The 60948-nt window shown below is 38.9% G+C and overlaps 1 pseudogene; it reads right to left on the bottom strand.

The window, feature by feature from the left end:
- Positions 1 to 9307: 9307 nt before the first annotated feature.
- Positions 9308 to 33054, bottom strand: LOC133756558 (CAD protein-like; annotated as a pseudogene).
- Between the last annotated feature and the right edge of the window lie 27894 nt (positions 33055 to 60948).

Genomic DNA, 60948 nt, shown 5'->3' with positions numbered 1-60948 from the left:
CAGAGACTGGAACAGGGAACCTAGAAAGCTGACTCTGAGGATAAGCAAAACAAAAACAAACTCATACTATTTCCACCCCTTAAAACAGTAGTGTACAGTAGTTCCCAACCTTGACAGCACATTGTATTATGTTAAGAAGTCCCTCCCTGCTCCCAGCCCACACAAACATTTCAATATGGTTGATTTGTTCTGTAAGTAACTCCAGCTTGAGCATCAGGGTTTTAAACATCTGGAAAGGTGATTCTAACGTGTAGTCGAGTTGTTCTTAATCCTAACCTGAAGGGATATTAGTGATTATAAATTTTGTGTGTGGCTAAGCCAGTGGTTCCCAAATCTACCTGAAAATGATCTTGGGAAGCTGTCAAAGAGATGGAGTCCTAGGCCTCCTCTCAGCTCAATTGTGAGATTGACTTGAGGGTGACTCCTCAAAAATATTAAATGAAGAAAATACCTCTTCAGTTTTATTTTATGCAGCCTGCTATTGAGAAACAGAACTACTTATCTGCTCTGATAATTAACTTGTACTGTCTGTGCTGTCCATAAGCTCGACTGGAACTGAGGAGGAGAGGGTGATGTACAGAGAAGGAGAAATTATGTTGGAAAACACTTTCTAACTGGGAAGAATAATAGGAGACACAAAAAAGAACGAGAAGGCCGGCGCCGCAGCTCACTAAGCTAATCCTCTGCCTTGTGGCGCCGGCACACCGGGTTCTAGTCCCGGTCGGGGCACCGATCCTGTCCCGGTTGCCCCTCTTCCAGGCCAGCTCTCTGCTGTGGCCAGGGAGGGCAGTGGAGGATGGCCCAAGTGCTTGGGCCCTGCATCCCATGGGAGACCAGGAGAAGCACCTGGCTCCTGCCATCGGATCAGCGTGGTGCACCGGCCGCAGCGCGCCTACCGCGGCGGCCATTGGAGGGTGAACCAACAGCAAAAAGGAAGACCTTTCTCTCTGTCTCTCTCTCTACTGTCCACTCTGCCTGTCAAAAAAAAAAAAAAAAAAAAACGAGAAAAGATTTGTAGAAATGTAATATGATTACAGTAAGAATGGATCTTTTGACTAGCAGAAATTCATCAAGTAATTCTCTAATCCTTCAGAAAGAGCTGGATTTGCATCCCAGAGCTGCCACCCATCAACAAATAAACTCAAGAAATCTGTGCCTTAAGATACGAAATGGATATAAGACTACCTCTTTGATAGAGTTGTTGGAAAAAAACCTATGTGAGGTGCTTAGTATAGTCTTTACATGGAGGATACGCAGAAATAAGCAGCTATTATACCATGTACAAAATTTTCTCTTAGCCATCTATATATGTATATGTGTATACACACATATGTATAAATATAAATATAAATATGTGTATATATATAGATGATGATAAAAAAGGATAGTCAAGAAGACGCATTTCAAGCTTGGAAAAATCATGAAGCTTAATTTTCATCTATTAAGGAAAACAAAAATTTTAAGACTGTTTTTTAGTTTTGTCTCCTTATTTCATTGCCTTAAAATGAAGATAGTTTCATAAAATGCAAATTTATTTTGAAATATCCACCCATAAACCATTAGTCTTGATCTAATCATCTCCAAATCCTTACAATTATCACTAGCATTATAATCATCATCCATAGTTATTATTTTTTTATCTTAGATATGCAAAAATAACTTAAAGGACTAATTTTGGCTTGATTATGCTGCATTTTGCTTTCTATTTTCCAAAAGCTTTAGGTTTATCAAATTATAGAAAAACATACTAAGTGAAATTTGACTCTGATATTAAATAGGGGATCTATGTGACATGCTGTGTCTATTTTTGTATATTCAGGTTGTCTGAATAGGCTGTACGAACAGCAGACCAGCTGTATTTTATTTTTTGCATTGTTGGTAAAGCCTATGATTACAAATGGCAAAGAGACTTGCAATGTTTTCTGATCTGGCAATAGAAAAATCATTCCCTTTCCTACCTTCATAGCCTAGTTTAGAGAGAAAGGAAGAGGAAGAAGGTGAGGGTAAGGTGGAGGGAGTAAGGAAGGGAGATAGGACAAGAAGGTATGTTACCATAGCAGAAACTTTGCCTTAGAATGATTCCCCAACACCTGCAAGTGAATCATGACAAGATCACTCTTAAAATAATATTAGTGATCTATTTAAAAAGTTTCATTAGTAAATATCACAGACTGAGAAAAATATTTAAGAGTTAACAGAAAAAGATTGAAACTGCTAAGATCCTCATGGTAACCAGGATGTGAGAATCACATACATATGTTCTCTAGGGGAGTAACTCCAGCCAGAGAAAGGACAGATGAGGCGGAATTCACAAAATAGCTTGAGGTTGTGGTGAGAGAGTTTCAAACTTCAAGCAGTACTGCAAAGTGAACATCATAAATTAATTAGTTTCAAAGATAAGAAAAATTAAAGCCTCAAGTAGACCTCTGTAATGGAGCAAATTTATAATGTATAGCATCATAATGGATGATGTTGTATAACATCTTGTTGATGAATGGCTTATTAAAAGTAGTTTGTATTTTACTAGAACTGTATAATAATTAGCTTGAATGTGTAGTTCATTCCCTAATGATTGTTACACTATTTCTGCGAAATTGCCAGAGTGGACTGCACCAGGGCAATTGCAGCGCTCAGGGTACTGGGGATTCTTGTCATTATTCAAAAAGCAAATGTGAAGCGGTGGTTTTACAAGTCTTCTGTTGTTCATGCAAAGGTATAATGTCTTTAACACTGGACTCAGAAAATCAACAAAAGGACAAATTTTTGAAGGCTGGAGATAGAATGATGCTTCTAGGAGTTCAACAGCTCAGATCTCCCGTGATTGCACACACCTGGTTATTCTTCTTTATTGGGGAGGTAAGTTAGATACCCTGTGTCGAGGTGCTGCCCCATGTTCCCTGTTTTCTATCTTGGCTACCAAAATTAGTGCATCACTTAAAATAAGTTCCATGTGTTTGTGTTGTGACATCTTATACATATAGTATCCCTTTCTCACTTTATTTTTCCCATAACAATATGAATATTAATATTTCTTGCACACAACCTTTTAGAACTATAACTCAGACATCATCATTTCCTGTAAAATAAACATTAATGGTTCACAGCTGCCTATTTAACAATGTTTACTTTTTTATTTTTTTTAAGATTTATTTATTTGAAAGTCAGCATTACACAGAGAGAGGAGAGAGGCAGAGAGAGAGGTCTTCCATCTGCTGGTCCACTCCCCAATTGGCCGCAACAGCCAGAGCTGTGCCGATCCAAAGCCAGGAGCCAGGAGCTTCCTCCGGTCTCCCATGTGGGCTCAGGGGCCCAAGAACCTGGACCATCTTCTGCTTTCCCAGGACATAGCTGAGAGCTGGATCGGAAGTGGAGCAGCTGGGTCTTGAACCGGTGCCCATATGGGGTGCTGGTGCTTCAGGCCAGGGTGTTAACCCACTGTACCACAACGCCGGCCCCTGAACAATGTTTATGTACCTTGGTTTTTCAACTACAGTCTGAGAACTTCCCTTCAAAACCCCAAAGCCCAGCAAACCTGAACTAGTCACAATTCTTATTTAAATGGACATTTCTCACTGCTGTGTCTACTTTTGCTCTTGGTATTCATTTTACTGCATTGCCATTTATCCACACCTCTGTGTTTACATCTTCTTCAAAAGCTAGTGACAAGGGCTGTCATTGTGGCATAGTGAGTAAAGCTGCCACCTGCAATGCTGGCATCCCAGACGGACTCCAGTTCATGTCTCTGCTGCTCCACTTCTTATCTCGCTCCCTGTTAGTGTCCTGAGAAAAGCAGCAGAAGATGGTCCAAGTGCTTGGGCTCCTACCACCCATGTGGGAGAACTGGATGAAACTACCAGCTTTAGCTTCAGTTTGGCCTAGCCATTGCAGCCAGCTGGTGAGTGCATCAGAAGCTGGAAAATCTCTCTGTGTCTCCCTCTCTGTAACTCTGACTTTCAAGTAAGCTTTCATTGTTTCCTGTTGTGTCCCATCTTTTATCCCATTCAAGCCACACCCTGAATTGAATTTTTTTTATTTGTTTTTTTTTTTAAGACTTACTTATTTTGAAAGAGTACAGAGGGAGGGAGAGAAGGTGGGAAAGAGAGAGAGAGAGAGAGAGAGAGAAAGAGAGAGAGAATCTCCCATCTGCTGGTTCACTTTCCAGATGGCCACAATGGCTGGTGCTGGGCCAAGTGGTCCCAGGAGCCAGGAGCTTCACCCAGGTCTCTCATGTAGGTAGCAGGGGCTAAACACTTTGGCTACTTCTGCTGCTTTCTCCAGGCCACTAACAGGGAGATGGATCAGAAGTAGAGCAGCCTGGACACAAAAGGGTGCCCATATGGAATGTCAACATCTCAGGTGGTAGTTTTACCCACTAGGCCACAAGGCCAGCTCCAGAAAATTTGTTTTTTATTTGGACTCTTGGTCTAGCTTGAACATTATGAGGAGATATTTTGGGCATCACATTCTCAACCAGGGTCTTTTGAGAAATAAATGTAACACCATAAAACAGACTCAAAATAGTAAACATTTTCTCACACCTTGGATGGACAGCTCCCAATCAATATTGCAATGTCTTCTCCAAAGAAGGTATATGGGTTCATAACCCCCCAACCCCGGTCTCCATTAGCAGAAAAATCCAAATCCTTGTTTTAACAGGTTCAATGATTAAGAGACTCAGGAAATACAGATGGAGGACATTTTTGGTATTTCTCTTCAGGTGTCTTTATCTGATGCTCCTACTTTTTTAAATGTCTTGTCTTAACATATTTTCCTTTGCTAAATTTCTAGTACAAGTCCCATATGTTTTGGTGTATTCCTGAAATTATTGAAATAATTCTGCTCCTTATGTCCATAGATCAAAAGAAAATGAAAACCCACCTTACAGAAGCCCTAAAGAACAAAAAGGTGAGGGCAACAGCAGTATTTCTACTTACCTAATTATACACTTAATTATATGCTGTAAAATATTCTAAGACAAAGAGTGTGAAAAGCCTTACATCATCTCAGATAATAAAATATAAGAAATTAAGGAATGTGTTATGTGTGCTAAAACTTTCCAAAAAGGACCACAGAGTGAGCTAGACTAGTCATGTCCAATCTTAAAAAAAGCTATGTGTTTAGCCGAGTGACCACATGAATCCTATCTCAGTCATTGAGTGTTCTTTCAAAACCTGTCGAACAGGCTGGTGTTGTGGTACAGTGGGTTAAGCCACTGACTTCCCTGCAGGCATTCCATATGAGTGCTGGTTCAAGTCCCAGCTGCTCCACTTCCAATCCAGCTCCCTGCTCTTGTGACTGGGAAAGTGACCCAAACATTTGGGGCTCTGCCACGTATTGGCAGACCCAGATGGAGTTCCTGGTTCCTGGCTCCAAACTGGCCTACTCTCAGCTATTGTGGTCATTTGGGGAGAACCAGCAGATGGAAAAATCTCTCTCTCTCTTTCTCTCTCTCCCTCTGTTTCTGTATTTCCTACTCTCTCTATAACTCTTCCTTTCAAATAAAGTCTGTAAAAAACAAAAACAAAAACAAAACCCTGGCAAACAGACAGTAACTCCTGGAGGTAAAGTTCTACATTTTATTTCCCTTCATAGTTTCTGAGTATAATGCTTTGCATGGTCTAGGTATTCAGTCATGGACTAGTTGTATGATATGAGTAAATCATTTAACATTTTCTTTTTTTGTTAAGATTTATTCACCTATTTGAAAGGGTAAAGTTACAGAAAGAAAGGGAGAGTGAGATGGAAACAGAGAGATCATCTATCTGCTGGTTCACCTACCAAATGGCTGCAATGGCCAAAGCTGGGCTGATGTGAAGCCAGGAGCCAGGAACTTCTTCCCGGTCTCCCATGTGGGTGCAGAGGCTAAAGTACTTGGGTTGTCTTCTGCTACTATTCCAGTGCATTATTAGTGAGCTGGATCAGAAGTGGAGCAACTGCATCTCCAACTGGCACCCATGTGGGTTCCAGAGCCACAGGCAGCAGCTTCACCCACTACGCCACAGTGATGGCCTCATCATTTAACTTTTCAAATGTTTAGTTTAGTCGTACACAAAAATAAATCAATAATTATATATAATTTACAGCTTTTAAATATTTTTTTATTTATTTGAAAGGCATTGTGACCAAGAGAGCAAGAGCAACTTCCATCCACTGGTTCACTCCCCAAATGTCTGCAACAACTGAATTCTGGAGCCAAAAACTCTGGGTCTGCCGTACGGATGGCAGAGACACCAGCTGCCTCCCAAGGCAAGCATTAGAAAGAAACTAGAATTGGGAAGGGAGCTATAACTAGAATTCAGCCACTCCAGTGTGGAATGCAGGCATCCCAAGTGGTGTCTTAATCACTGCACCAAATGTCCACTCTTTATTTGCAGTTTTGTTGTAAGCAATAAATCGTGTTTTAAAAATGTCTGTACTCAGTTTATATTCATTTATAAAACATGTAATTGATGAATGCCTGCTTTGTTCCAGGCAGAGTTTTATGATCTTGGGATACATTAGAAAATAGAGCAGACATAAACTGCTATCATCATGGAACTTGTGTTATAGATTTTCAGAAACAAACAAGTAAACAAAAAACCAATATGTAGGATGTTAGAAGGCCAAAAGTGCTATGGAACGAAGGAAAGGTGTGGGGTGGGGATGAAGATTAGAAACATAAGGGGGGGCCAGGGGATTCCAATACAATCCCATCAAGGTGGCATGTACCAATGCCATCTCACTAGTCCAAGTGATCAATTTCAGTTCACAATTGATGGCTCTGGTAGGTCTAAGAGTCAAAGGGATCACACAAACAAGACAAGTGTCTGCTAATACTAACTGATAGAATCAAAAAGGGAGAGAACGATCCAACATGGGAAGCGGGATACACAGCAGACTCATAGAATGGCAGATGTTCTAAACAACACTCTGGCCTCAGAATCAGCCCTTAAGGCATTCGGATCTGGCTCAAGAGCCCATGAGAGTATTTCAGGCATGGAAAGCCAAGATACCATGGAAAAGAAAAAAAAGAAGAAGACCTAAATGAAAGATCTCTGTGAGTGAGATCCCAGTGGAAAGAACGGGGCCATCAAAGAAGGAGGTACCTTTCTCTGAAGGGAGGAGAGAACTTCCACTTTGACTATGACCCTATCGGAATAATACCAAAGTCAGCGAACTCTAAATTTCTTCCATAGCCCTGGCAACTCATGACTAGAGCCTAGGGAGATTACTTACGCCATGAACAGGAGTGTCAAATTGTTAAATCAGCAACAGGAGTCACTGTGTACTTACATCCCATGTGGGATCTGTCCTTAATGTGTTGTTTAATGTGCAGTGATGCTATAACTAGTACTGAAACAGTATTTTTATACTTTGTGTTTCTGTGTGGGTACAAACTGATGAAATCTTTACTAATTATATACTGAATCGATCTTCTGTATATAAAGAGAATTGGAAATGAAAAAAAAAACAGGTGTTAAATTGGAAATGGCATAGAAAATTAATTTTTTTAAAAAAATATTATGTAGGATCTCTGTCTTTAATGTGCTGTACACTGTTATTTAATGCTATAACTAGTACTCCAACAGTATTTTTTTCATTTTGTGTTGCTATATGGGGGCAAACTGTTGAAATCTTTACCTAATATATACTAAACTGATCTTCTGTATATAAAGATAATTGAAAATGAATCTTGATGTGAATGAAAGGGGAGAGGGAGCGGGAAAGGGGAGGGTTGCGGGTGGGAGGAAAGTTATGGGAGGGGGGAAGCCATTGTAACCCATAAGCTGTACTTTGGAAATTTGTATTCATTAAATAAAAGTTTAATAAATGAAAAAAAAAAAAAGAAACATAAGGGGGGAGGGCTGACGCCGTGGCTCACTTGGTTAATCCTCTGCCTGTGGCGCCGGCATCCCATATGGGCGCCGGGTTCTAATTCTGGTTGCTCCTCTTCCAGTCCAGCTCTCTGCTGTGGCCTGGGAGGGCAGTGGAGGATGGCCAAAGTGCTTGGGCCCCTGCACCCGCATGGGAGACCAGGAGAAGCACCTGACTCCTGGCTTCCAACCGGTGCAGCTCCGGCTGTGGTGGCCACTGGGGGAGTGAACCAACGGAAGGAAGACCTTTCTCTCTGTCTCTCTCACTGTCTGTAACTCTACCTATCAAATAAATAAATAAATTAATTAAAAAATGTATATTAGAAACATAAGGGTGGTGACATATGAGTTATATTACAATAATGAGTAGGGTAGTTAGAGTAGGGCTCACTCTGAGGGTGAAATTTGAACAAAGGCTCAAGGAGGTGACGGAGATAAGTGGCTACCAACAAGAAAAGGGTTCTAGGTTGGGCTAATGTCTGAGCAGGAGTTGGTCTAGGAGGTTCCTGTGAAGCAATAGTCAGGGGAGTGGGCAAATAGAGTAACCTCTGATGAAGTTAGAGAAATAAGGTAGGGTCTGTGGATAGCAGTGGAACATTCAGGACTTTGTAGGTCCCTGCCAATATTTTGGCTTTTCCTTTGGCCCATCTTGGATACCACTACAGGGTCTGAGCAAACATGACATCATCTGGTTTCCATCCACATTTGGCATGCTGAACTCAGTGGACACCAATACATACTTGATGAAGCTTATGAATTGAAATTTATATATTTTTGATGATTATTCATGATTTTATTTAATAAAATAAGATTTCATTTGCATCTTCAGCATGCCAAAGTAACCAAAAAAACAAAAGCAATAAACAAGGGAATTTCCATCAGCCTATTGCCAACCTTCTAGGTTAACTAAATATTGTTCATAAGATATTTGAATTTTTTAATTTCCTGTAGAGTAATATTTAAATAAAAAAATTCCAAAGCCAGCATAAAATTTGCTGTCTTTTTTCTTATATGCCTTGGAAAGATGAGAAAATTTGGAGAACTTAAAACAGTTTTTTATTATTAAATTATACTGCTTTCCTATGAAAAGAGATTTTACTGACTATATGCGGTAGAAATGACAAGAGACTTTCGTTTTAACTTTCTAGTTCTTGAACTGACTTCACGGATTTCAGCCTGGCTATAGTACTACTTGGGGTTTAGTTGCAAACTGCCTTTGCCTTTAGGTGAACCTACCAATCCAGACCTTTCTGCTTGGCACCACCAGGAAAAAAAATCAGATTGAACATAGAAATTTCAGAGTACTTAACTTTCTTTTCGGACTTGCCATTTTGTCCCAGAAATCCTCTTACTTTTAATCAGAGGAAACAATCTAAGTTGTTCTTTTTCTATTTTCTGACCTGGGCTGGTTCACCCCTCCTTAGGTAACCTGGTGGTCCCCTGCTCCCGGGAGGTTACCATATTGATGCCGAACTTAGTGCGGGCACCCGATCGATCGGCATAGCGCACGACAGCCCAGAACTGCTGGACTCAAGCGATCCTCCGGCCTCGGCCTCAGCCTCCCAAGTAGCTGGGACTACAGGCGCATAGCACCGCACCCGGCTCTTTTCTGTTTTCAAAGGATCCTGAGGGTAGTCACGACAACGATACTAGTTACAATTTAATTAAATGACATTCTTTGCTGAATAAATTACTGATATCCATAGACATTTGGTCTTCAAACTGTGTTTAGAAACTCAAAGGCAAAAAGTCTCTTAAAAATTTGGCCAATGTTTACAAAAGAAAGCTTTGACTATAATCACCTTTAAAATCATTTAATGCAATTTATTGATGTATCATAGGATGACAAATGATAAGACTCTATGAATTTTTTATGATATTTAAAACTATTGATGATAGATTTTGATTCAGTGGAAAATTTAGATTTTTATTAGCTGTCAATGTAGTTATAATCTTATGTCTAAGTTTTAAAGGAATAAAATAATAAGTAACTTGATAATACTTGTACTATTCAGTGATAAACAGAATAATTGCCCCACAATGATTTTCATGTCCAAATCCCTGAAACTTGTGATCAGGTTATCTATAAGGCAAAAGGGACTTTGAAGATGTGATTAAGGACCCCGAGTTGATGATTTATCCTGGATTGTTTAATTATAAGAATCCTTATATGACAAGGATACTAATATGAGATTTTAATGGAGGAGATAGGGTATATGGGAACTCTTTATTACTACCTCACAAGTTTTATTTTGTAAATTTCAAGCTATTCTGAAATAAAATGTTAAAGAAGATGAACAGGTTGAAGTTAGAAGAGGTGATGTGATAAGAACAGAGGCTGGTGTGATGTGGCCACAAACCAAGAAATAGTGGCGACCTCAAGAAGCTGTGAGAGGCAAGGTGAGATTATTCCTTAAGCTTTCAGAAGGACCTTGTTGGGGCCTGTGGGCACCTTGATATTAGCCTCATGAAACTGATTTTGGGTTTATGATCTCCAGACCCTTCAGATAATAAATTTATGTTGTTTGAAGCCACCAAATGTTTATCAATTTTTACAGCTAGGAAATTAATAATTCATAGCTGTATAAACAAATCTACACTTTAAAAAGTTGATAACAAGCACTAGTTATAGCATCACAGATGTATGCAGACAATATATTTTATTACACAAAAATGGAGTAGGAAATCTAAATTTGTTAATGCAATTGGTATATACTAGCAGAACTACAGAATCTCTCCTAGAGTCTTTGTGATTACATGGTCTCAGACGTAGCTAACAATTAGGCCTATATTTAATTATCCTGGGGGTTAATATGTTCCAATAAGATGTCAGAGACAAATGTTAAAATTGGGAAGAAGTAAAACTTATCACTGATGCCCATCACTACACCTTCGTGTGTTCTTTCTTTGCTAGTGTTTCATCCTCCATCTGATTCTTACTTCTCTATGTTTCACCTTCAAAAGTAAAATATCTAGTAAGTTACTACTGATCATTATGCCTTAGTTTAATTCATTAAATATAACTAATGTTATTTATATTTTTACATGGTATTTATACATTTTGAAGAAACCCAACAGAAGAAAATACAAACAGAATAGTAAGTAGCCACCATGAAACCTCTCTGGAAGATAGACTGAACAGAAACAGAAAGGGGAGAGGGTGAAGGGAGGGGGAGGGGAAGGGGGAGGGGGAGGGGAAGGGGGAGGGGGAGAGGGAGAGGGGAAGGGGGAGGGGGAGAGGGAGAGGGGGAGAGGGAGAGGGGGAGGTATGGAGGGGGAGACAGAGCCAAATGGCCCCAATGGCTGAGGCTGGGCCAGTCCAAAACCAGGAGCCTGGAACTCCACTGGGTCTCTTACTTGGATGATAAGGGCCCAAGTACTTGGGATGTGTTCCACTGTTTTCTCAGAAGTGTTAGTAGGGAGCTGTATCAGAAGTGGAGCAACTGGGATTTGAACTGGCACTATATGGGATATTGGCATCACAAGCTGTGGCTTAACTTGCTGAGCCTCAATGCCAGCCCCCAACAATCTTAAAGTTTTAAATTTTCTTCCAAAGATACTATTTTCTCTAAATTTTTTTAACAATAATACCTTTGTTTATTATTCATAGTTTAAATTATATATGCTAATAATTCATGAAAACATTACAATTTTTTTCAATAACAGAAAAATATTTCAATAATGGAAAAATATTTTGGCTTTTTTAACCAGAATAAGAGCAATTTATTTTAGATTTTATTGAATATGTGAGTTGTATGTTTTCTTTCTTATCTGTCTAAATTAAAACTAATACAGAAAACTGTGTTGTATTATCAAAGAACTGTTTGTCAGCAGTTTCTCTCATTTTTCAAGTTTTCTGTAAAAAGAATAACCTTCAATTTTGGCAAAGACTAAAAGATTTTGGATGGATAAAAATGATGTATATGCACTTTTCTTAATAGATTTGCCATCATTTACTTAGAACTTTCTCTATTTTTAGACATTTTGAGTAATTCTTTTTTTTTTTTTTTTTTTGACAGGCAGAGTGGAAAGTGAGAGAGGGAGACAGAGAAAGGTCTTCCTTTACTGTTGGTTCACCCTCCAATGGCCACTGCGGCCGGCACACCGCGCTGATCTGAAGGCAGGAGCCAGGGGTTCTCCTGGTCTCCCATGCAGGTGCAGGGCCCAAGCACTTGGGCCATCCTCCTCTGCACTCCCTGGCCACAGCAGAGAGCTGGCCTGGAAGAGGGGCAACCGGGACAGACTCTGGCGCCCTGACCGGGACTAGAACCTGGTGTGCCGGCGCCACAAGGCGGAGGATTAGCCTATTGAGCCGCGATGCCGGCCTTGAGTAATTCTAATTTTTTACTCTTTTGAATAAATGTCTTAATTATAAAAGTTGATTCCATTTTTATTTATGGTTATTTTTTTTGAAATGATTTCCAGGAGGAGGATCACTGAATCATGCATTATGGATATTTAAAAAATGCTACATAATTCTTTTTGTTTTTAGAAAATTATAACATTTAGGTTGCTTATCAGTAGTATATGAATGCTTTTGCTTCACTATGCCATAGAAAATTGGACTTTATATAAAAATAATTTGTTAATTTGTTAAGCAAGGAGTGGTAACTCAATGTTGACTAATAATGTGTTTCTGTTTTTGAGAGTTAATTATTTTAATTATTTGAAATTCTTATATGACTGATCTGTTTATTAGAGATGAGGAGATAAGTTTTTTGTTATTTAAGAGCTATTTATATAGTAAAGCTATTAGTAACTTGTTTATCATATTTATTATAAATATTTTTCTAGTTTTTTATTTGTCTTATTTCTATTTATGTGGTTGTTGCTATGCTGGGACTTAAACTTTATTTAATTTGGTCCATTAAAACTTTCCACTGTAATTTTTTCTATTTTTAATCTTAGAAACTTCTTCCCTCAAGGTATTAGACACATGTTTGTTTGCATTTTCTTGTATTTAGAAAATTTAGATTTTTAAATTACTATTTTTATTGATTTATTTTATATTAATTTGAGCCCACTTAAAGTTTATTTGGAAATGTATGGGAAGAAAGTCTTCTATGGGGATTTCATGATTCTGCATATTTTTTTGTGAGCTGCATTAACTACTCCTTCACACTCCCCCTGCCCCTCAAGAATGAGTGTCTATCAAGCAATCTTGGAAGACATATGGTATCTCCTTCCAGAACAAAGGGCAGGGCTGATTACTGAACATTATAAAATATTTAGGTTTTGCAAACTCAGGGTTCTTCTCCTGAATTGCAGCCCCCTTTGTGTAAAAGCATCAGTCAGGGCGCATTTACATCCCTGTCCTGGGGTTTGAAAGTAAGAGAGACAGATGCAAAGTATGCTTGGGCTCAGGAGGTTTGCTGGGCTAGGAGTAACAAAGTTCTCTATTTCAAACATAGCACCCATGAGTTGTGGCAGGTTACCTTGGCATTGCAAATGGAGAGTAATCTCAGATTCTTTGCTGCTCTTGAAAAGTATACTATTTATTTTTAAAAAGTTTATTCATTTACTGAAAGAGTAACAGAGAGAGAGGGAGAGACAGAGAGGAGAGACATGAGAGGCCATTTGGTGCACTTTCCAAATGGCCACAACAACCAAAGCTGGGCCAGGCTGAAGCCAGGAGCCAGGAGCTTCCTCTGGGTCTCCTATGTGGGTGCAGGGACCCAAGCACTTGGTCATCTTTCACTGCTTTCCCAATTAGCAGTGAGGTTGGATAGGAAATGGAGCAGCCAGGACACAAACCACCACCCATAAGTGTTGCTAGAACTGCTGATGGCAGCCTAACCTGCTGCACCGCAGCACTGGTCCTACTGCATAATGTTTTAACAGCTGATATAATACTTGGTTATTAAACAGGTCTATATTATTAGATTTACTACACATACTTTGAAGTGTCTAAGGCATGTTTGTTTCTTGAGTATTATGATAGTATGAATCATCCATTAAAGAAATTAAGGAAATAGTATTCAATAGTCAAGTGTTTAAAATTAATTAGTATTTTGAGACCCATTTGATTGCATTTATAAATAATTTATTAATAAAGACCAGTGTTCCACAGTTTTGAGGCATATTCCGACTTAAAATTGCTTGTCTAAGCGATAGTCATACTTAATAAGGGTAACTAAACTAATATTTTTTGGATAATGAACCAAATCATAAAAAATTCATTTAGGAGATCATGGGCCAGATATTTGCAGATGAGGAAAAAACTGCTAAACATTTAGAACCCTATAATCAAATATAGCACCATACAGTTTTCCAGACATGTATGTATATATACCACATATGCATGTGTATTTATTTATATCTATATATATATGTTTGGTATATTTAAGTCAACATTGAAAGATAGTGACTGACAAATTTTGATGCTATAATGTAAAGGCAACTAGAAGAAACTGGAAATGTCAACTGATCATTTTAATGCTAACTATAAAGAAATGTCACTTAAATGTTTTTCAAATATTAAACAATGACAAATAATAGAAACATTTTGTTATTCTCAGCTTTCTGACCAGTAACAAAAGCTCAAAAGTTATACAAAATGTCATTTTAACTGTCAAGATTCTGCTGCAAAAACATGATCACAGTATTGTCATGGCTTACCACAATGCATTTTTATTGTCATATCATATGAGGGCTTCAGGCTATGAGCTGTACTAAGTGAGTGTTGGTGCATTGCTATAGGTCAGGTACAAATTTCCTCCAAAATATTTTCATTTTGAGACCTAGGTGGAAGGATTAGCTTCTAACTGGGATAGTTCTTTTTTCTACTAGAGGGCACAGGATCAAGAAAGACTAAGCCAGACCACGTGACTGTATTTGAAACCTCTCAGATATGACAAATATACCATCCACTCACATCTTAGTGGCCACAACATGTCACATGGCAAGCTCCGAATCTGTGGGCTAGGAAATAGAATTGACATGGCCTATCCTATTTCTGTCATATTAATCTAACTCTACTACTTCCCTTCTGAAATGTCACCTATAAAATTTCTCATTTTTGTATTGCTTTAAATTATGGATGGTTTACTGTAGGTTAAAGCCATTTCATATTGAACCATTATCTAAATTATATTAAGATTTTCAAACCAGTGTCCAAAAGATGCATAAAGCATTTGTAGAAGTCAATCTGTCTACCTAGAGTGGATACTTTTTTGTGGATCTTTGGAAAAAATAGGCCAGAGCCAGAATGTGTGATATTAGATTAGCTACTAATTTACACACAGGTAAATTAAAAGTAATCCCATTCCATCCTCATCCTAATGCCTTTTAATTTAGGAAGGGAAATAAGGAATTAGCTTATGACTTTCCTGTTTCCCAAATTTTATTTTTACTCAAGGTTCTATTAAAATTCCACCTTGATCATGAAAACTGCTCCAAGACTACAACAATTTGTTTATTGCACTAGAGTCCAAGACTTCAAACTTCTTAGTCCAGGGATTTTGCTATCGTCATTAATCATGTGAAAGAGAAAAATTTGAGAAATAACAGAAATGGTGAAGCTGTGTGTCTCAAGCTGTGCTTGACTCACTGTTCTCCAGTTGTGAGCACAATTAAGAAAAAATGCTTTTTCCATTTTAATTTCCTCATTGTTTTTGATGCAAAATGTTATATTTCGATAGTCTCACCCAAATACTGCATGGGATCATTATATTTACTTATAAATATATGTGTGTCTGTATTTGGTATATGTATCATTGATAGACACAAATCAAATATATATCCCCCTCACACACAAGCACTCACACAGACACATATATGGGTACTTAAAAAAATGAGATTATTGGAATGGCAAAAATGTTTATTTTGATGCAAAAAATTTTGAAATACATGCATACATTTTTCATAAACACAATTTTCCTGAACCTTTTCAAGAACTCTCATATGTGCACCATAAATATATATGCCATATATTTGTATATATATCACTATATGTATTTATGTATATATAGCTATATATACTCATATATATGCACAATACAGGTTATATTGTTTATTAATTTAATTTTGAGTGATAAAAGGGAGTTATAAAATACTTGTAAATAGGGTGCTAGATCTAATAAGACTGAGGATTACTGTGCAAGACTGTATTTTATACAGAAGAGGTCAATGTAGACATATCATGCAGGCATCAGGATCAAGGGTGAATGAAAGGAATTGAGGCATGAGGTAAGAAACAAAAGTGAGGAGTGCCTGAGTTAGGTAACTTTTATCCATTTTATAGATGAGGGGTTTTGTAAAGTTTTATTTGAACAAAAATGTCACTGTTATGAATAAGCTTGAGATTCTATATTCAAAATGGTTTTTAAAAATTTTTAAATTTATTAGAAAATGCAGCAAGATAGAACAATGAAAAAAAGTCACCATGATTCCTCATACTATAAATCCTCTTCTTGAATTTCTTTTATGCAAATTTTCTAATTATTTAACAATATCTTCAAAAGTGATTTTTGTGGACAGACATTTGACCTTTGGTTAAGAGGCCTGCATCCCATACTGAAGTACTTGAGTTTGAGTCCTGGCTTCACTTCTGATTCCAGCTTTCTACATTGCACTCCCTGGGAGGAAGCCGGTGATGGCTGAGTACTTGGGTCTCTGTCATTCATGTGGGAGACTTGGATTGATTTTCCAGCTCCTGACTTCAGCCTGGTCCAGCCCCAGCTATTGTGGGAATTTGGAGAGTGACCTGGTGAAAAAGAGCTTTCTGTCTTTCTCATTGTCTCTCAAACAAAGAAATATTTAAAGACAAGTAAGAGTTAAGGAGAAATTATTTTTTGAAACGAGAGTCATCTCCTCATGGCCAGAAAAAGAAAATAAAATGAAACAGAAAGGTCTTGAAAAATACAATCTTCCCATCCATAGTTAGAAATAATTACTTTATACTGTTTTTTTATTCTCCTCATAGATAGGATCACATGGAAGATTTGGAACTCCAACTTTGTGATTTCTTGATCATATAACTTGCATGTGTATGTGTGGTGCTTTCATCCATGTGTATGAAGGTGAAAATGACGCACAATGAGCTGCACACTTTTGAAGTGTACAATTTAATAATTTTTCATATATGAATACACACATGAGAGCATAACCATGATTAAGATAATGAATGATATCATAACCCAAGAAGTTTTCTTTTTTGCCTTTATATTCTTTCCCTTTCCTTCCTGTAACTCTACCCATGCAACCAGTGATCTGCTCTTTGTTACTACAGATTACTATGTATGTTCTAGATTTTTTTTTTTTATAAATGAGATGATACAGTATGTATTTTTTTGACTTGGCTTCTTTTACTCAGCATAATTACTTTGAAATTCAATGAATTGTTGCATACACTAATAGTTCATTCTTTGTTATTTCTGGGGAGTGTTCTATGGTGTGGATATCCATAATTTGTTCTGAATATTTAGGTTATTGCAAGTTTTTGGCTGTATAAGGCTTCTATGAATATATGTGGCTAATTCTTTGTAAGAACATATACTGATTTAATTTCTCATATAATTGTGTGAATGAAATGATTGTATCTTTGGGTAAATATATGTGTATATGTAGATACACAGAAAAATGTCTAGGAAGTTACACCCAAAATAGAAGATTATAACTGACAAAGTGAGGGTATGGAGAAGGGAAAGGAGGAGGCTTTAGGTATATTTACCCTTTGTTTTTATCTATATTGTTTGGAGATGTAAAGATAATGTTTTTATAATTTATAATACATTAAATAATTCCCGTACTTTATAGATTTCTTTTATAAAAATAATTATGTCTTAACAGGCCTTACATTCATACTCTCAAACTTCTTTATCTCATTTTGACTCAGCTTTTAAATTATGATACTATTAGGCAGGAGTCTTATTAAGTTTGGTAAATTGAAATTTCCTAAGAATACTATTGGAGCAGAGTGAGCTTCCAGGTTGTGTATGTAATTGTGTTTATGTGTGTCTGTACATGTATACGTGTGTGGTAATCGGAATTTAACTATTTTTATTGTTTTAAGCAAAAGTCAGGTTAATCAATCTGTCTGTGAAGAAATATGTTAGCAGAGCACACCTGCTGCCTAAATGAGTAAAAGTAATTCATGCACATTGTCTTTAAATCACGCTCATCTCATTAAATTAAACTGCTCTGTTCAATGCCAATAAAATGTCAGAGATGACTAAAATAAGATACGACAGATAGAGGAAATTTCTCATTTCCCAATTGCACACTTGTTTTAATTGGAGAGGAAAAGGTTTCTTCAATTTTTAAAAGAAAATAACTAAAAATAGGGATTCACTATATTATGTATTTATTGAAAATAAATTCTCAACAACCTGAAGGTCATTCTGACCACACAAACCTTCTAAAATCAAACTGCAAATGAACTAAATTGTAGTGTATTTCTGGAGCAGTTTCCCAGGGGGGCAATGGGCATGAGTCTAGGACTTCCATTGCTGCTTTTTGCTTAGTATGTGATAACCTATTTAAGCTTTTCAAGATTGAGTTTAATTGTTTAAAAAAGAGATAAAGAATAAATTTGGGTAGGTCATGAGGACTAAAGGCCTAAATTATATGAAATTTCTAATGTCAGAAGTTTTAATGTATGAAATATTTGGGATTGACAGCTTTCTTAGGACTATGTAATCAAAAGTATTTCTGCATTCCTGGGATATTATAATTTATATTTTTAATATATATATGCTATATATTAAATACCTGTTTATAAATAGTATAGATATTAAATATTATATATTATATGTAAATCTAATTCCAAGTCACCACACCTCCTGCAAAAGAGGCACTTCTGTAGCCACATGTCTTTTCCCATGTTGGTGACTTCCCAGACAAGCATTCAGTGTGAGAAATAGTGTATTGCAGTGGGTAAGAGCACAGGTTCAGGAACCTGATAATAATTTGGATTCTGAGTTTGATCATGCTTCTAACAGTATGTGTAAATTAGGTCAATTATTCATCCTCTGTGACATTTTCTCACTTGGTCTCCTTGTTTGAGGGTTGTAAAGATGAAGTCAACATATGTGTAAGCTGTTTAGAACCATGCTCGCCTTGGTTCTAAATATCAGATAGCAATACAACATTTGCTATTCTCTGTGCTCTTTTTACCAAAGTGAAACCATACCGTTGTTGCTATGGCTGACTACTGAAGAAGACAGGAAACCATTTCCTTCCGCCTCAGCCACATGCAATCCTGTGTGCATTGTACCACACAGTGATCCCCAAATAGGGTACATTTCCTAAGGATATAGAGAAATGCTTATGTGATGACCCACCTGAAAGTTTCATGCTTCTCTTGTCTCCCTGACAATTAGACCTGGATCAGCAGGATCAAACTTCCCGTTTTATTGGTGGTTTCTGGTCAAGCCTCAGCTGCCTATATGTCTCTGCCCCAAGCACTGTCATCAGGACTCCTACAAAAGATGCAAAAAGCAGGATCCATTTTCATAATTACTGTGACATGTGGTATAAGCATGACATGGCAAGCATTGGGAAAATATTAATCTATAACTGCCTATCAGACTCCCTGCCTAGGGCTTCCAGATATTGGAGACATAATTACACTGACAATTATTCATTGTTATCTTAAATGCAAATTTTAATGGAGTGTCTGTTTATTGAACACATCTGTCAGCACCATGGGGGAGAGCTAAGGTATGTAGTTCTAAAGGATCACACTGGCAGAGAATTTAAACTGAATATAAATGTGCCACATGAAATTTACTCTTTAAGAGACACCCTGTCTTCAATTAAACTGTGTTGGTTTCCTATGATATTCGCCTTTGCAAAAAACATATAAAGTGAACTTGATACAGACTCAAAGTTAGCAGACTCATTCTTTGGAAACTTTTGTTGGTATCTGCAGCAGAATAGAATAAAAATCCTCCTAACAAACCTTCAAGTCACTAAAATCCATCTTTGCAGATGCCCACAACAGAAACATAGGCTCTGTCCACTGAAGCTTTCTTTCTTCCCTTTTGGCCTTCTGCATCACAGACTCTCTTATTTCTTCAAATACCTATTCAATACAGGTATGCACATTATTTGTAACCCTTTTGATGTTAAAAAATGTTGTAGGGTGTCTAATTAAGGAAAAGGAGTCAAGTAAGGAAAATCAGTAATGTAACACCTAAGTCACATGTTTTCACCTTTCCCAGGTGTAATAGATTATATTTGTAATGACTCACAGAGCTACACTCAAGTGATTTGAAATGACAAAATAGTAAAAATACTCAGTGCATTTCAATGAAAAAACAGTGATGAACCTGGAAAGCATGAATTCTATGATAATTCTAATGATCATAATTGTTGAACTCATACTTAGTATAGAGTTGGTTTTCTGTGTATAAAGTTAATTGAAAGTGGATCTTAGTGGAGAATGGGACTGGGAATGGGAGAGGGAGGGGGAAAAGGGGTGGGAGAGTGAGTGGGAGGGCGGGTATGGTGGGAAGGATCACTATATTCCTAAAGTTGTACTTATGAAATGCATGAAGTCTGTATTCCTTAAATAAACAGTTTCTTTGGGGGAAAATAATAAATAAATAAATAAATAAGTTCAATGATAATTTTTAAGCATATTAATTTTTAAGCATATTAATAAGATAAAATTGCAGATTTTTAAAATTTATTTTTTATTTTTTAAACTTTTATTTAGTAAATATAAATTTCCAAAGTACAGTTTATGGATTACAATGGCTTTTTCCCCCCATAACTTTGCTCCCACCCACAACCCTCCCATCTCCCACTCCCTCTCCCATTCCATTCACATCAAGATTCATTTTCAATTATCTTTATATACAGAAGATTGATTTAGTATATACTAAGTAAAGATTTCATCAGTTTGCACCCACACAGAAACACAAAGTGTAAAAATACTGTTTCAGTACTAGTTATAGCATTAATTCACATTGGACAACACATTAAGGAGAGAGATCCCAAATGAGGAATAAGTACACAGTGACTCCTGTTGTTGACTTAACAATTTGACACTCTTGTTTATGGCGTCAGTAATCTCCCTAGGCTCTAGTCATGAGTTGCCAAGGCTATGGAAGCCTTTGAGTTCGCTGACTTTGATCTTATTCTGACAGGGTCATAGTCAAAGTGGAAGTTCTCTCCTCCCTTCAGAGAAAGGTACCTCCATCTTTGATGGCCCATTCTTTCTACTGGATCTCACTCACAGAGATCTTTCATTTAGGTCCTCTTCTTCTTCTTTTTTTTTTTTTTTTTTTTGCCTGAGTGTCTTGGCTTTCCATGGCTAAAATACTCTCATGGGCTCTTCAGCCAGATCCAAATGCCTTAAGGGCTGATTCTGAGGCCAGAGTGCTATTTAGGACATCTGCCATTCTATGAGTCTGCTGTGTATTCCACTTCCCATGTTGGATTGTTCTCTCCCTTTTTGATTCTATCAGTTAGTATTAGCAGACACTAGTCTTGTTTGTGTGATCCCTTTGACTCTTAGACCTATCAGTGTAATCAATTGTGAACTGAAATTGATCACTTGGACTAGTGAGATGGCATTGGTACATGCCACCTTGATGGGATTGTATTGGAATCTCCTTGCACATTTCTAACTCTACCATTTGGGGCAAGTCCGATTGAGCATGTCCCAAATTGTACATCTCCTCTTTATCTTATTCCCACTCTCATATTTAACAGGGATCACTTTTCAGTTAACTTTAAACACCTAAGAATAATTGTGTGTTAATTACAGAGTTCAACTAATAATATTCACTAGAACAAAAAAAATACTAAAATGGATAAAGTATTACATTGTACATCAACAGTCAGGACAAGGGCTGATCAAGTCACTGTTTCTCATAGTGTCCATTTCACTTCAACAGGTTTCCTTTTTTGTGCTTGGTTGTCACCGATCAGGGATAACATATGATATTTTTCCCTTTGGGACTGGCTTAATTCACTCAGCATGATGTTTTCCAGATTCCTCCATCTTGTTGCAACTGACCAGATTTTATTGTTTTTGACTGCTGTATAGTATTCTATAGAGTACATGTCCCATAATTTCTTTATCCAGTCTACTGTTAATGGGCATTTGGGTTGATTCCAGGTCTTAGCTATTGTGAATGGAGCTGCAGTAAACACTAAGGTGCAGACCGCTTTTTTGTTTGCCAATTTAATTTCCTTTGGGTAAATTCCAAGGAGTGGGATGGCTGGGTTGTATGGTAGGGTTACATTCAGGTTTCTGAGGAATCTCCAGACTGACTTCCATAGTGGCTTTACCAGTTTGCAGATTTTATTTTTAAATGTTGAAACATCAGCTTGCCGAACTCACAGAGTGTTTTTTTTTTTTCCCTTCATTCTAGAAATCTTCAACTCCCAACAAAAAGTGGTAAAAAAGAAAGGAACTGGGGGTTGTGGTATAGCAGATAAAGCCACCACCTGCAGTGCCAGCATCCCATATGGGCACCAGCTTGAGACCTGACTGCTCCATTTCTGATCCAGCTCTCTGCTATGGCTCGAGAAAGCAGTAGAAGATGGCCCAAGTCCTTGAGACCCTGCACCCATCTAGGAGACCAGGAGTAAGCTCCTGGCTCCTGGCTTCAGATCAGCTCAGCTCTGTCCATTATGGCCATGTGGAGAGTGAACCAGCTGATGGAAGGCCTCTCTCTCTATCTCTGCCTCTGCCTCTTTCTAACTCTGACTTTCAAGTAAATAAATAAAATAGTTAAGAAAAAAAAAAAAAAGAAAGGAACTGGTATTGTAGCTTGATTAGACCAGGATATCTGAGAACCTATCTTAAGCACTATTAATTTAATTAGTAGATTAAATGATACTTTAACTTTAAGGCATATGGATAATTTCTTATTACTATAATTACATTTAAAAATCAGATTGTTAATTAAATTTTACTTCACATATGAGCAAAAATTAATGTTATCAAGCATGTTTTCCAAAAGATAGTGTTATATGAACAAAGCAAAATGTAAACTAGCATATTCTACGTTCTGTTTATGAAAGAAAGGAAAATATAAAATTATATATGTGTCTATATTTAGAAAATGAAATACTAGGAGGAAAAATTAGAAAGCTATAATATTTGTTACCTGTCATGTGTAGGTGAGAAGTGGGACCGAAGGAGTGCTGCAATTGGAAGTGACAGTTCTTTGTAACTGTAATGCTTAGAAACATGTTAATGTCTTATATGTCAATACAACAAATAAATCCAATAGTGTTTTAAATGAGTAACATCACCTCAGAAAAGACAAGGAGGGAGTAACTCAAACAGCATCATGGGGGAAAGGTAAGATACCTCTATGATCTAGAGCATCTCCCTACTGGTTCCTTATTAGTTGAAAAGGAAAAATATTATAATCGTACAGATAAGAAATCACACAACACTTGGGCCAGATGATCAGAATGGGCATCATCAACAAAGAACAGGGAGAGTAGACCTTAATTTGTGCTGCCCCAGGCAGAATGTAATCTCATTTTTGCAATATAGTGACAGGGAATGTACAACCTGAGTCTATTTGTAAGAAACATCAGTAAAACCCAAATTGTGAAGTATTTTAAAATGGCAGTGGCTTGGAGAGAATCGTATTCTTCAGAATATAAATGTCAAAAAAGACTTGAGAAAACGTTCCTTAAAGGAGACCAAAGGAACATGATAATTAATTTCAACATCTGAGTTAAGCCTTAAATCATAGATGGGTAAAATGCTACAAGTGACATTAATGGGTCCATTGGGAAAACTGGATTATGAATAGTAGATACGACAAATGTTTTTGTCAATGATAAATTTATTGCAGGTGATGACTATGATTTGGTTGTGGAAGAGAATATCTTAATTAAGAAATGAAAATGAAGGTGTCCAGGAGAAAAAGACCACTATCTACAGAACTTATGAAATGATCCAGAAAAAAAAAAGCTGCGCTTATATATTTCTACTTAGACGTGGAATTTTTTTTATACATATACACAGGAATGGAAGCTCCACATGGGTCTGATGGCAGGTACTCCTGTCACTATGACTGTTGTAATTACTGCCAGGACTGACTAGCCCACCAGCGTCCCAAACAATTTCTTAGCCTCAGCATGGGATCATCCTCAGGAGGCCAGCCAACCACTTGATGGCAGGATGATGTCAAAGCAAAATTTGCTCTGGACAAAGTTAAATGGGTCAGAAAGACTTTATTCAAGGCTTTTGCAGTAGGGGAAGGAGACCAGAAAACAGTGTGAAATCAACTTCTGCTGAAACAAAGGGTAGGAAAGTTTTCAGATAAGCAAGTGGAAAAGTACTGGGGGACGTTAGGGAGGAGGTTAACTAGTGAGTACCTTGAGCACAGAGCCATTCCTCAGTGTGCAAATGCTTTCTCTGTGATTAGGACCTTTGTTTTTGCTAATTGGTACCCATCAATGTTAGGCTCCTATGTTCCCAGGGGCACTGGAACAGAGGAGTGCCCATCCTTGATGATTGCATTTTTAACAGATACCTCCCAGGTCCTTCCTGGCTTGTAAAGCTGTCAAGGTGTTAAAAGTATTTGCATCTCAAAGGAGCAGAAAAAAATTCACTATTAACAGTTTTCTAAAGGAGTTAGTGTAAGAAAAGGAAGCTCAGGAACTTGGCGTCTGGAAGAGGTCAAAGTTTAGTTAAGCCTGGGCCATTTTGGTCAGATTCCTTTTGAGTCTTCCTCACTGGAAGAGGCAGCATTTTATCCCTTATGAAATTGACATCTATCACAGATATGAATTTGTGTTCCCTGATCTCACTGCTTGTATCAATACTTTTAATCAAAAACTTATATAGTGCTGAATTAATTAGCATGGTAAATAGCACAAAATTGCCCCGGACCCAGGGACCCACTTAGAGCAAAGAGAGTGAAAGAAATGACACAAAATCATAAATTTCACACATGTAAACCATAAACTCCTTCCCCCCAAGCAACCAGTAAAATAGAACACTGGAAGGGCCACTTAGTGGAATGGCTCAACTACAACACTGCATTGGGCACCCTTGCTGGCATCTTCTGTTGCCAAGTGCTAAAATGCACCAGTCCATTTATCAAAAGGTGGAAGGAGAAATGGCTGCTCTCACTACAATTCCTTATAATACATTTGCAGACTTTGTGTTTCTCAACTTCTTGACTTTAGGCTCTGCCAGATTAAAGGGTTGCTTCCTAGTGGGGTTCAAGAATGGAAGAAAAGAGAAAAGAGGAAGAAGGATAGGGCAAGCTGGAGACAGAAGGCAGGAAATATTTCCATTAGGACCCCCAAAGATTTCCACTTGCAACAACCATAATGTAATCTTGGTCTCCTTGTGCCAGTAGACCAGTAGTTAAAGAAAGGCATCGTTCTGCTGGAAGGAATGATTAGCTTGGATTATTACCAGATCCTGAGAGTCTACTAAACAATAGGAGAAGAGAAGGGTATGTTTCAAACAGTATGAATTCAGTGGTTCATCCATTATTATATCCACATAATTCAATTATGATCCACAAATAATCTTTATAATAACTGTTCAATAAGGCCAAAGGAAGTAGTGCTAAGAAACTGCTAACTCAAGGCGAGCTTTGAATGCTAGAACATGTCCTTGGAAACTCAAGTGCTGGCCCCAAATGAGGAAGCTTTAGTATGGGACACAGGAAGGAGAGGCTGAATATCAGTTACAGCCTTCTGACCAGTTGCAGCTGGCTCTCTTATGAGGTTTCTGCAAAGACTGCATCTGGGACTGCATCTGGCTACCACACTGAAAAGAAGCCTGTTGTAATGGACTGAATGGAAGGCACAGCAGATATGAAATAAACCACAGTAGATTGTATTGGACGACTCTAATAGTGCCATTTTAAATCCTTTAGCTACACTCCTTCCTTCAGCTACGCATAGAGAACTACACAGGCTTTAAGTGACTCTTGCAGATGCAGCTCTACAGTACCTGCATTTTGCTTTCTGTCCTAAGGATTCTCTTACTCATATATCCCCAGGGTGCAGAAGAGTTTGAACCTGTGGGGCCATCCTTAACCAATAATAGGTGGAAACTGATGATTAAATGCATTCCTCTTTCATCTTCTGGAGGGATGGTTCTGTGACATATTTTATAAGGCTCTGCAGAAGTTCCCACTGACATTCAGCCCCAGGAACCCACAGTGAAGGCCATTTTATCATGTGTTCTTATACTAACCTCCTTTCTTTTCTGTTTTACTTCTTAACTTTATCATTTATTTTCTTAAAGATTTATTTATTTATTTGAGAGGCAGAGAGAGAGAGAGAGAGAGATATATCAATCTTCTATCTACTGGTTCACTCACCATATGGCCAGGATTGGGCCAATCTAAGCCAGGAACCAGGAGCTTCTTCTGGGTCTCCTATGAGGGTACAGAGGCCTAAATACCAGGGCCATATTCTGCTGCTTTCCCAGGCCATCAGCAGGGAGGTGGATTGGAAGTGGAGCAGCTGGGATAGAAACCAGCATCCCATGGGATGCCGGCGCTACAGGTGGAGGCCCAACATACTATACCATAAAGCCAGCTCCCTATCTTTTATTTTTGACATCACTTTCCAAATAAGCTATTTTTTTGAATTAATACCTTTACCTTTGATTTTACTGTGCCCTTGGTAATACCAATAAATCATTAAACTTCTGTGAGCCTCATTGTCATCATGTTGACAAATGCAACATTATTTATAAAACATATGGTATTTGAGGATTAACAAAGGAGATTTATATAAAGTATCTGCTACAGGATCTTGTCCAAGTAGTCACTCAACAAATGGCAATCATTATCTTTTCTTTTTTTACTGTTTATTCTTGAAATACAAAAAATACAGAATTTGATTTAGGAACTGTTTAATATACCTCCCCCCGCCCCCTGCCAAAAAAAAAAAAAAAACTTGTGAAGAAAGACCAGTAGAGAAATTAGTTTCCAATAAAATGGGGCTTTATAGAGCAACAAAGTCTAAAAGGTCACAAAAAAGAATAGTACCACTGTCGTATCAATAACAGGTAGTTGTGGGCATTATTTTGGTGTTAACTACTTTATCTGTATCTTCCTGTGAATTCCACATTGAACATGTACCACACAACAATGTTATAAAATATCTACTTCCTATCAACATTTTGATAATAGCTTCCACTAGAAATAAATCAAAACAAACATATCTGAGGGTGAACAGTCTCAGGAGTGGGTAACATACATTGTACATAATTCTGCCAGATCAAGGAATTGAATAGGCTGCAGGCAAAGCAATGAGGAAGACTTAAGGAATGAAATATTTTATGCATTAATAATTGATTTAGACATGCTACTGTATTTTCTGCAAAAGAAAATTAACATTTAGTAACATTCTAGTGAATTTTATCTCCAAAGAAATTAACACACTGGCAAAGTATTTAGTTAACAGCAAAGAGCAGAAATCAGACTCCCAAAATGCTCCAGTCAGCCTTGTAGATCCCAAGGAGATGACAGCCTTCACTGTGTCTCCCTTTGCCTGAGGTCCAGGAAGACCTTTCAGCAGGATCTCCCACCTGCTCTGCTTCTAACTGTAAGCAGCAAACTTTGAGGAGTTAAAGCAGAATCCCCAGTTGATGAGAACAGAAAAGAGGAACATGTTAAATGTAAACTGAGAAGAGAGTAAACTGGGACACAGCCCCCATTCAAATCTCAGAGATGTGGGCAAGTTCCCAAAAGGAGTGGATGGATGTAGAAGCAGGACACACCTCATCTCTCAAGAAACACAACACGTGACCATTTCAGGGATCAATGGAAAATGAGCATGAGAAATGCTCAGTGAAATTTGGAGTGTCCAGCTCAATCATCTCATAGCTGATGCCCACCTTTAGTTAGCCAGACAACAATGTCTCTTGCTTTTTCAGCAAGGATGTAGTTAGTCAATGACACCAAATAATTTTCAGACTCTCTTTGGGCTAAAGCCTAGAACTATGAAGATACGAACAGCCCTGCATGGCCTCTTCCCAAGGTCCCAAGGTCTGCACTTCCTTCCCACACACGATGTCAAACAAATAACAAAAAAAATTCCCCATCATGTTATATTTTATATTTTGAAATATGAAAGCATATTTTAAATACTCATAAGGCATTTATTTATTAAAATATTCTCTGTCAAGATTTAATATTAGCTTAAAATTTACTTCAGTCTGTACCTTTTTCTACTGAGGTCCCTACCTCAACACATTATACAAAAACATCTCCAACTATTAATGTGGTCAGCCTCTTTGTTCCCTAGGAGAACCACTAGATGTTAATATTGTCGTGCTAGGCTGGTGCCGCAGCTCAATAGGCTAATCCTCCGCCTGTGGTGCTGGCCTCTCGGGTTCTAGTCCCGGTTGGGGCGCCGGATCCTGTCCCTGTTGCTCCTCTTCCAGTCCATCTCTCTGCTATGGTCCGGGAGTGCAGTGGAGGATGGCCCAAGTGCTTGGGCCCTGCCCCCTCATGGGAGACCAGGAGAAGCACCTGGCTGCTGGCTTCAGATAAGTGCGGTGTGCCAGCCGCAGCATGCTGGCCGCAGCGGTCACTGGGGGGTGAACCAACGGAAAAGGAAGACCTTCCTCTCTGTCTCTCTCTCTCACTGTCCACTCTGCCTGTCAAAATAAAAAATAAAAATAAAAAAATATTGTGCTAAAGGCAAAAGTTCTTAACTCAAACTTACTGGAAAAGGAGTGAAATTCCTGCAAAATACACTCTTTAAAAAAGTTTTATTTATTTATTTGAAAAACAAAATGACAGAGGCCTTCCAATGGTTAGTTCACCCTCTCCTTCCTCCTCCCCAGGTGCCCACAACAGCCAGGGCTGGGCCAGGCCGAAGCCAGGAACTTCATCTGTGTCTGCTACAAGGGTGGCAAGAACCAAAACATCTGAGCCATCATCTTCTGCCTCCCAGGCATTGTCAGGAAGCTGGACCAGAAGTGGAGGCAGGACTTAAATCAGCCAATCCGTTATGGGCAACAGGTGTCCCAAATGGGAGCTTAACCTGCTGTGCTGCAATGCCTGCAGGGTGAAGCTTTGAGGATACTAAGTGTCCTTTAGTCACTAAAGAAAGAGACAACCAAGAAACAAGAAGATAGTAAAGTCCTGGGGGGTAATGTGCCTTTGCAGTCAGGACCAAGGTGCTCAGTCTCTTTCGCTTTGACAGGAGTGTTCTCCCGCCATGCAGGAAGAAGACACAGCTATTTGTCAGAACTTTGAGAACTACTTAGTTGAGGGAGGAGCACTTGACACCAGCCAGAATCCCCAGGTGAGCTCTGATAGCAGTGTAACACAGGACTCAGAGACCAACAGGCCATGATGTTCCTGCTCTGAGAACAAAGACGCAAGGCAAACTTGCCTGCTGAGCCCCAGCTACAGCAAGAGCCCTACATAGTGAGGCTGTATTTGTAATTTGGGAAGTTGCTTTCACTTCCTAAAACAGAGCTCTGTTCAGTTACACTCATAAGCCCCCAATATTCATAAGGAAGCAAAAACTAGAAGAAGCTCAGCTTTTTGTTCAAGTCAGGAGAAAAGAGACTGCATAGCAGAAATGCAGGAATGAAGGAGGTGGAACAGATGGGTACCCAGCATCTGAAATACACCTCACTCTAGGGAGCTACAGTCCAGACCTTGCATGTGTGTGCAAGCTACCTGGATGATCCAGACTGTCTACTAAGCATGCTGCCCCCACAGGAGCTCAGTAGCTGGGCTTGAGGAAGCCAGACCCTAGAAATGTCCCAGCACAGTGGCTAATACCCTTGTGGATGTACAAGCCTTTTTAGTCTGGTTGAAAGCAAATGCTCTGGAGTCTGTACTTATATCATTGACTTATGGCATTGGGTGCATCACCACCATCTTTTCCTTGGCCTGGGGTCATGATGTGTGGATTGAGATGAATTGACCAAAGTAACAGCCATGTTTCTGGGCAGAGCCAAGTTGTTCCTTCGGGATTCAAGTCACAGATTGCACATCAGTGTCAGGCCGTGCTTAATCAATGTTCTCAAATTTCTCCTGCTTTGTGCCCTGAAAAGCTCCAAGACCTGCATATTGGGTGACATGTGTAGGTTGGGAGGCACCACATAATGCAGATGACATGGTACTGCATGAGCGGGCAGGCCAGGTAGTGAAGAGGGCACCCATACTGCAAGTCCCCCACCATGGTAATTAACATGCTGTTGACAGTGTCCAGCTCCTCCTGGGTGGTGAAGATGTTCAGCAGGACTGGTTGGGTGCTCTCCAACCCCAAGTCCAGCATTGATCACTGACCTCTAGCAGATCCATGGCTTAAGGCTGGGGATGCCCAAACACGAGGACATGTGTATAGCAGTTCATGATCTGCACCCAGGCAGCCAGGGATTTGCCCTTCTGGATGGAGGATGTAGCTTTTGAGAAACTGAGCACAGTATCCCCTATTTGGGCCATGTCTGTTGCTAATGAGCTGCTGGTGGTCCCTGTGCTCACCTCATAGAACATGAAGTCCATGACCTTACCCTTGAGGATATGCAGGCTCCCTTCTTTCTGCTCCATCATCCACAATATGTGTGCTACATTGAAAAGTGGGACATCTGATCCTTGATGAGCTGCTGGGTGGTCAGGATGTGTTGGCCCACTAGTGAGTCCAGTAGGAGTGAGATCTGGAGGTGCAGCAGGCAGGAGTCCCCAGGTTCTGGGATAACATTTGTCTAAGCACAAGTGGTGGAGGGTAGTAAGTGCCATCAAGGGATCCCATTGGCTCCAGCTCAGCTGCCTTCTAAGATGACTTCTCCTTTGGCTCCTCAACTGGCAGGCCTGGTTCAGAGGTGTGGTATATTTGGGGAGATGACTAGAAGCTGCCATCAGGAAGTCCTGGCAAACTCCAACAGGGCCTCACGGTGCCATGGTTATCTTACCAGAGGCAAGGGCTGAGGGTGGGACCTGGGGACAACCCCTTGTGGCCACTTGCAAACATCTTGTCTAAAGCCTGGGGCATCAGCACCTACCTATTGATATATACCACTCCTTTCCCACTGTGGGATCACATGAAGATGATGCCCTTCATCTTCTGCTCTGAAAAGGGAGTCCAGGGGCATTGGAGAAGGGCGTATTTTTTCTTTTCAACTTCTATTTAATAAATATAAATTTCCAAAGTACAACTTTTGAATTATAGCGGCTTTCCCCCCATAACCTCCCTCCCACCTGCAACAATCCCATCTTCCATTCCCTCCCCCACCCCATTCTTCATCACGATTCATTTTCAATTATCCTTATACACAGAAGATCAACTTAGTATATACTAAGTAAAGATTACAACAGTTTGCACCCACACAGAAACACAAAGTATAGAGTACTGTTTGAGTGGTAGTTTTACTGTTAATTCTCATAGTACAACACATTAAAGACAGAGGTCCTGCATGGGGAGCAGGTGCAGTGACTCCTGTTGTTGACTTAACAATTTGACACTCTTGTTTATGGCATCAGTAATCACCCGAGGCTCCTGTCATGAGCTGCCAAGGCTATGGAAGCCTCGAGTTCACCAACTCTGACCTTATTTAGACAAGGCCATATTCAAAGTGGAAGTTCTCTCTTCCCTTCAGAAAAAGGTACTTCCTTCTTTGATGGCCTATTCTTTCTGCTGGGATCTCACTCACAGAGATCTTTCATTTAGGTCATTTTTTTCCCCACAATATCTTGGCTTTCCATGCCTGCAAAACTCTCATGGGCTTTTTAGCAAGATCCTAATGCCTTAAGGGCTGATTCTGAGGCCAGAGTGCTGTTTAGGGCATTAGGGCATATGTCTTGAGACTGTCCACTCATGCACAAGATCCACCTCCAGAGAGGTACCCTCCTGGGGAGGCAGGATTGTGGTGCCAGCCACTGCAGCAGGTCATACAGGCTGATGTAGCCCTGAATCTAAGCTATCAGCAGCATTGGCAGCATGGTCTGAAGCTCTGGGAAGCTGGGTGTAGGCCGGGACTCATACTTCTCTGAGGAATGGGGAAAAGTACACTTTTAAGAAGATGCAATTTTTGCTTATGGAAAGAAACAAATGGATCCTCTAAGAATAGTAAAAAGGGTTATTTTATAGTTACAGGTGTGATTTGGAGTAAGGAAATTGGATGTTGTTCTGTTTGTCAAGATTGTTAATATCCTCCATGATCTTCCAGTGGGTTCCCCCCTTATCAGGTATCACAGAACCTTTACCTTTGTCTGTAGAAAATGTTTACAGTTCTCTGAAAGCAGGGCTATTTTCATTCTTGTTCTCATGGCAAATCAATTCAATGTTCCTTAGCTTTCGAAAGTAGAAACTTCTCTTTCTCCATTCTCAACAGTAAGTTTCAACGTTAAGTTTCAATACATTGGTCTGCTACATCAATTTCGTTGCTTAATCATCCTGGTTTCTCAGACCAGGTTTCCTTCACACCACTCTAGTGTCAGGCTTAGGAGTCTCAGTACTCTGTGTTGAAATGGGCCCCTGTGGGGCTGCACGGTAGGGCTGAGAGATTTCTTTGGTTTATTCAGAAATGGAGCAACAAAGGAGGGAGCCAGAGCAGTTTCTTGGCCTTGCCTGGTAGCTACAGAGTCATAGCATTTTCCATCATAGTTTGCATGAAACTATGAGGGGCTGGCGCCATGGAGTAGCAGGTAAAGCTGCAGCCTGCTGTTCTGGTGTCCCATATGGGTGCCAGTTTCAGTCCTGGCTGCTCCACTTCCAATCCAGCTCTCTCCTATGGCCTGAGAAAGTAGTAGAAGATGGGCCAAGTCCTTGGGCCCCTACACCCAAGTGGAAAACCCAGAAGAAGCTCCTGACTCCTGGCTCCTGGCTTTGGATGGGCCCAGCTCCAGCCATGTCACCATTTGGGGAGCGAACCAGTGAATGAAAGTCCTCTCTCTCTCTCTCTCTCTCAATTCTGCCTTTCAAATAAATAAATCTTTAAAAACACACTCCTTGAACCATTGAAAGAATTCAAAATTGTCTTGAAACTTTTCTTTTACTAATTTGTTCACAAGAAATACTTTGTCAATACCCATTCCTTAAAACCCATTTGTATTATTTTGAAGTTCTGGATGAATTTGTGTTCTAGTTTAGCTTGGAATTTCACTTTCTTCAAGGCAACAGAGCTAGAGAACAACAGGTGAGCAAACTGACAATAGGCAGTCCCTGAGCACATCTCTTCAATCTTTGTCAGATTGAGCCACAGAGATTCGTTGATCCAGGCTAGCATGTCATAGTTATCGCTGGTGACTGATGTCAAGTACACATACACGGCTATCTTCATCTATTGAAGGAACCATTTCCTCTTCCCACATCAGGCTCTGGTTCTGTCTTCATTTCCTTCAAACCACCTGCCCCTGCCTGCCCCTTGATGGCTTTACCAGCATCACTATTTCAGTTTCATTTCTGCCATAAAACTCTAAGCTATCTTTCTTCTGAGTTATTTAGAGCATGTTTATGTGGAAGAATAGACAGAAATCCAGAAACAAAAGTGCCCATTTGGTGTTTGTTCCTGGCTATACTCTGCCCTGGGTCATTTTGACATGACTCTGAAGAGTACAAACAGTAAAAACTTATATCTGTGTCAACAGTCTTCTCAACAGGTCATGTTCATTCAACTGCAATTTGAAGGGAGATGTGAATCAGGAAGTTTGCTGATAATTGATTGAGCAAAATTCAGGCCAAGGGAGAAGAGAAGAATCCAATCACCTGAAGGAATTTGGTGAGATATAAGGTGCACCCATTCCTCTTCTTTAGAAGAGAAGGAGGAGAAGATGGGCAGGAGGACAGGTTTCTTGTAGGGATGCTTGCAAGTGAATTCAACTCCTATGTTTAAGAGGCAAGTAACATTGCCTGTTGGGACAAGAAAAATTGATGAAGGAAATTAAGATGGCAAGGTTTGGAAAAGGTTAACATTGAATAAACTCAATTTGTGTGAGATGGGCAAATGGGTGAGGAAGGCTGAGAACCAAGCAGGGGCTGGAGACCATGAATATGCAACAATACTGTCATGTGGGTGTCTCTGTAGGTATTAAGTAACCCAGGATGGAAGAAGGATTATGAAAGTATAATAAAATGGATCTGAATGAAACCCTGGATGAGGGAATACTGAGAAATTTAGCTTAAAAGTTGCAAATAGGTTTACTCCCCAAGAAGCTGAGGTTTAAATCTACACACCGATGCACATTTCTTAAATCTAGGGAAGCTACTCCAGTGGGTTCTAAGGGTCTAAATTGTTCTGCACAATCTTAAAAAATCTAATGGTTTGGAGTAAAATTTCCACTCTGTAGATTGTTTCCTGTAGAAAAATGTGTGTTTTAAATATGAATGTAGACTGTATATGTATTTTGCTTTAGTGTTGCTGCATATTATTGAGGGCAGTGTTGTTTGTGCAAGTTCTCACCAGAAATTATGAACAGGGACCCTCAAAACTCTAGGAAATGTTGCAGGGCTGTTTATACAAGACATCAGAGGAAAGAGTTGAAAAATGCTGAGTTGAGGTTTTAGCAGCTAATGAAGACACGGCTGGTGATTCTATAATAGAACTGTAAATTAAGGCCATTTCTAAAAATTTTGGAATTTTAATTGTTTTGACTACTATTTCCTGGTGAACTTTAATTACCTTTCCAGGAACTGAAAAACAAGGTCACATTATTATGAGTAGGGGTGAGATTTTCCCTGAAATGAATAAGTCATTTTAGGAAGACAAATACCCTATGTTAAGAAAATACACTTGCTTTCTACTTTCAGCTACAATAGAGTAACAAGGACTAACATTGTCCTCCCTCCTTAAGCAGTTGAAAGCCCAGACAAGTTACATGAAACAATGCCTTTAAGACAGTGTGTGTCAGACAGCAAAGGACCCCGAACAGAGGGGAGGAAACTGTATGAGCCCTATGAGGGTTTCCAAACTGCAAAAGCAGACAAACCACATGGATGCCAGTTGCCTTTGTAAGTTGGGACTGGAGTAGGACTAGGGGATTGTTAAGGCAGCTAGTGCTTACATGAGAAAGTAACAGAGAAAAGACAGCTGCAGAGTTCAAATATCTAAGTAGTGTTTTCCTTCATTCTTCAGCTGAGTAATGACCAGAATACGAATATGAGGAAATAACTCAACACCAGAGAAATACACATGGAGTAAACCACACCTAGAACTCATACAAGGAACAGAATAGTCATTCTTCCCAAAAAACAGAGTGGAAAACCTTATAAGTCATGACACATTGGCTAGAATATTCTAAAACTACACTTGTCTTAGGGTTGGGGAAACTTTAACTCTAGACTAAACAGCACTCTGATTCTAATGAATAGAATCAAAAGAACACTCAAAAGACCACTCTCTTTCTAAGCATGGAAGAATAAATCTCAAGAATATCTTCATTAATACAAAAATATCCAGTGACCAAGAATATAAACTTTACAATGCCAGCAATCCAATAAAAATTATCAGGCATGTAGAGGACTGGAAATGTAACCCAACATGAAAAAACTCTCAAATCCATTGAAACTGACCCAACACTGACATAGATGATAAAAATAGTGGATAACAACATTAAAACAGATATTATAATGATATTTCATATATGCAAGTGGTTAAAGGAAAGAAGGGGCATGCTAAAAACATTCATAGAGATATAAATGATCCAAAATGAACTTAACAGATATTAAAATTATCACATTTGACATGACGAACACAGATAGGATAAAGAAAAGATTAGAAATAACCAGGAGATCCTACATAATATTTTAATTAATTTTTTAAAAAAAATATTATGTAGGATCTCTGTCTTTAATGTGCTGTACACTCTTATTTAATGCTATAACTAGTACTCCAACAGTATTTTTTTTCACTTTGTGTTGCTATATGGGGGCAAACTGTTGAAATCGTTACCTAATATATACTAAACTGATCTTCTGTATATAAAGAGAATTGAAAATGAATCATGATGTGATTGGAAGGGGAGAGGGAGCGGGAAACGGGAGGGTTGTGGGTGGGAGGGAAGTTTTGGGAGGGGGAAGCCATTGTAACCCATAAGCTGTACTTTGGAAATTTATATTCATTAAATAAACGTTTAATAAAAAAAAGAAATAACCGGAGAAATATTCAGTGGAAATAAAAACCATTCAAAGAGGGGATGATGTGGTTTAATGGGTTATATTGCCAACTGCAACACTGGTATCTTAAGTGGGCACCCATTCAAGTCCTGACTGCTACATTTCCAATCCAGCTCCCTGCGAATGTTCTTAGGAAAGAAGTAGAAGATGGCCCAAGTCTTTGGGTCCCTGCACTCATATGGGAGAAACAGATGAAGTTCCTGGCTCCTGGCTTCCGCCTGGCTCAAGCCCCAGCTCTTGCAGCCATTTAGGGCTTGAACAAATGGATGGAAAATCTATCTCTCTCTCCCTCCTTCCCTTCCTATCTCCCCTCCTCTGTAATTCTGCTTTTCAAGTAAATAAAATATGCCTTAAAAACCAAAACCAAAACCAAAAAACCATCCAAAAGGAAATGATACACAGAAAGAAAAAGGACAACGAATAGTGTATCAGTGAACAGAGAAGCATGTTTTAAAAGCACTCTTAATTTGAAAGGCAGGGTTGGAGGGAAGGGATGAGAGAGAGAGAGAGAGAGATGGAAAGAGAAAGAGAGAGAGAGAGAGTATTTAGAGATTTTCCATCTGCTAGTTCACTCCTCAAATGCTCACAACAGCCAGGAGCCTAGAATTCAGTACAAGTCTCCCACGTGGGACCCCAGTCCTTGAGTCCTTGACACCTCTCAGCAATTTTTTTTAAAGATTTATTTATTTATTTGAAAGCCAGAGTTACAGAGGAGCAGAAGGAGAGAGAGAGAGAGAGAGAGAGAGAGATTTTCCACCCACTGGTTCACTCCCCAAATGGCTGCAACTGCTGGAGCTGGGCTGATCCAAAGTCAGGAACCAGGATCTTCTTCTGGGTCTCCCACATGGGTGCAGGGGCCCAAGGACTTGGGTCATCTTCTACTGCTTTTCCAGGCCATTAGGAGGGTGCTGGATTGAAAGTGGAGCAGCTGGGTCTTGAATCAGCATGCATATAAGGACGCTGGCATTGCAGGCGGCAGATTTACCCACTATGCCACAGCCCAGGCCCCAACTGTTAAACAATTTCAAGTGGCTTAATATATGTGTACTTGGAGCTGCTAAAGGTGATGGGGAAGATAAAATATTTGAAGAAATAAATGATTGAATTTTAAAATAAATTTATAAAAAAGTTATAATCCCACAGATCCTGGAATCTCACTGAGTACTCATTACAAGAAGTATAAATAAAACTACAAGAACCACATAATAATAAAGCCACAATAGAATGCAAAAATAGAATTTCTTAAAGGCAGAAAGAAACATACATTAAATAAAGAGACAATAATAAACAGATTTATCATGGAAAGCCTTGACCAAAATACAGTGGGACAAGATCTTTAATATAATGAAAAAAATTTGCAAACCCAAATTGTATACACAATAAAAATATACTTTTCAAAAAAAGAGGTGAAGTTTTTTTTTTCAGGTATACAAAAGCAGAAAGAATTCACTGCTAGTAGAAACTACTCTTACTACCTTATTTACAGACTTATTTTAAATCTATAGTAGTCAAGACAGTTTGGTATTAATGTAAAGATAGTCAGCTAGATCAACAATATGGAATATATCCAAAATAGATCTACATATATGTTGTCAATTCATTTTCAAAAGAATGTAGAATCACAGCCTCTAAGTAAGTGTGATGAGCTGGGTAGGTGGACTAATTCGTACTTATGTTCTCTGTGTATTCCCCTTTCATTATTCTTAAACCTTTGGTAAGATCTCGCTTTAAAGTCTCAAATTGGACATTGCTGTGTTTTGATAAATTACTGGGAAAGCTCTGTCCAATATTTGGACCCAATTTATCAGAAATAGAATACCAGGCACTGTCTTACATTTGTGTCAACAGTAATTGTAGCACAAGACATCTAAATGTAAGGGAGTGGAAATCTCTATAGGAGTAACCGTTAGGCAGGCAGCAAACTGGTTTGACAATAGAGAATCAAGAATGATGTATTATGAGACTATTTCCTGGACAGAAATGAGAAAGCCTTTTCATAAGCTCAAAAAATATATGTTGGGATGTCACTGCAGGGAACTGGTTTCTACTACCATGCTGGTGGAGTCTCTTGCCATAGCAATTTAGTATATAAAAAGAAATACACATGTTTTGCAGTCACAAGATGGAAAGCAAAGAAAAATGGATTCATAACAGAAATGGAATGCCATTCAGGTGTTAAATTCCTCGATGAGTATGGGTATGTTGGAATTTAAAGATGACAGTGAAGATTCAGAGTGATTCACACAGATGACATGAAACTTGCAGGAGTTAGCACAGACCTGCCATATTTTCATTAAGGTAAAGTGGCAACAAATAAAGAAGCACATCAATTCCCATCCTGTCCCAAATGGAACATGGAGAATAAGTAGTATGCTTTAAAAGGAGCCATAACGAATTAGTCTGTTCAAGAGAATCCAGTTTTCCTGTTATCCATCAATACTAATGGAGAGGAGACAAGAAATGGGCTTTAACACTCCTAATTGAGAACATTAGATAATCTACACATTCTGATATCTGTGGCAGATTTTTTAAAAGACTTATTTATTTATTTGAAAGAGTTACACACAAAGAGAAGAAGAGGCAGAGAGAGAGAGAGAGAGAGAGAGAGAGAGAGAGAGAGAAAGAGTGAGAGAGAGAGAGAGAAAAAAGGTCTTCCTTTCACTGGTTCACTTCCCAAATGGCCACAACGACTGGAGCTGTGCCAACCTGAAGCCAGGAGCCAGGAGCTTCTTCTGGTCTCCCACACAGGTGTAGAGACCCAAGGACTTGGTCCATCTCTACTGTTTTCCCAGGCCATAGTAGAGAGCTGGATCAGAAGTGGAGCATCTGGGTCTCGAACCGGTGCCCATATGGGATGCCTGCACAGTAGGCGGCGGCTTTACCTGCTATGCCACAGGACCAACCCATGTGGCTGATGTTTTAGAACCTCCTTATTAATAATAAAGCTACATTGTGCTTACTTAATTCTGGAAAATGTTCTTGGTGATTATATATATTTTTTTAAAGAGGAAGAGAAAGAGAGAGAGAGAGAGAGAGAGGTCTTCCATCTGCTATTTCATTTCCCAAATGGCTGCAGTGGCAGGAGCTGAGCCTTTCCAAAACCAGGAAACTGGAGCTTCTTTTGGGTCTCCCACCTGGGTGACTTGGGCTATGCTCTGCTCCTTTCCGAGGTGGATTAGCAGGGAGCTGGATCAGTAGTGGAGCAATCAGGACTTGAACTGGTGTCCATATGGGATGCTGGCACGGTATGCCACAGTATGCCACCACTATGCCACAGTGCTGGTCACAGGTGATAGCTTAATTCATTTAATCCTCAAACAACCCCACAGTGTTGGTGCTGTATCATTTTGTGAATGAGAAACCTGAGGCAAAAAGTGGTGATCATGGGCTACAAATAGATGCAGTGTGGCTATGGAGCACATGCTCCTTATTGCAAAGTGGCCTCATGTTGAGACGGCATCAGTAGTGCCAGTTTACAAATATTGAGAATGCCTTGTTTTCTCCATGATTTTTACTTCTGTCTTCATCTCACACTTAGCCCACAATAAATTACACATCCTGTAGGTTGTGTAGATTATATTCTTTCTGCATTTTCCCTGGGTAGATAAAGAGTTTGGTCTTAGGTTTCCTTTTACAAAGTAATTAACAGTTGAGATGTCAAGAAAATACAGTGACAAGAAGAGATTACTGGAGCTTGTGCTGTGGTGCAGCAGGATAAGTTGTCATCTGCAGTGTCGTAATCCCATAAGGGTACTGGTTTGAGTCCCAGCTGCTCCACTTCCAATCCAGCTCCCTGCTAATGTGCCTGGGAAAGCAGTGGAGGACGGCCCAAGTGCTTGGTCACTGTATCCATGTGGGAGACCCAGAAGAATCTCATGGTTTATGGCTTTGGGCTGGCCTAGCCCGGTTGTTGTGGCCATTTGAGTAATGAACCAGCAGATGGAAGATCTCTCTCTGTCTCTCCCTCCCTCCCTCCCTCTCTCTTTCTAACTTTGCCTCTCAAAGACATAAATAAACCTTGGCTGGTGCTACAGCTCACTAGACTAATCCTCCGCCTGCGGCGCCGGTACCCCGGGTTCTAGTCCCGGTTGGGGCACTGGTTCTGTCCTGGTTGCTCCTCTTCCAGACCAGCTCTCTGCTGTGGCCGGGAAGGCAGTGGAGGATGGCCCAAGTGCTTGGGCCCTGCACTTGCATGGGAGACCAGGAGGAAGCACCTGGCTCCTGGCTTCGGATCGGTGCAGCACGCCGGCTGTAGTGGCCATTTGAGGGGTGAACCAATGAAAGGAAGACCTTTCTCTCTGTCTGTCTCTCTCTCTCACTGTCTAACTCTGCCCGTCAAAAAATAAATAGGCCGGTGCCGCGGCTCACCAGGCTAATCCTCCGCCTTGCGGCGCCGACACCCTGGGTTCTAGTCCCGGTCGGGGCACCGGATTCTGTCCCGGTTGCCCCTCTTCCAGGCCAGCTCTCTGCTGTGGCCAGGGAGTGCAGTGGAGGATGGCCCAAGTGCTTGGGCCCTGCACCCCATGGGAGACCAGGAGAAGCACCTGGCTCTTGCCATCGGATCAGCGTGGTGCGCTGGCCGCAGCGTGCCAGCTGCGGCGGCCATTGGAGGGTGAACCAACGGCAAAAGGAAGACCTTTCTCTCTGTCTCTCTCTCTCTCACTGTCCACTCTGCCTGTCAAAAAATAAATAAAATAAATAAATAAATAAATAAACCTCTTTAAAAAAAGGAGGAATTATTAATAGTAAGATCAAATTAGCCTTTTTAGTGTTAACCTAATTAACTGGAAGAAAATCTGAAATAAAGTGTAATTAATCAGACAGTTTAACTGTATATTTGAATATAGTGAATAAGATCAGCTACAAATCATGCATAATGGAAATAGGGTGTGACTTTTGGGAATTTAATAAAATTCAATGCAGCATCATTCTGGTTTTGACTATTATTAGCTGTATGATCTTCATCAAATCAATTAACGACTCCAAACCTCAGTTTCCTCACCTGTAAAATGGAGATGTTGAGTACCTTCCTAGTAAGGACAGTGAGAAAATTAATTGAGATAGTGTTTGTTAAAGTGCACAGTAAATGCTAAACATGTGCTAGCTATTATAATTAGCCCCCAAATAGATAAATAACTCAATTCCTCATCATCTAAGAATATATATCTGAGGATATGGAGTGCAGATAATAGAAAAAATTTTTAAAATTATTCATTTGTTTAATGTATTTGAAAGGTAGAACAAGAGCTCCCATCTGCTGATTCACTCTCCAAATGCTAGTCTGCAAGGCTGGGCCAGGCCGAAGTCTGGAGCCTGGAACTCCAAATGGGCGACCATGCGGACCTAACCACGTGAGCCATCACTCTACTTCCCAGGGTACACATTGGCAGGAAGCAGGAGTTGGGAGCAGAGCAAGGCTCATACCCAAGCATTCTGATATGGGATGTGGGGCTCCTGAGTGATGTCTTAACTACTGCACTGAGTACCCTACAGTAGAAATTTTTGCGTCACGGTCATACACACGGTCATGCAAAAATGTGATGTGTGAGCAGAGATCTTGAAATCAAAGCAATTCTTGGAATGAGATCAACTTTGACTATGGGGGGAAAAGTAATTCAATAGAGCCAGATTAAGCTCTGCTCTATATTTATATGGACTATAGTTATCTGGTTCTAATCACATGGCAAGACACTGTGCAAAGCCAGTGACAAGGACATGAAAAACTCGTATTTAGAATTCCCTTCACATCTCATAAAGTTTCCCTTAAATAAATAGAACATTTATAAATACTTACCTTTCTACCAAGTAATTAAGGAAAACAACTGCTTTTATATTGTTGATCACAACATAAAAATGAATTCTACCAGATTAATTTTTGTTTTCTATCATTTTGGTCCTATTATTACTAATGAATTTGTGCTAAAGTAGCCAATCAATACCCAATTTGATTCAAAAGCTGAATTTTCAGCCAAGTATTTGACATTCAAAATAATTGGAGCTGCAGACTAATGAGGCTGATTCCTTTGTAACTGTAAGATTCATCTGAATCTTTAGTTTTTCAGAGAATGGCCTTAATTTAGAATGCAATTTCAAGATTCTACTTATACTTTTTGTTTCAGGTTTAAGCTTTGTTTTTTGGGAATTTTTTGGTGCAAAAATTTTGAAATCAATGCATATTTTTTCCCTTATGCTGCTTTCCATGGGCTTTCTGAAGACCCCAAATATAGGCACAAAATCACTACCACAGTCAAAACATAGCACATGCCCATCACCTCCTAATGTTTACTCATATCACATGTGATTTATAATAAATTTATTATTAAATAAAATATAATTGCATAAAAAATCACAATCCATAGGTATGCAGCATGATGAAATTTTACTCCATGTGTTAATCATTCAAATCATGAGCTAGAATATGACAGTCTAGGGGTTCTCACCTGTCCCTTTACCCCAGTGATAGCGACTAACTTGTTTTTGATCATCATAGGTTAGTTGCCTGCTTGTGAACATTAATATAAATGCAATCAGATAATTATTTCAATGTGTCTGTCTCCTTTTCTTCCCATATTCTTTTTAAAACATATTATTATTATTAATGTTAAATTTGCAGAACAAAAAGTGTGAGTTCGTTCTACAAGAACCCATATATCCCTCACCCTATCTGTCTGGCTTTCTTTGTTAAATGATATGAGCATGTGATTATTTCATATTGTTGCACATAATTGTAGTATGTTTATTCTATTTTTTTTCTTTCTTTTTTTTTTGACAGGCAGAGTTAGACAGTGAGAGAGAAAGACAGAGAGAGAGGTCTTCCTTTCCGTTGCTTCATCCCCCAAATGGCAACTATGGCCGGCGTGCTGCACCGATCTGAAGCCAGGAGCCAGGTGCTTCCTCCTGGTCTCCCATGTGGACGCAGGGCTCAAGCACTTGGGCCATCCTCCACTGCCTTCCCAGGCCACAGCAGAGTGCTGGACTGGAAGAAGAGCAACCAGGACAGAACCACTGCCCCAACCAGGACTAGAATTCTTTTATTTTTTTTTAACTTTTATTTAACGAATATAAATTTCCAAAGTACAGCTTATGGATTACAATGGCTCCACCCCCCCCCCCATAACTTCCCTCCCACCCTCAACCCTCCCCTTTTCCGCTCCCTCTCCCCTTCCATTCACATCAAGATTCATTTTCAATTTTCATTATATACTGAAGATCTATTTAGTATATATTAAGTAAAGATTTCAACAGTTTGCCCCCACATAGCAACACAAAGTGAAAAAATACAGTTGGAGTACTAGTTATAGCATTAAATAACAGAGTACAGCACATTGAAGACAGAGATCTTATATGATATTTAAAAAAAATTAATTAATTTTCTATGCCATTTCCAATTAACACCAGGTTTTTTTTTCCAATTATCTTTATATACAGAAGATCCATTCAGTATATATTAAGTAAAGATTTCATCAGTTTACACCCACACAGAAACACAAAGTGTAAAATACTGTTTCAGTACTAGTTATAGCATTACTTCACATTGGACAACACATTAAGGACAGATCCCACATGAGAAGTAAGTACACAGTGACTCCTGTTGTTGACTTAACAATTTGACACTCTTGTTTATGGCGTCAGTAATCTCCCTAGGCTCTAGTCATGCGTTGCCAAGGCTATGGAAGCCTTTTGAGGTTGCCAACTTCTATCTTATTCCGACAGGGTCATAGTCAAGGTGGAAGTTCTCTCCTCCCTTCAGAGAAAGGTAACTCCTTCTTTGATGGTCCTGTTCTTTCCACTAGGATCTCACTCGCAGAGATCTCTCATTTAGGTCTTCTTCTTTTTTTTTTTTTTTTTTTGCCAGAGTGTCTTGGCTTTCCATGCCTAAAATACTCTCATGGGCTTTTCAGCCATATCTGAATGCCTTAAGGGCTGATTCTGAGGCCAGAGTGTTGTTTAGGACATCTGCCATTCTATGAGTCTGCTGTGTATCCCGCTTCCCATGTTGGATCGTTCTCTCCCTTTTTTATTCTATCAGTTAGTATTAACAGACACTTGTCTTGTTTATATGATCCCTTTGACTCTTAGTCCTATCATTATGATCAATTGTGAACTGAAATTGATCACTTGGACTAGTGAGATGGCATTGGTACATGCATCCTTGATGGGATTGTATTGGAATCCCCTGGCACATTTCTAACTCCACCATTTGGGACTAGTCCGATTGAGCATGTCCCAAATTGTACATCTCCTCTTTATCTTATTCGCACTCTTATATTTAACAGGGATCACTTTTTAGTTAACTTTAAACACCTAAGCATAATTGTGTGTTAATTACAGAGTTCAACCAACAGTACTAGAACAAAAAAAAATACTAAAATGGATAAAGTATTACATTGTACATCAACAGTCAGGACTAGAGCTGATCAGGTAACTCTTTCTCATAGTGTCCATTTCACTTCCACAGGTTTCCCCTTTGGTGCTCAGTTAGTTGTCACCGATCAGGGATAACATAAGATATTTTTCCCTTTGGGACTGGCTTATTTCACTCAGCATAATGTTTTCCAGATTCCTCCATCTTGTTGCAAATGACCAAGTTTCATTGTTTTTGACTGCTGTATAGTATTCTATAGAGTACATGTGCCATAATTTCTTTATCCAGTCTACTGTTGATGGGCATTTAGGTTGATTCCAGGTCTTAGCTATTGTGAATTGAGCTGCAATAAACATTAAGGTGCAGACAGCTTTTTTGTTTGCCAATTTAATTTCCTTTGGGTAAATTCCAAGGAGTGGGATGGCTGGGTTGTATGGAAGGGTTACATTCAGGTTTCTGAGGAATCTCCAGACTGAATTCCATAGTGGCTTAACCAGTTTGCATTCCCACCAACAATGGGTTAGTGTCCCTTTTTCTCCACATCCTCTCCAACATCTATTGTTGGTAGATTTCTGCATGTGAGCCATTCTAACTGGGGTGAGGTGAAACCTCATTGTGGTTTTGATTTGCATTTCTCTGATTGCTAGTGATCTTGAACATTTTTTTCATGTGTCTGTTGGCCATTTGGATTTCCTCTTTTGAAAAATGTCTATTGAGGTCCTTGGCCCATCTCTTAAGTGGGTTGTTTGTTTTGATGTTGTGGAGTTTCTTTGTAGATTCTGGTTATCAACCCTTTATCTGTAGTATAGTTTGCAAATATTTTTTCCCATTCTTTCGGTTGCCTCTTCACTTTCCTGACTGTTTCTTTTGAAGTACAGAAACTTCTCAATTTGATGCAATCCCAAATGTTAATTTTGGTTTTGACTGCCTGTGTTTCTGGGGTATTTTCCCAAAAGTCTTTGCCTGTACATATATCTTGCAGGGTTTCTCCAGTGCTCTCTAATAATTTGATGGTGTTGGGTCATAGATTTAAGTATTTAATCCATGTTGAGTGAATTTTTGTTTAAGGTGAAAGGTAGGGGTCTTGCTTCATGATTCTGCACGTGGAAATCCAATTTTCCCAGCACCATTTATTGAATAGACTATCCTTACTCCAGGGATTGGTTTTGGATCTTTGATCAAATATAAGTTGGCTGTAGATGTTTGGATTGATTTCTGGTGTTTCTATTCTGTTCCATTGGTCTATCCATCTGTTTCTGTACCAGTACCATGCTGTTTTGATAACAACTGCCCTGTGGATCAGTTATTTAACTACATTGATATTTTGTCAACCAAGGTTGAATTGATTGATGACTTAGGCAGTTTAAATGTATTTTTAAAAAGAGAGATTATGAAATAAATGGCGTCCCCATGTGTATCAAAAACAAAACATATCAACATTCGATAACATTTTTTGCAAATCAGTGGAGGTTATTTGTCATGCTGCTGAAAACAGTTTGTACAAGATGACAAAATTGGAAATTCTGTGGAATAGTTGGCTAAATTTTGAATGGAATGCATTTTGCTGCCATTGTACACTTGTGAAAACTGAACTGTCAAACTTGAATCTTTGGCATATGTTTGGAGCTTTTCATCTTGGAAGGCCAATACACATACTTTAAACCTACAGAAATTATGGTATTTCTTACAATTTAAAACAGTAATTAAGTATCCCTTTTCTCCTGAAATTCAGCTACCAGAAAAATTTAATAGGAAAATAGCACTAATTAAAACAATAAAAAATATAATCTTAGTAAAGTGATTTGCACAGAACACTTGATGTGTTTAACATTTCCCAAACTAATTTTGGTTAGCTTTCTACAAATGCAGCAATTTGGAATGCAATGTGAAGATTTGGTCAATTTGGCATATTTCAGTTAATATAAGAGGGCAGAGAAATATCAGTTGCTCTAATTTTCAGGGCAGTTCTGTTCCTCTGTAAACACTTTCCCCAAATGATCCACATAGCACATTTTCCCATCATAGCCATTTACATCATGGTTGAATGTTTTGGGATTCTCATATTGTTCTTTCTGTCCTCCTATCAGTGGCATTCAAAGTACAACAGCTGTGTAATCATGAGGCCATGCTCCATAGCCATGGGCTGCTCTATTTCTCTTTGTGTCCTTAATGGTTGTAGATGGCTGCTAGGCCAGCATCTGCTTGAGACACCACTACGCTGAGAAATTCACAATTACAACATCAAGCCTCTGGGTCTTTGTAACTTACACAGTAGCTGGGGGCTCAGATTATTATATATGTCTGGAAAAAATGAATATCTTTTCGCCAGGGAAGGTAGGAAAGAAAGCAGAGAATGGATATGGAAAATAAATGAGAGTTTAAGCAGTTTGTTCATTTTACATTATTGGACAGAAAATCTTTCTGAAATGGCATAAATATGATATTAAGAGGGTTGTTTTTAAAAGTTTTCAAACCCTTTAACCTCTAGGGAACTTGTTCAACAACTTTATTTAATTTCAGGGTGTACTGAAAACTTTCACTGCTGATAGGTCTCTCTGAGTAGTAGACCCAATATTGATTAAAAAGTCACCTTACCATAGTTATACAATTTTCTTTCGTGTATAAATCTGCATATATGAATATAATTTTGCATTTCTGTACTATATAACATAAATGAGATAAGTACTTGGCCTATGCTTTCCATTGTGAACTAATGATACTTTATATTGTATTGGTACTGCTTTAATGGTTGCTGCAGGAATTTATATGAACAAAGTATTTATGTCTTTCCAAAGATTTCTGAAACATAATAGTTTTATTGTTACTTTAGGGAAAGATAAATAATAAGGCTGGCCATAAAATTTGAGCTGTTTAAAGCATTTGATTTTAATTTCTGTGGGTTTGAGCATCTGTCTCCTGTCATGAATTAAATTATATCGCCTGTGTTTGCACTGGTGATCATTTACTTAAGAATGAAGAAGAAAGGCCTGTAGGAAAGTTTAAGCATCACATAATCATGTTTGCTTTGAGTAACTTCTGTAATGTGATATTTTAGATTGTTAAGGACAGTTCTCAGAAGTTTTTTTGGGAAAAATGAGAAATTAAGATTTCAATTAGCTAATATTATATATAAATATTTATATATAGTAATTTTAAACCTTAAAAGATACTATTACATCCAAAGGAGATCTAAAAGATAATTTTAAAATATTATTAAATAAATACTATTAATTAAATAATATTAGTAAAATATTTTCCTTTCTATTACATGCATAGTGATATAGAATGAATGTTTGTGTCCCCCCTAATATTTGTGTTGAAATCTTACTCCCTTTGGAAGTGATTAGCTCATGAAAGTGGAGTCCCCTGGAATGAGATTAGTGCCCTTTTAACAAAGATCTCAGAGGGATTCCAAGATGGCTGAATAGGAAAAGACCTACCACTTTATACAAGAGGAAAATAGCAGGAAAAAAATGGGGGAAGTGCATTCTCAGGAGATAGTTGGAAAAAAATCTGTGGAAATTCTACAGATGGAAGAGGGATGCCATGGATCAGTGTGGAAGGTGCAGACATGCAGCAATGAGTGTGGACATCAAACACAATCCCTGCAGCTGAGAGCTAGAGGATATGCCACCTTTGGAGAGTGAGGTGAGAGCAGACTACAGCAGCCTGTGCCAGTGGTGAAACTGCCAGTGAAATAGCCTTGTGGACCACACTGTGAGTCTGGACCAGAGCCATAATAGCGGCTCAGGGTTCCCGATTAACCCAGTGAGAAAGAGCAGGTTTCTTTCTCTCCAGCCCGCAAAAATATGCCCAGCAACCGGCAGGGAGAAGGCACCATTTTGACAGTAGTGGCGGTGGCAGTTCTTATGCACATCTGTGACCAAGGGATTTTATAAGAGAGAAAAAGTTGCATTGCTCACTGACTTTGAATCTGGCAGGGAGGATTGACAGGGGCCTGGGTACTCATGTAGGACTGGTAGGTTCCCCCATCCTCTCAACATATCATAAGCTCTAGGGCTCAAAGTGCCAAGGTGGAGCACCCACAGGCAGCTGGCTATGGGAACAAATCTGCTCTCTTTATGGATAGGGTAGTCTTGCAGGGCTGAGGAGATACTTTGCACTCTGTGACTATGGGAATCTTGTGTGCTGAGACTGTGAGAACCCTGTGACTGTTCTATAGGGCACAGGGTACACCTAGGTCTCTGGAAAATCACGGTGTCTTGTGCCAGAGGCCAACAGCTTCCTAATTCCATGGGGGTGAGTCATTACAGAGGGATCCATTCTCATAATGAGGACTGTACAGATCTTTTGTGCAGTTTGTAGGGCAGCACTGGTGAATGTTGCACTGTAGGCTAACCATGGGGATTGATCACTTTGGAAGAGAGGAAATTCAAGAAGCAAGAATAAGGAAGACAATATGACTTCCCCAAAGGAACAAAACAGCACTTCAATATTATAATGTGAAGATAAAGAGATTGATAAAATGCCTGAAATCGAATTAAAAAATTAATCATAGGGTTACTCAGAAGCAATGAGAAACAAATTAATGAGTTAAAGAAATTCATACATGACATGGAGGAAAAAAATTTCCCATGAGATTCAGATTTTGAAGAGAGAAATCAAACTGAAGTATGAGAAAAGCATTCAATATCTGAAATAAAAGAATATAGTGAAAAGCCTTAACAACAGACTTGGTGAAGCAGAAGAAATAATATCCAAGCTAGAAGACAAATCTTTGGAAATATCTAAGGCCAAAAGAGGAAATAGAAGGAGGAGGAGGAGGAGATGAAGGAGAAGAAATGATTTGAAAAATTAAGGGGCTGGCACCATGGCTCACTTGGCTAATCCTCCATCTGTGGTGCCAGCATCCCATATGGGTGCCAGGTTCTAGTCCCGGTTGCTCCTCTTCCAGTCCAGCTCTCTGCTGTGGCCTGGGGGAGGGGGCAGTGGAGGATGGCCCAGGTGCTTGGGCCCCTGCACCCACATGGGAGACCAGGAGGAAGCACCTGGCTTCTGGTTTCGGATAGGTGCAGCGCCGGCTGTGGCTGCCATTTGGGGGGTGAACCAGTGGGGGGAGGACCTTTCTCTCTGTCTCGCTCTCTCACTAACTCTGCCTGAAAAAAAGAAGGAAACAAATAAATAAATAGGCAATTAAATAAATAATCTAATAAAATGATTATAAATAAAAGAAAAAGAATGAACAATGTGCAAGTTTTATGGGATTACTATTAAATGACCCAAAATATGAGTCTCAGGAGTTCTTGCAGATGTGAAAATAAAGAATAGATTAGAAGGCCTACATAGTTAAATAATTACAGAAAAACTTCCCTAATTTAGAGAAAGGGACATCCAAGTACATAAGGCACACAGAACTCCTAATAGACATGAACAGAAAATATACTCACCATGACACATTACAGTCAAACTTTCAACAGTAAAACAGAAAGAAAAGATTTTAAAATGTGCATCTGAGAAACACAATTATATTTAGAGAATCTCCAATTAAACTGTCAGCTGATTTTTCAACAGAAACACTACATACTAGGAGAAAAATGGAGAGACACAGTCCAAGTCTTAAAAGAAAAAAGCTGTCAACTCAGAATACTGTGCCCTCTGAAGCTCTCATTTATGAATGGAAGTGAAATAAACACCTTCCATAACAAATAGAAATTGAATTAATTAGTTACTACTAGTCCAGGCTTACAAAAGATGTTTAAGGATATATTACACATAGAAACACAGAAAGATAGTCATCATTATGCATAAATGTGAAGGCAGAGAATCTCTCAATAAAAGTACAAATTAAATCTAAAGCAAACAATAGGATTATTTATGGAAAAATGTCAGGCTCAAGTCATTACTGAATAGTCACCTTGAGTGTAAATGGCCTTAACTCCCTGATTAAAAGATACAGAGTGGCTGAATGGATTAAAAAACAAGACCCATCTATTTGCTACCTATAAGAAACACACCTCACCAACAAAGAAATATGTAGACTTAAAATGAAAGGATGGAAAATGATAGTCCATGCTAACAGAAAGCAAAAAGGAGCTGGAATAGCTATCCTAATATCAGACAAAAGACTTTAACACAAAAACTCTTAAAAAAAACAAAGAAGAGCATTGTGTAATGATGAAGAGATCAATTAAACAGGAACAGGAAACTATAATGTATATATATATACACACACACACACACACACATCCAATGTCAGAACAACCTGGCTATTTAAAAGTGTGTGTGTGTGTGTTTTTTTTTTTTTTTTTTTTTTTTTTTTTTTGGACAGGCAGAATTAGACAGTGAGAGAGAGAGACAGAAAGAAAAGTCTTCCTTTTTCCGTTGGTTCACCCCCCAAATGGCTGCTAAGGCTGGTGTGTTGCGGCCAGTGCATTGTGCTGATCTGAAGCCAGGAACCAGGTTCTTTCTCCTGGTGGGTGCAGGGCCCAAGAACCTGGGCCATCCTCCACTGCACTCCTGGGCCACAGCAGAGAGCTGGACTGGAAGAGGAGCAACCAGGACAGAATCCAGTGCCCCAACTGGGACTAGAACCCAGGGTGCCTGCTCCACCCTGGCTATTTAAAACAAATGTTGGAGCTGGCACTATGGTGCCATGGGTTAATGCCCTGGCTTGACGTGTTGGCATCCCATATGGGCCCCAGTTTGAGACCCGGCTGCTCCACTTCTGATCCAGCTCTCTGCTATGGCCTGGGAAAGCAGTACAAGATGACCCAAGTACTTGGGCCCCTGCACCCACATGGGAGACCTGGAAGACTCCTGACCCCTGGCTTTGGATTTGTGCAGCTCAGGCCATTGCAGCCAATTGGGGAATGAACCAGCAGGTGGAAGACCTCTTTCTCTCTACCTCTCCTCTCTCTGTAATTCTGACTTTCAAATAAATAAATAAATAAATAAATCTTTAAAACAAATGTTAATAGGTCTAAAGGGAGACATAGATGCCAATATAATAGTAATGGGGAACTTCAATATCTCACTTTCCTCAAGGAACAGATCAACTAGAGAGAAAAATCAACAAAGAAACAATAGAGATAATCAACACTATAGACCAAATGGACTTAACTGATATCTATAGACCATTTTATTACACCGTTGCAGAGTACACATTCTCCTCACCAGTGCATGAAATCTTCTGTAGGATAGACCATATGCTAGGCCATTAAGCAAGCCTCAGCAAATTCAAAAAAAATGGAAATTATACCATGTAACTTTTCTGACCACAACAAACTGAGGCTGGAAATTAACAACTGAAGAATCTCTAGAACAAATACAAACACTTGGGGACCGAACAACATACTCCTGAATGAACAGTGGGTCATGGAAGAAATCAAAAGAGAAAGAAAGATTTTTGGAAGCAAATGAATTGTGGTATATACATAGTATGGAAAACTATTCATCTGTCAAAAAGCATGAGATCCTGACATTTGCAACAAAATGGATTCAACTGGAAACTATCATACTCTGTGAAATAGGCCAATCCCAAAAAGACAAATAAATACCATATTTTCCCTGATATGTGGTAACTAATCGAGTACCAAAAAAGTAATGTGAAATTGACCTTTTGAGATTCTATGATTGTTTATAGCCTTTGTCTCTACTGTTGAGGAACAGTGTTTTTTTTCTGTCTACTGTTTGTTGAACTCTTTACTTAGTGTTGAGTTGATCTTATGAGTGTTAAGTAGGTAGGTCATTGTAAAAATTAAGAGAGTGAATACTAGAGGAAGCAGCAGGAAGAGTGGGAGCATGAGCAGGATGGAGGGTAGGGTGCTAAATATCACTATGTTCCTAAATTTGTATATATAAAATGCATGAAATTTGTTTGCCTTAAATTAAACAATTTTTTTTAAAAAGTGAAAAAGGAAGGCCTCAGAGAGCTCTCTGGCCTTCTTTTCTGGCATGTAATGAGACCCACAGAGGAAATGACTGTCTATGAACCAGGAACAATTTCCTACCAGACAGAAGCCAGCACCTTGAGTTCAGACTTACCAAGATGCAAGACTATATGAAATATTTACTATCTAAGTAGATATGTTTATTTTTATTTTTCTTATAGTATCCTAGATGGATTAAGAATCATATATATCACTAGGAAAACACTGATAAATGTGCTCACACAAAATGAAAGAAAAATCTGTCCAGTGAAGTATAAAAAGTGATGTTTAGTACAACTGTTAAGACACTACTCAGGGTGCTTGCATGCCATATTGGAGTGCCTGGGTTTGAGTCCAGCCTCTGATTCCAATGCCAGCTTCTTACTAATGGACACCTTAGGAAGCAGCAGATGATGGCTCAAGGAGTTGGGTCCCTACTACCCATGTGGGGATCCCAGATTGAGTTTCTGGCTCCTGGCTTTAGACTGGCTCTACACTGGCTGTTGTGGACATTTGAGGGAATGATTCTGTGGAATGAAAGACCTCTCTCTCTCTCTTTCCTCTCTCTCCCTCTCTCTGCCTTTAAAATAAAATAAAATAAAAAGTAAAAATGAAGGCAAACACAGAAAAAGATACAAAAATCCAAAGGCAAATGTCAAATGATCATTTTCCTTAATAAATAAGAAGATTTATCTGTCTAAAAATCAGCAGGAGACAAGCCACACTTAAAAAAGAAAAGTAACTATCTTACAAATTATATAAACATGGCAAGAAAGGCTCATTCATAATTAAATATTTGCAAATTAAAGCAACAAAACACATTTATCACATTTTTATAAAAAACTTGATAATACTGAAACTGGATGACAGTTTCAGGTATGGAAGATATATTTCTGCTGATTTTTGAAGGGTAATTTTACAATATCTGTGCAACAGAAAAGGCCCATGATTTTTGATCCAGAAATTACATGGTTAAGAATTTATCCCTATTGATATATTTCAGGCCATATTTTAAGATAAATTTACACATATATAATACACACATATTTCTATATTATTTTTGTATGTAATACTAAAAAGCCAGAAATTATCTAGCTGTCAACACTGATTGGTAATTTATATAACTACATTATGGATTCAGTACAAAGGGATGAGGCAAATCTTTAAGTACTGATTTAGAAATGTTCACATGATAGATTCTAGGGAAGAAAAAGAGCAAAGCTCAAGACAATGCATATAGTATGCTTCCATTCCTGTAAATAAAATAACCTAAGTGTGTTGTGTATAATATCTGCCAAAATTTATATTAAGTATTTACAAACTTTCACATCAAAACAACCACTCACTTGCCTCCCTTCTGCCCATACTGAGAACTAGAAGGGATTTATAATTTTCCCAAAGTTATGTAAGAGGCCTGAGCTGTTTATCCGAACTAAATTTTAGTCTCAATATAATTGCTAAGGTTGTTGCTTAGGAACGTTCCTGCAATTTCATAAATTGTGGCTACAGAAAGAACGTGGGTATCACTTTCATAGAGAATGTCTTGTAAAAATGAGTTTAGTAGACATTTCTCACTAAATCTTATTCACATTCCTTTGACAGTTTCGTATTAAAAATAAGGAAGTATACACTTTATTTTACATTATTTTTTAAAGATTTATTCATTTATTTGAAAGGCAGAGTTATAGAGAGACAAAGAGACAGACAGACACACACACACACACACACACAGAGAGAGAGAGAGAGAGAGAGAGAGAGGTCTTCTATTCACTGGTTCACTCCCCAAATGGCCACAATAGCAGGACCTGGGCTGATCCAAAGCCAGAATCCTGGAGCTTCTTTGCATCTCCCACATGGGTGCAAGGGCCCAAGGACCCGGGCCATCTTCTATTGCTTTTCCAGGCCAAAGCAGAGAGCTGGATCAGAGTAGAGCATCCAGGGCTCAAACCATATGGGATGCTGGCTTCTGGCAGTGGCTTTACCCATTATGGCACAGCACTGGCTCTGGAGTATGCACTTTAAAAATTAAAACTTCCTTGCTTTGGATTTAGTTTTTGAGAATTAGCTTTAGGTGATTTTAGCAGGCATTGGGATGCAAAGGGCTAAGTTGCCACTTAGATCACATACCAGAATGACTGGAATTGAGTCCCACTTACTAACCTGCACCCTGGGAAACAATAGTGATGACTCAAGTACTTGAGTCTGTGCCACTAATGTGGGAGGTCTGGAAGGGGTTCATGGCTCCTGGCTTTGGCCAGGTCCAGCCCCAGCTGTTGTGAGTATTTGGGGAGTGAACCAGTGGATGAAAGAGCACTGTGTTTGTTTTGCTTAATTCTGTTCTCTCTCTCTCTCTCTCTCTGTGTGTGTGTGTGTGTCGTTGTTTATTTCAAATAAATTACAGACTAGCTAATTTAAAAAAGTGATAAAAAAAAGTCAAAGTTCTTCCAACAGTCACATACAGCAAAGTGCTTTGGGAGGGGGGCAGATGGAGCTGCTGCTCACAGAGCAAAGCAATGACCCCTCAGGAGATACATGCGCTCCTTACCTTTAACACGGTCTTGTTTTACTCTTCTAGAGATGATGCATTTGATGTTGGGTATCAGGGAAGCCTGAAAAATAAATTGAAGTGCTTCATCAACTCAGCAATACTTACTAACACTTCTTAAGCCAAAAGGGCAATTGTTTCTCTCTTTTTCTTTCTTTTTCATCCTTATGCATAATTCATGCAAGATTATTCATCAGTTTATCATACTACTCCATGATCTACTGATGATTAGAAATGAGAAAATAAAACTCTTTCAGCCACAGCCAGGAACACTCTTTAGCTTTTAAACATAATTTATATTCTTCCTTGAAAGTCTCATAATTTCTAAGATTAAAATATCCTTGTTAAGAAAATGATGCAATAATGGTGCATAACAGTGGATACAAATGTGTATGCTCACAAATGAATTCACAATGCAGAATAGAAATTAGGATAATTTTCTAATAGTCATAAGTTAAAGTTTCACAATAATTTAGAAAATAGCTTGTTAATTGGATGACATGGATTAGTTAGGGTATAGACTAGACCTGTGAAAACAAAACAAAACAAACAGGCACTACAGTGGAGGGGGCATCAAACCAAAGAGCACATTTCAGTTAGCGATTCAGGATGGACAGGTGGGCTTTGCAGATCAAGGTCAGCCAAGGCCTCAGGTCAAAAGGTGGCTTTTCCATCCCCAAATGGGGATCTTAATGTTAGTGTAGCCATTTCTAGTGGGGAAAAATGGAAAGAAAGAAAAGCAATTTTCCTTCAAAGGCAAGTGCCATGGGAACTGCATATCTCTCTTCTTTGAACAACCCAATGGTAAGAACTTGGAGGACACACGACTTCTGACGGCAATGGGGTGGGTATGTGCCTAACTGAAATGTTATTATTATGAAGAATAGAATGAAAAAATTTTGGGGAGTAATGATCTGTCAAATATGCCCCTTCTAATTTTACAATTTTTATAATCCATTTTATAATTGCATGCAAATTTTAAAGACATGAAATCAATAATGCACAATTTTAAATGGCTACAACATGACCTTCAAGCATTTAATTAAGTTTACTATGACCTGAGGTGTTGAGTAATTGAACCTATAAAGTCAGGAGTCAGTAGTTTCATACCGATAATTTGCAGGAGGATCTACACAACAGATCACATTATGCCTATTCATTTAAAATAATTCTGCAGATGAAAATCATCTATATTTTAACCTTTAAAAATTCTGATAGTATCTTATAAGAAAATTTCTAGAATTAGTCATTTTAGAGTATCTGAATAGATTTTTTTCCCCTTGGTGTTTTTAGAGATGCTATCATTTCATTGCTAACATTGTATCCGGGGCTTTCCCTGTGTTGTAGGAGGTTAAGCCTCCATTTGCTGTGCTGGTATCTCATATGAGTACCAGTTTGGGTCCCAGCTGCTCCACTTCTTATCTATCTCCCTACTTAAGGCCTGGAAAAGCAGTGGAAGATGGCCCAAGTGCTTGGTCCTCTGCATGCATGTGGAAGACTCTGAAGAAGCTCCTGGCTCCTGGCTTAGGATTGACTCAGCTCTGGCTGTGGTAGCCATTTGGGGAGTGAATCAGTGGATGGAAGACCCCTCTCTCTATCTCAGCCTCTCTCTGTCTGTAACTCTGCCTCTGAAATAAATAAATAAGTCTTTAAAAAACATTGTGTTTATATCATTGAAGTTAGATATATTACAGACTGCTAAAACTTTTGCTCAAACTAATTGACTGTGGTCCATTTAAATAAGCTGCTGACATATACCACTAATAGTGAAACCACTGCTGTTAAGTTTCTTCTAGATGCACCAGAAAAGATAGATGACAACGCACAATTGAAAGAAAAGTTGCAGGACACATTACTTTCAGAGTTTTGAATATGGGTTCACAGTTACATCACTCTTTCTGTGTGTTGTTTCATGTACTGTATTAACTAACTTCTAAGGCTGAAGGTTTCCTGGAGTCTGGTATACAAAGGCAGAAACAGACCCAATAGGCCAGACTTACATCTCACAGCCTCCTCAGTGACAGGAAACACCAGATCAATTAGGAAAGTTTAAGAGAAACCACTAGCATTCTTGAAAAAAATATGTGTTTAACCCTGTGGTGATTATTATTTCATTCTTTGTTGCTACAGGTATTACGTCTATGTAACTTTTATTTTTGTGATTTTAGAAAATAATAAAACTGTAAATTTCTTATCAAGCTGTCATGAGGTTAAACACATTTCATACAGTTAATGCTTCCATTAAAGCTAAGAACCAAACTGCACTTAGAATAGAACCATTTTTGACTTGCTTGCAAATTGTATTTTGATGAAAATTCTTCCAATAATACTTAACAAATTCCATAGCTATCTATATGCTAATATTTTCAACAAATTATTAGACGTTATTTCTACATAGCTTTTTTCTCAACAAATGACCTGTAGTGTTCACAACAGCCTCAATTTTTGGTGGCAGTTTTAACTTTATCAAGCAAAAAGTTGAAGGCTCATAATGAAACTAATTACATAGATTCACAGTTAATAATATGGTGTTTAGTTTTAAGACTTGTAATGTGCAAATTTATCTGGTTAAATTTTCTAAGATCCAAGAATTCTTCTTTTCAAATCATATTGAAACCCTTTTAGAAATAATGCAGAAATGCTCGTATCCTGGGCTTAGAAACATTGAATGCTGATTTTCCATTGCTGTTATTGACTTTTTTGATAAGCTTAAATTTCACTTAAATTACACTTCTATTACACACATTTTTTTGTTAAGGTTTTGTCTTTGAATACTTAAACACTCTTTGGAATATAATCAGAAGAAAAAGGCATATTAGCTGGAAAATTCATTTTGGTTATTTGCCAGTGATGTCAAGTAGTTCTTACTATTTGAAACTTTGGGATTTTAAATGATGTGATTCTTTTCTGTTTATCTGACTACTGACCCTTGACAGGCAAGCAGTTATCTAGTGTTATCCTAGCAAAGCTCTAATTAAAAACACAAACTTTACTAATGATACAATGACCTGACAAGAATCTGTTGGGGAGATAGATATATTTGCCTTGTTTGGACATTATACAATGTGTCCATGTATCAACATCACATGGCAGCACATAAACATGTACATGTATAATTTTTATGTTTGATAAAAAAAAACTTTAGATTTTTTAGAATTAAAAAATGAGAAATAAATATTTAGAAAGCCTTTTAATGTGTAGAAGGATTTTTTTTAACTTTTATTTAATGAATACAAATTTCCAGTGTACAGCTTATGGATTACAATGGCTTCCCTCTCCCATAACTTCCCTCCCACCCACAACCCTCCCCTCTCCCGCTCCCTCTCCCCTTCCATTTGCATCAAGATTCATTTTCAATTTTCTTTATATACAGAAGATCAATTTAGTATAAAGATTTCAACAGTTTGCACCTACATACAAAACAATTTTTTGAATATTTTATATTTTTAAGGAAAATATTTTAATTTTATAACACAGTACAGTTCATTAGGAAATATACTGAAAACATGGCATCTATTTAGGGAGGGGTAAGGTTTTCCTCACAGCTAAGAATATTCAGTTTCCAGTTTACACAATCATTTGGAACGTGAAAGTAGGAAAGTACGACTTTTTCAGTGTAGACAAATATTAAAAAAAAAGAAAAACAAACACCACATGCCCAACCCTGGGAATTTAAAACACCAGGTAGGATTTACTGGTATTGAGGGAACAGCAATTTTTGTTGGGAAGGCTTATTTTATGGCCCCATTGGGGAATGTATTAGGAAGGAGAGAGAAGGTAGAGAAAGGGGAAGCACAATATTTTTTACCAGGTTTTCAAACAGCCAAATGTTGGAAAAGAGAAGTCACTTTTGTCTTCTCTAAAGTATCTATAGTTCTCTTTATTTGTTCTATCTTTTTGTGGTTTTGGAATTAAGGTGATGTTGGCTTCTTAGAAGGAGTTTGGGAGGATTCCCTCCCTTTTAATTATTTGACTATTTTAAGAAGTAGGATAATTTATTTAAAAGTTTGGTAGAATTCAGCAAAGAATTCTGCCATCTGCCCCTGAATATTCTTTGGTGGGAGGGTCTTTATTATTAATTGAATTTCCATCTTGGTTATTTTTCTATTTAGTTATTCTATGTCTTTGCCTCAATTTTGATAAATTCTTTGTGTCTGGAAATCTATTCATTTCTTTTAGATTTTTCCAATTGGTTGGCATATAGCCATTTGTAGCAATTCCTCATGATTCTTTGTTATTTCCATGGCATTACTTGCCAAATATACTTTTTCTTTTCTTTTTTTCTTTTTTTATTTTTCTCTTTTCTTTTTCTTTTTCTTTTTGACAGGCAGAGTGGATAGTGAGAGAGAGAGAGAGACAGAGAGAAAGGTCTTCCTTTTTGCCGTTGGTTCACCCTCCAATGACCGCTGCGGCCAGCGCATCTCGCTGATCCGAAGCCAGGAGCCAGGTGCTTCTCCTGGTCTCCCACACGGGTGCAGGGCCCAAGGACTTGGGCCATCCTCCACTGCCTTCCCGGGCCATAGCACAGAGCTGGCCTGGAAGAGGGGCAACTGGGATAGAATCCGGTGCCCCAACCTGGACTAGAGCCCGGTATGCTGGCACCGAAAGGCGGAGGATTAGCCTGTTAAGCCACGGCGCTGGCCAGTAACAAATTCTTTATACTTTTGTTTTCCTTGGAAGGTTTTTATTTCACTTTCACTTTATAACTAAGAGCTTCACTGTGTACAGTATCCTGGGTTGATAGTTCTTTTCTTTAAGGACTTGGGTTATATCTCTCTATTCTCTCCTATCCTGTAGGGTTTCTGTTGAGAAATTTGCTGTCAACCTAATTGGATATCCTTTAAAGGTAATCTTACATTTCTCTCTTGCACATTTTAGGAAATGTTTTAGTTTTAAAAGTTTGAATATAATATCTTAGTGAAGATCTCTGATCATGAGTATTTGGGATCTATGTAATTTCTGTACTTGGATGTCCATATCTTGCTCCATGTTAGGGAAATCTGCTATTAGTTCACTTAATACGTTTTTTTAAGCCATTCTGTTTTTCCATTCTTTCAGGGAATCCTAAGAATCATAAATTTGGTTGTTTGATACTATTCCATAGATCCTTAATACTGTTTTCATCTGGAGAGACACTTCTTGGTATCTCCTATGAAGCCTTTGTTCTTGGAAATGTGTCTCTGTGGCTTGGTGGAATAGCAGCATATATATCCAGTGGTGTGTGTTGCATAGGGCCAGGAAGCTTGGGCCAGTTTGTGAATGGGTGAGAATCTAGAGTGATACCCAGTTTGAGCACAGTGTATCTCCTCTATCATCAGTAGGGGAAGAGGTGGTAACACTGGCTGGTGTGTTTACACACTCAGACCTTCTCTGAGCCAAAGTGAGTCAACTGCTTAAGGCGAGCTCACCATGCCTATGCACCTCACTGACTCAGGCACATGAACCTCATAAAGGATCTATGAGCTCTGTAGTAGAAGTGATGAGCCCTCTTCTAGGTTCTCCCACCACCTTGCAATCAGGGTGTTCTGAGCTTCTGGATTCAGGTTGATTAATTGCCCAAAGACCCAGCCATACCCTATGCCTTCTCAGTTTCCTGGCCTATGGAGAAGCTGTAGTCACAGGACTCTGATAGTCAGAGGGTACAGGGCTCCCATAGTCACAGGTTCAGACATCTGCTGTCTGCCTTGTAAGCATCCAATTTCATGGAATGAGCTGCCCCATCCCCAGAGCCAGCCGCCTCTCTAAAAGAGGTTAGTTGTTGCCCTGCCTCATGAAGCTGAGTCTGGCGTTTTGGTCCATTGAGGGAAAGGGAAGCAATGTTTTCTTCCTTTATGGGATTAAACGGGCACCTACCTGCATTGCCCCAACTCTGTCCAGGTCAGACTCAAAGTCAGTAGGAAACACAGAATTCTCCCTCAGACAAAATCAGCCAGTGGCACATAGTCCCCCGCAGTCTCCAGTTGCCTTTTTCTCAGGAGATAGTGTTCCCCCCACTCTTCGCCATATGCTTTGGTGGGAGGAAAGGTGGGAAACAGCATGGTATCCCTTCCTGCATGTTTGTACAATGTTTGCTGCTACACAAAGTCGCTCTTCTCTTCTGTACAATTTACACTGAGCCCTTCTCCCCAGCTGTCACCTGGGAATGTGTTCCTTCCCTTGTTCTTCTGGTATCATCCTATAGTTAAAATCAGGTAACTTTTCCCTATTTAGTCATCTTGGATCCTCCATTACCCAGTTCTTCATACCCTTCAAAGCTAAGTGCAA

This window comes from Lepus europaeus, chromosome 3, assembly GCF_033115175.1.
Source record: "Lepus europaeus isolate LE1 chromosome 3, mLepTim1.pri, whole genome shotgun sequence".
NCBI lineage: Eukaryota > Metazoa > Chordata > Mammalia > Lagomorpha > Leporidae > Lepus > Lepus europaeus.
The sequence above is the reverse complement of the archived record's forward strand: the minus strand, read 5'-3'. Positions and strand labels throughout refer to the sequence as shown.